This window comes from Bos grunniens, chromosome 20 (genome assembly GCF_055505025.1).
Source record: "Bos grunniens cultivar Pamir isolate PY7600 chromosome 20, Bosgru_T2T1.0, whole genome shotgun sequence".
Taxonomy (NCBI): domain Eukaryota; kingdom Metazoa; phylum Chordata; class Mammalia; order Artiodactyla; family Bovidae; genus Bos; species Bos grunniens.
The window spans coordinates 72671380-72726193 of NC_141184.1; the positions used below are offsets into that span (position 1 = coordinate 72671380).

At 56.2% G+C, this 54814-nt stretch overlaps 8 pseudogenes; all 8 read right to left on the reverse strand.

Moving 5' to 3' along the window:
* Positions 1-813: 813 nt before the first annotated feature.
* On the reverse strand, positions 814-933 carry LOC147350725 (5S ribosomal RNA; annotated as a pseudogene).
* A 17610-nt stretch (positions 934-18543) lies between these two features.
* Positions 18544-18663, reverse strand: LOC147350726 (5S ribosomal RNA; annotated as a pseudogene).
* Positions 18664-32730: 14067 nt separating this feature from the next.
* On the reverse strand, positions 32731-32850 carry LOC147350727 (5S ribosomal RNA; annotated as a pseudogene).
* Positions 32851-36276: 3426 nt separating this feature from the next.
* LOC147350728 (5S ribosomal RNA) lies at positions 36277-36396 on the reverse strand (annotated as a pseudogene).
* A 3426-nt stretch (positions 36397-39822) lies between these two features.
* LOC147350729 (5S ribosomal RNA) lies at positions 39823-39942 on the reverse strand (annotated as a pseudogene).
* Positions 39943-43370: 3428 nt separating this feature from the next.
* LOC147350730 (5S ribosomal RNA) lies at positions 43371-43490 on the reverse strand (annotated as a pseudogene).
* A 3426-nt stretch (positions 43491-46916) lies between these two features.
* Positions 46917-47036, reverse strand: LOC147350731 (5S ribosomal RNA; annotated as a pseudogene).
* Positions 47037-53995: 6959 nt separating this feature from the next.
* LOC147350732 (5S ribosomal RNA) lies at positions 53996-54115 on the reverse strand (annotated as a pseudogene).
* Positions 54116-54814: the final 699 nt, after the last annotated feature.

A 54814-nucleotide genomic window follows, 5' to 3' on the forward strand; every position in this document is an offset into this window, starting at 1 on the left:
GAAGCCAAAGAGTGCAGAGGGCATTCCAGGCAAAAGACATCAGAGAAGAACGTGAGGAGCAAGCCTGAAGGGAAGTGGTCGTATCTTCAATATGCTGGGAAAATACGAGAGCCGTTGGAGCAGGGAGGTGACAGCATTGCATCTGCATTTCCAAAAGGTCATCTTGCTCCACATCACTAATGATTGGAGAGGCTCAACTCCAAACTCCAAGGAGGGACCACTTCACATGAGTCCGATTGGGCCTCACTGCAATGTCTGTCAATAACCAGTGCTGGAGAAGATGTGGAGCAAAGGGAACTCTCCTCCACGGGGAGTAGGAATGGGCGTGGGTAGAGCCGGTATGGAAAAGAATATGGAGGTTCCCGAAGGAACTAAAAGTGGAAGTAGCGTATGGTTCAGCAGTCCGACTCCCAGGCATGGACACACCCACGGTATAAGTGAACAAGATAGATGCCCCGTTTGGGCACATCTATCTGTGCGTGCGTGCGCACATGCGCATGCGCGATGGCCTGCGAGGCAGGGGGTGGGGCGGGGGCTGGGGCTCTGGCGGGAGTCCGTGCAAGCCCCGGGATTGCCTGAGGCAAGCCAAAGGAGCCCCAGATGGAGACGGGACTGCCGGTCGTCGGGTGTCCTGGAAGCCGAATGCGAATGCGGAGGGGCTCGCGGGCCGCGCGGAGGCAACCCAGGTCTGCAGCGGGAGTCGGGGCCCCGGCCAGCCGCTCCCCGCGGCCCGGGAGGGGCTGGGGCTGCGGGGGGGGATCCAAGAATCGGGATGCGCGGCGGGGGCTAAAGGACCTCTTCTGGTAGGCAAAAAGCCTCGAGCACCCGGGATTCCCAGGTGGTCTCCCATCCAAGATCCTAACCGGGCCCGACCCTGCTTAGCTTCCGAGATCAGACGAGATCGGGCGCCTTCAGGCTGATACGGCCTGAGACAGTGGCGCTTGGCTCGGGGCGCCCTAAGAGCCTTGCGCTTCGCCTCCCTTTCGCTCTGCCCTGCAGGTCGGGCCAACGGGCCGCACCTCTCGTCGCGGGGCGTGCTGTACTTGAGCCGCACGACCCGCGACCGGACTCCAGCCTGCTGACGCCGGCCCGCCCCCCGGAACACCGCCAACACCAGAGCAGCAAGCGCCTGGCCGGGCCCGGGGGCCCGAGGGGCTTCCAGGACCCCCCATTGACCGGGAGGGCGTGCGTGCATGCGTGCGCGCGGGGCCTGGGGGCTGGGCTGAGGGGTGCGGAGGTCTCGGCGCCCTCCCACCCGCGGCAACTCCAGACCCGGCCGCGCTGGCTGAGCAGGGCCTCCCCCGGATCCCATTCGCCGCTCAGGCCCGCGCGGCCCCAGATGTGTCGGTCTTCGGCGCCCGCCGCCTCCCAACCCCAGCGGCCCAGGGGCCTCTGAACCTCCTGCGGGCCTAGGCGCAGCGAAACTTGAGCGCCCAACTTGCCCGGCACCTGTCCGGTGCCCAAACCCAGCAGAAGCCAGGGAGGCGCGGTCGAGCGGAGCGCCTCAGCCCCTCCCCTTCGCACTACCGAGGCCCCCCCTTTGCCCCCACGCCAAGCCTTCGACCTTCCTGAGAGAGCAGACGAGCCACAGGCAGGCACACAGACAGACACACAGACACTCGCACGCACCCACGCCAAGGGAGACAGCTGGCCTGCGCAAGCTCCTCAGCCAGAGCCAGAGCGCCTGGGAGAGGCGGGGGCAAGACGAACGGGCCGGCGGCTGGCTGTCAGGAGATACAGAGGCAGAAATACATGAAGATTCCGAGACAGACTCCAAGACGGCAAGAGGAGATACAGACACACACACACACACACACACACACACACACACACACACACACTTGAGTGTGGTCTTTGGAAATACTTGTGTTCGTAGTTGCTGGGTTGAGCCCAACTTTAATACAACCCATGGACTGCGGCCCATCAGGCTCCTCTGTCCGTGGCATTTCCCAGGCGAGGATACTGGGAGTGGGTTGCCATTTCCTTCTCCGGCGGGATCTTCCCGACCCAGGGATCAAACCCCAGTCTCCTGCGCGCGGATGCCTTGCCATCTGAACCAGGACATTGCTCATTCCCTAGGCAAAATACAAAGAATAGAGCTCGTGTTCTACTAAATGGAAAGATGATTTCAAAAACAGAAGCTGTCCTTTGTTGGTATCTTTGAATCTTTATGTAGTTTTCGTTGATTTTTACTGTTAAGGCTAACTGAACAAGGCAAGAGAGAAACCCCAGAATTGAAAAGCAATGGACGTTTTTGAAAGAAACATGTGCAGGTGAAGCTCTCTTCCTTTTTGAGAGATGGTTAAATGCAAAATCTTGATTCAACACATATGACTTTTGTGCACTTTCTTTCAAATCTCCATGACGAAGCCCTAAGGTGTCCAGGAAGAAAGGAGTAGAGGGGCAGACAAAAAGAGCAACCTTTCCCCTTGGTGCCATCTCAACCAGCTGCTTAGTTCCTTCATCTCAAGGACTATCATCTGGGCTTCTCTGGTTTGTCTGATTCTTGTTTCGGGGACCGTTTCTAGTCACAAGGCTGTCAACAGTGGGGGTGGTGTGTGTGTGTGGGGGGAAGCCCTTCTTTCCATTCCGCATGAGACCCAGTGGACAATCCAGGCCCTGCCCACTGCATTGAGTGTGCAGCAACAATATCAACGGTAATGCGGGTGAACAACACGTATTCCTGGAATCCACTCCGTTGGCTACTGACTGTGTGTGGTGGTGGTCTGGAACCTAGACCTGGAAGCTTTCTGGATGATTGCAAATGACACCAAAGTCTGAGGACGATGGAAGATCTTCACATTTCTGCAAGAGCCACACACGTCCAGAAGGAACCACAAGACTTGCCTGAAATGGTCAAGGTATAAGTAATGGACTCAACGTTGGAAGGTCCCCACCTTTGCTATGGAAGTCAAACGATCGTTCTTTGAAATGAAAATGGAGCATAATGAACGTTCTCATGCTTCTAGAGCCTTTGAAAAGCCCTAACTTGTAGAAATCTGCTGTACGAGTTCCTTGAAAGCAAGAACCTCTATGTATGGATATGTCTTCATGCCTTAGATTGTGCCTCGAATATAGTGTACACATCAACCCAGGAAAGGAAAGAATTGAATCGCCAAACATACAAAGAGATCAAAAGTGCCGAGCCAAGTGACCCCTTGAGGCTTCCAAGAGCTTTTCTGTCTTTCACACACTAAGTAAATACTGAGCACCTACGATGAGCTAGGAGGCATGTAATAAGTTTCAGGGAATAGAAGGCGGAGAGAAGAAGACACAGAGTTCCTGCTTTCACTGAGACGACTCTAATGATACATCACAGGCAGATCCTTTGAGAACCTATAAGAGGGGCCTCTTCCCTCACCACAAAACCTGGGTGTCAGGGAAGGCTTTCCAGAGGCACCATTTCGTTGAGGTCCATAGGTTGAACCTAGGTAAACCAGGGTTGAGATGCAGGAAGAATTTCAGGCCGGGAAAATAGCATCTTGGAAGGCTATGTGACCAGGGAAACTTAGGACATTCAAGAAACGAAAAATGCCCTATGGGATGGAAGCCAAAGAGTGCAGAGGGCATTCCAGGCAAAAGACATCAGAGAAGAACGTGAGGAGCAAGCCTGAAGGGAAGTGGTCGTATCTTCAATATGCTGGGAAAATACGAGAGCCGTTGGAGCAGGGAGGTGACAGCATTGCATCTGCATTTCCAAAAGGTCATCTTGCTCCACATCACTAATGATTGGAGAGGCTCAACTCCAAACTCCAAGGAGGGACCACTTCACATGAGTCCGATTGGGCCTCACTGCAATGTCTGTCAATAACCAGTGCTGGAGAAGATGTGGAGCAAAGGGAACTCTCCTCCACGGGGAGTAGGAATGGGCGTGGGTAGAGCCGGTATGGAAAAGAATATGGAGGTTCCCGAAGGAACTAAAAGTGGAAGTAGCGTATGGTTCAGCAGTCCGACTCCCAGGCATGGACACACCCACGGTATAAGTGAACAAGATAGATGCCCCGTTTGGGCACATCTATCTGTGCGTGCGTGCGCACATGCGCATGCGCGATGGCCTGCGAGGCAGGGGGTGGGGCGGGGGCTGGGGCTCTGGCGGGAGTCCGTGCAAGCCCCGGGATTGCCTGAGGCAAGCCAAAGGAGCCCCAGATGGAGACGGGACTGCCGGTCGTCGGGTGTCCTGGAAGCCGAATGCGAATGCGGAGGGGCTCGCGGGCCGCGCGGAGGCAACCCAGGTCTGCAGCGGGAGTCGGGGCCCCGGCCAGCCGCTCCCCGCGGCCCGGGAGGGGCTGGGGCTGCGGGGGGGGATCCAAGAATCGGGATGCGCGGCGGGGGCTAAAGGACCTCTTCTGGTAGGCAAAAAGCCTCGAGCACCCGGGATTCCCAGGTGGTCTCCCATCCAAGATCCTAACCGGGCCCGACCCTGCTTAGCTTCACGAGATCAGACGAGATCGGGCGCCTTCAGGCTGATACGGCCTGAGACAGTGGCGCTTGGCTCGGGGCGCCCTAAGAGCCTTGCGCTTCGCCTCCCTTTCGCTCTGCCCTGCAGGTCGGGCCAACGGGCCGCACCTCTCGTCGCGGGGCGTGCTGTACTTGAGCCGCACGACCCGCGACCGGACTCCAGCCTGCTGACGCCGGCCCGCCCCCCGGAACACCGCCAACACCAGAGCAGCAAGCGCCTGGCCGGGCCCGGGGGCCCGAGGGGCTTCCAGGACCCCCCATTGACCGGGAGGGCGTGCGTGCATGCGTGCGCGCGGGGCCTGGGGGCTGGGCTGAGGGGTGCGGAGGTCTCGGCGCCCTCCCACCCGCGGCAACTCCAGACCCGGCCGCGCTGGCTGAGCGGGGCCTCCCCCGGATCCCATTCGCCGCTCAGGCCCGCGCGGCCCCAGATGTGTCGGTCTTCGGCGCCCGCCGCCTCCCAACCCCAGCGGCCCAGGGGCCTCTGAACCTCCTGCGGGCCTAGGCGCAGCGAAACTTGAGCGCCCAACTTGCCCGGCACCTGTCCGGTGCCCAAACCCAGCAGAAGCCAGGGAGGCGCGGTCGAGCGGAGCGCCTCAGCCCCTCCCCTTCGCACTACCGAGGCCCCCCCTTTGCCCCCACGCCAAGCCTTCGACCTTCCTGAGAGAGCAGACGAGCCACAGGCAGGCACACAGACAGACACACAGACACTCGCACGCACCCACGCCAAGGGAGACAGCTGGCCTGCGCAAGCTCCTCAGCCAGAGCCAGAGCGCCTGGGAGAGGCGGGGGCAAGACGAACGGGCCGGCGGCTGGCTGTCAGGAGATACAGAGGCAGAAATACATGAAGATTCCGAGACAGACTCCAAGACGGCAAGAGGAGATACAGACACACACACACACACACACACACACACACACACACACTTGAGTGTGGTCTTTGGAAATACTTGTGTTCGTAGTTGCTGGGTTGAGCCCAACTTTAATACAACCCATGGACTGCGGCCCATCAGGCTCCTCTGTCCGTGGCATTTCCCAGGCGAGGATACTGGGAGTGGGTTGCCATTTCCTTCTCCGGCGGGATCTTCCCGACCCAGGGATCAAACCCCAGTCTCCTGCGCGCGGATGCCTTGCCATCTGAACCAGGACATTGCTCATTCCCTAGGCAAAATACAAAGAATAGAGCTCGTGTTCTACTAAATGGAAAGATGATTTCAAAAACAGAAGCTGTCCTTTGTTGGTATCTTTGAATCTTTATGTAGTTTTCGTTGATTTTTACTGTTAAGGCTAACTGAACAAGGCAAGAGAGAAACCCCAGAATTGAAAAGCAATGGACGTTTTTGAAAGAAACATGTGCAGGTGAAGCTCTCTTCCTTTTTGAGAGATGGTTAAATGCAAAATCTTGATTCAACACATATGACTTTTGTGCACTTTCTTTCAAATCTCCATGACGAAGCCCTAAGGTGTCCAGGAAGAAAGGAGTAGAGGGGCAGACAAAAAGAGCAACCTTTCCCCTTGGTGCCATCTCAACCAGCTGCTTAGTTCCTTCATCTCAAGGACTATCATCTGGGCTTCTCTGGTTTGTCTGATTCTTGTTTCGGGGACCGTTTCTAGTCACAAGGCTGTCAACAGTGGGGGTGGTGTGTGTGTGTGGGGGGAAGCCCTTCTTTCCATTCCGCATGAGACCCAGTGGACAATCCAGGCCCTGCCCACTGCATTGAGTGTGCAGCAACAATATCAACGGTAATGCGGGTGAACAACACGTATTCCTGGAATCCACTCCGTTGGCTACTGACTGTGTGTGGTGGTGGTCTGGAACCTAGACCTGGAAGCTTTCTGGATGATTGCAAATGACACCAAAGTCTGAGGACGATGGAAGATCTTCACATTTCTGCAAGAGCCACACACGTCCAGAAGGAACCACAAGACTTGCCTGAAATGGTCAAGGTATAAGTAATGGACTCAACGTTGGAAGGTCCCCACCTTTGCTATGGAAGTCAAACGATCGTTCTTTGAAATGAAAATGGAGCATAATGAACGTTCTCATGCTTCTAGAGCCTTTGAAAAGCCCTAACTTGTAGAAATCTGCTGTACGAGTTCCTTGAAAGCAAGAACCTCTATGTATGGATATGTCTTCATGCCTTAGATTGTGCCTCGAATATAGTGTACACATCAACCCAGGAAAGGAAAGAATTGAATCGCCAAACATACAAAGAGATCAAAAGTGCCGAGCCAAGTGACCCCTTGAGGCTTCCAAGAGCTTTTCTGTCTTTCACACACTAAGTAAATACTGAGCACCTACGATGAGCTAGGAGGCATGTAATAAGTTTCAGGGAATAGAAGGCGGAGAGAAGAAGACACAGAGTTCCTGCTTTCACTGAGACGACTCTAATGATACATCACAGGCAGATCCTTTGAGAACCTATAAGAGGGGCCTCTTCCCTCACCACAAAACCTGGGTGTCAGGGAAGGCTTTCCAGAGGCACCATTTCGTTGAGGTCCATAGGTTGAACCTAGGTAAACCAGGGTTGAGATGCAGGAAGAATTTCAGGCCGGGAAAATAGCATCTTGGAAGGCTATGTGACCAGGGAAACTTAGGACATTCAAGAAACGAAAAATGCCCTATGGGATGGAAGCCAAAGAGTGCAGAGGGCATTCCAGGCAAAAGACATCAGAGAAGAACGTGAGGAGCAAGCCTGAAGGGAAGTGGTCGTATCTTCAATATGCTGGGAAAATACGAGAGCCGTTGGAGCAGGGAGGTGACAGCATTGCATCTGCATTTCCAAAAGGTCATCTTGCTCCACATCACTAATGATTGGAGAGGCTCAACTCCAAACTCCAAGGAGGGACCACTTCACATGAGTCCGATTGGGCCTCACTGCAATGTCTGTCAATAACCAGTGCTGGAGAAGATGTGGAGCAAAGGGAACTCTCCTCCACGGGGAGTAGGAATGGGCGTGGGTAGAGCCGGTATGGAAAAGAATATGGAGGTTCCCGAAGGAACTAAAAGTGGAAGTAGCGTATGGTTCAGCAGTCCGACTCCCAGGCATGGACACACCCACGGTATAAGTGAACAAGATAGATGCCCCGTTTGGGCACATCTATCTGTGCGTGCGTGCGCACATGCGCATGCGCGATGGCCTGCGAGGCAGGGGGTGGGGCGGGGGCTGGGGCTCTGGCGGGAGTCCGTGCAAGCCCCGGGATTGCCTGAGGCAAGCCAAAGGAGCCCCAGATGGAGACGGGACTGCCGGTCGTCGGGTGTCCTGGAAGCCGAATGCGAATGCGGAGGGGCTCGCGGGCCGCGCGGAGGCAACCCAGGTCTGCAGCGGGAGTCGGGGCCCCGGCCAGCCGCTCCCCGCGGCCCGGGAGGGGCTGGGGCTGCGGGGGGGGATCCAAGAATCGGGATGCGCGGCGGGGGCTAAAGGACCTCTTCTGGTAGGCAAAAAGCCTCGAGCACCCGGGATTCCCAGGTGGTCTCCCATCCAAGATCCTAACCGGGCCCGACCCTGCTTAGCTTCACGAGATCAGACGAGATCGGGCGCCTTCAGGCTGATACGGCCTGAGACAGTGGCGCTTGGCTCGGGGCGCCCTAAGAGCCTTGCGCTTCGCCTCCCTTTCGCTCTGCCCTGCAGGTCGGGCCAACGGGCCGCACCTCTCGTCGCGGGGCGTGCTGTACTTGAGCCGCACGACCCGCGACCGGACTCCAGCCTGCTGACGCCGGCCCGCCCCCCGGAACACCGCCAACACCAGAGCAGCAAGCGCCTGGCCGGGCCCGGGGGCCCGAGGGGCTTCCAGGACCCCCCATTGACCGGGAGGGCGTGCGTGCATGCGTGCGCGCGGGGCCTGGGGGCTGGGCTGAGGGGTGCGGAGGTCTCGGCGCCCTCCCACCCGCGGCAACTCCAGACCCGGCCGCGCTGGCTGAGCGGGGCCTCCCCCGGATCCCATTCGCCGCTCAGGCCCGCGCGGCCCCAGATGTGTCGGTCTTCGGCGCCCGCCGCCTCCCAACCCCAGCGGCCCAGGGGCCTCTGAACCTCCTGCGGGCCTAGGCGCAGCGAAACTTGAGCGCCCAACTTGCCCGGCACCTGTCCGGTGCCCAAACCCAGCAGAAGCCAGGGAGGCGCGGTCGAGCGGAGCGCCTCAGCCCCTCCCCTTCGCACTACCGAGGCCCCCCCTTTGCCCCCACGCCAAGCCTTCGACCTTCCTGAGAGAGCAGACGAGCCACAGGCAGGCACACAGACAGACACACAGACACTCGCACGCACCCACGCCAAGGGAGACAGCTGGCCTGCGCAAGCTCCTCAGCCAGAGCCAGAGCGCCTGGGAGAGGCGGGGGCAAGACGAACGGGCCGGCGGCTGGCTGTCAGGAGATACAGAGGCAGAAATACATGAAGATTCCGAGACAGACTCCAAGACGGCAAGAGGAGATACAGACACACACACACACACACACACACACACACACACACACACACTTGAGTGTGGTCTTTGGAAATACTTGTGTTCGTAGTTGCTGGGTTGAGCCCAACTTTAATACAACCCATGGACTGCGGCCCATCAGGCTCCTCTGTCCGTGGCATTTCCCAGGCGAGGATACTGGGAGTGGGTTGCCATTTCCTTCTCCGGCGGGATCTTCCCGACCCAGGGATCAAACCCCAGTCTCCTGCGCGCGGATGCCTTGCCATCTGAACCAGGACATTGCTCATTCCCTAGGCAAAATACAAAGAATAGAGCTCGTGTTCTACTAAATGGAAAGATGATTTCAAAAACAGAAGCTGTCCTTTGTTGGTATCTTTGAATCTTTATGTAGTTTTCGTTGATTTTTACTGTTAAGGCTAACTGAACAAGGCAAGAGAGAAACCCCAGAATTGAAAAGCAATGGACGTTTTTGAAAGAAACATGTGCAGGTGAAGCTCTCTTCCTTTTTGAGAGATGGTTAAATGCAAAATCTTGATTCAACACATATGACTTTTGTGCACTTTCTTTCAAATCTCCATGACGAAGCCCTAAGGTGTCCAGGAAGAAAGGAGTAGAGGGGCAGACAAAAAGAGCAACCTTTCCCCTTGGTGCCATCTCAACCAGCTGCTTAGTTCCTTCATCTCAAGGACTATCATCTGGGCTTCTCTGGTTTGTCTGATTCTTGTTTCGGGGACCGTTTCTAGTCACAAGGCTGTCAACAGTGGGGGTGGTGTGTGTGTGGGGGGGGAAGCCCTTCTTTCCATTCCGCATGAGACCCAGTGGACAATCCAGGCCCTGCCCACTGCATTGAGTGTGCAGCAACAATATCAACGGTAATGCGGGTGAACAACACGTATTCCTGGAATCCACTCCGTTGGCTACTGACTGTGTGTGGTGGTGGTCTGGAACCTAGACCTGGAAGCTTTCTGGATGATTGCAAATGACACCAAAGTCTGAGGACGATGGAAGATCTTCACATTTCTGCAAGAGCCACACACGTCCAGAAGGAACCACAAGACTTGCCTGAAATGGTCAAGGTATAAGTAATGGACTCAACGTTGGAAGGTCTCCACCTTTGCTATGGAAGTCAAACGATCGTTCTTTGAAATGAAAATGGAGCATAATGAACGTTCTCATGCTTCTAGAGCCTTTGAAAAGCCCTAACTTGTAGAAATCTGCTGTACGAGTTCCTTGAAAGCAAGAACCTCTATGTATGGATATGTCTTCATGCCTTAGATTGTGCCTCGAATATAGTGTACACATCAACCCAGGAAAGGAAAGAATTGAATCGCCAAACATACAAAGAGATCAAAAGTGCCGAGCCAAGTGACCCCTTGAGGCTTCCAAGAGCTTTTCTGTCTTTCACACACTAAGTAAATACTGAGCACCTACGATGAGCTAGGAGGCATGTAATAAGTTTCAGGGAATAGAAGGCGGAGAGAAGAAGACACAGAGTTCCTGCTTTCACTGAGACGACTCTAATGATACATCACAGGCAGATCCTTTGAGAACCTATAAGAGGGGCCTCTTCCCTCACCACAAAACCTGGGTGTCAGGGAAGGCTTTCCAGAGGCACCATTTCGTTGAGGTCCATAGGTTGAACCTAGGTAAACCAGGGTTGAGATGCAGGAAGAATTTCAGGCCGGGAAAATAGCATCTTGGAAGGCTATGTGACCAGGGAAACTTAGGACATTCAAGAAACGAAAAATGCCCTATGGGATGGAAGCCAAAGAGTGCAGAGGGCATTCCAGGCAAAAGACATCAGAGAAGAACGTGAGGAGCAAGCCTGAAGGGAAGTGGTCGTATCTTCAATATGCTGGGAAAATACGAGAGCCGTTGGAGCAGGGAGGTGACAGCATTGCATCTGCATTTCCAAAAGGTCATCTTGCTCCACATCACTAATGATTGGAGAGGCTCAACTCCAAACTCCAAGGAGGGACCACTTCACATGAGTCCGATTGGGCCTCACTGCAATGTCTGTCAATAACCAGTGCTGGAGAAGATGTGGAGCAAAGGGAACTCTCCTCCACGGGGAGTAGGAATGGGCGTGGGTAGAGCCGGTATGGAAAAGAATATGGAGGTTCCCGAAGGAACTAAAAGTGGAAGTAGCGTATGGTTCAGCAGTCCGACTCCCAGGCATGGACACACCCACGGTATAAGTGAACAAGATAGATGCCCCGTTTGGGCACATCTATCTGTGCGTGCGTGCGCACATGCGCATGCGCGATGGCCTGCGAGGCAGGGGGTGGGGCGGGGGCTGGGGCTCTGGCGGGAGTCCGTGCAAGCCCCGGGATTGCCTGAGGCAAGCCAAAGGAGCCCCAGATGGAGACGGGACTGCCGGTCGTCGGGTGTCCTGGAAGCCGAATGCGAATGCGGAGGGGCTCGCGGGCCGCGCGGAGGCAACCCAGGTCTGCAGCGGGAGTCGGGGCCCCGGCCAGCCGCTCCCCGCGGCCCGGGAGGGGCTGGGGCTGCGGGGGGGGATCCAAGAATCGGGATGCGCGGCGGGGGCTAAAGGACCTCTTCTGGTAGGCAAAAAGCCTCGAGCACCCGGGATTCCCAGGTGGTCTCCCATCCAAGATCCTAACCGGGCCCGACCCTGCTTAGCTTCACGAGATCAGACGAGATCGGGCGCCTTCAGGCTGATACGGCCTGAGACAGTGGCGCTTGGCTCGGGGCGCCCTAAGAGCCTTGCGCTTCGCCTCCCTTTCGCTCTGCCCTGCAGGTCGGGCCAACGGGCCGCACCTCTCGTCGCGGGGCGTGCTGTACTTGAGCCGCACGACCCGCGACCGGACTCCAGCCTGCTGACGCCGGCCCGCCCCCCGGAACACCGCCAACACCAGAGCAGCAAGCGCCTGGCCGGGCCCGGGGGCCCGAGGGGCTTCCAGGACCCCCCATTGACCGGGAGGGCGTGCGTGCATGCGTGCGCGCGGGGCCTGGGGGCTGGGCTGAGGGGTGCGGAGGTCTCGGCGCCCTCCCACCCGCGGCAACTCCAGACCCGGCCGCGCTGGCTGAGCGGGGCCTCCCCCGGATCCCATTCGCCGCTCAGGCCCGCGCGGCCCCAGATGTGTCGGTCTTCGGCGCCCGCCGCCTCCCAACCCCAGCGGCCCAGGGGCCTCTGAACCTCCTGCGGGCCTAGGCGCAGCGAAACTTGAGCGCCCAACTTGCCCGGCACCTGTCCGGTGCCCAAACCCAGCAGAAGCCAGGGAGGCGCGGTCGAGCGGAGCGCCTCAGCCCCTCCCCTTCGCACTACCGAGGCCCCCCCTTTGCCCCCACGCCAAGCCTTCGACCTTCCTGAGAGAGCAGACGAGCCACAGGCAGGCACACAGACAGACACACAGACACTCGCACGCACCCACGCCAAGGGAGACAGCTGGCCTGCGCAAGCTCCTCAGCCAGAGCCAGAGCGCCTGGGAGAGGCGGGGGCAAGACGAACGGGCCGGCGGCTGGCTGTCAGGAGATACAGAGGCAGAAATACATGAAGATTCCGAGACAGACTCCAAGACGGCAAGAGGAGATACAGACACACACACACACACACACACACACACACACACACACACACACTTGAGTGTGGTCTTTGGAAATACTTGTGTTCGTAGTTGCTGGGTTGAGCCCAACTTTAATACAACCCATGGACTGCGGCCCATCAGGCTCCTCTGTCCGTGGCATTTCCCAGGCGAGGATACTGGGAGTGGGTTGCCATTTCCTTCTCCGGCGGGATCTTCCCGACCCAGGGATCAAACCCCAGTCTCCTGCGCGCGGATGCCTTGCCATCTGAACCAGGACATTGCTCATTCCCTAGGCAAAATACAAAGAATAGAGCTCGTGTTCTACTAAATGGAAAGATGATTTCAAAAACAGAAGCTGTCCTTTGTTGGTATCTTTGAATCTTTATGTAGTTTTCGTTGATTTTTACTGTTAAGGCTAACTGAACAAGGCAAGAGAGAAACCCCAGAATTGAAAAGCAATGGACGTTTTTGAAAGAAACATGTGCAGGTGAAGCTCTCTTCCTTTTTGAGAGATGGTTAAATGCAAAATCTTGATTCAACACATATGACTTTTGTGCACTTTCTTTCAAATCTCCATGACGAAGCCCTAAGGTGTCCAGGAAGAAAGGAGTAGAGGGGCAGACAAAAAGAGCAACCTTTCCCCTTGGTGCCATCTCAACCAGCTGCTTAGTTCCTTCATCTCAAGGACTATCATCTGGGCTTCTCTGGTTTGTCTGATTCTTGTTTCGGGGACCGTTTCTAGTCACAAGGCTGTCAACAGTGGGGGTGGTGTGTGTGTGGGGGGGGAAGCCCTTCTTTCCATTCCGCATGAGACCCAGTGGACAATCCAGGCCCTGCCCACTGCATTGAGTGTGCAGCAACAATATCAACGGTAATGCGGGTGAACAACACGTATTCCTGGAATCCACTCCGTTGGCTACTGACTGTGTGTGGTGGTGGTCTGGAACCTAGACCTGGAAGCTTTCTGGATGATTGCAAATGACACCAAAGTCTGAGGACGATGGAAGATCTTCACATTTCTGCAAGAGCCACACACGTCCAGAAGGAACCACAAGACTTGCCTGAAATGGTCAAGGTATAAGTAATGGACTCAACGTTGGAAGGTCTCCACCTTTGCTATGGAAGTCAAACGATCGTTCTTTGAAATGAAAATGGAGCATAATGAACGTTCTCATGCTTCTAGAGCCTTTGAAAAGCCCTAACTTGTAGAAATCTGCTGTACGAGTTCCTTGAAAGCAAGAACCTCTATGTATGGATATGTCTTCATGCCTTAGATTGTGCCTCGAATATAGTGTACACATCAACCCAGGAAAGGAAAGAATTGAATCGCCAAACATACAAAGAGATCAAAAGTGCCGAGCCAAGTGACCCCTTGAGGCTTCCAAGAGCTTTTCTGTCTTTCACACACTAAGTAAATACTGAGCACCTACGATGAGCTAGGAGGCATGTAATAAGTTTCAGGGAATAGAAGGCGGAGAGAAGAAGACACAGAGTTCCTGCTTTCACTGAGACGACTCTAATGATACATCACAGGCAGATCCTTTGAGAACCTATAAGAGGGGCCTCTTCCCTCACCACAAAACCTGGGTGTCAGGGAAGGCTTTCCAGAGGCACCATTTCGTTGAGGTCCATAGGTTGAACCTAGGTAAACCAGGGTTGAGATGCAGGAAGAATTTCAGGCCGGGAAAATAGCATCTTGGAAGGCTATGTGACCAGGGAAACTTAGGACATTCAAGAAACGAAAAATGCCCTATGGGATGGAAGCCAAAGAGTGCAGAGGGCATTCCAGGCAAAAGACATCAGAGAAGAACGTGAGGAGCAAGCCTGAAGGGAAGTGGTCGTATCTTCAATATGCTGGGAAAATACGAGAGCCGTTGGAGCAGGGAGGTGACAGCATTGCATCTGCATTTCCAAAAGGTCATCTTGCTCCACATCACTAATGATTGGAGAGGCTCAACTCCAAACTCCAAGGAGGGACCACTTCACATGAGTCCGATTGGGCCTCACTGCAATGTCTGTCAATAACCAGTGCTGGAGAAGATGTGGAGCAAAGGGAACTCTCCTCCACGGGGAGTAGGAATGGGCGTGGGTAGAGCCGGTATGGAAAAGAATATGGAGGTTCCCGAAGGAACTAAAAGTGGAAGTAGCGTATGGTTCAGCAGTCCGACTCCCAGGCATGGACACACCCACGGTATAAGTGAACAAGATAGATGCCCCGTTTGGGCACATCTATCTGTGCGTGCGTGCGCACATGCGCATGCGCGATGGCCTGCGAGGCAGGGGGTGGGGCGGGGGCTGGGGCTCTGGCGGGAGTCCGTGCAAGCCCCGGGATTGCCTGAGGCAAGCCAAAGGAGCCCCAGATGGAGACGGGACTGCCGGTCGTCGGGTGTCCTGGAAGCCGAATGCGAATGCGGAGGGGCTCGCGGGCCGCGCGGAGGCAACCCAGGTCTGCAGCGGGAGTCGGGGCCCCGGCCAGCCGCTCCCCGCGGCCCGGGAGGGGCTGGGGCTGCGGGGGGGGATCCAAGAATCGGGATGCGCGGCGGGGGCTAAAGGACCTCTTCTGGTAGGCAAAAAGCCTCGAGCACCCGGGATTCCCAGGTGGTCTCCCATCCAAGATCCTAACCGGGCCCGACCCTGCTTAGCTTCACGAGATCAGACGAGATCGGGCGCCTTCAGGCTGATACGGCCTGAGACAGTGGCGCTTGGCTCGGGGCGCCCTAAGAGCCTTGCGCTTCGCCTCCCTTTCGCTCTGCCCTGCAGGTCGGGCCAACGGGCCGCACCTCTCGTCGCGGGGCGTGCTGTACTTGAGCCGCACGACCCGCGACCGGACTCCAGCCTGCTGACGCCGGCCCGCCCCCCGGAACACCGCCAACACCAGAGCAGCAAGCGCCTGGCCGGGCCCGGGGGCCCGAGGGGCTTCCAGGACCCCCCATTGACCGGGAGGGCGTGCGTGCATGCGTGCGCGCGGGGCCTGGGGGCTGGGCTGAGGGGTGCGGAGGTCTCGGCGCCCTCCCACCCGCGGCAACTCCAGACCCGGCCGCGCTGGCTGAGCGGGGCCTCCCCCGGATCCCATTCGCCGCTCAGGCCCGCGCGGCCCCAGATGTGTCGGTCTTCGGCGCCCGCCGCCTCCCAACCCCAGCGGCCCAGGGGCCTCTGAACCTCCTGCGGGCCTAGGCGCAGCGAAACTTGAGCGCCCAACTTGCCCGGCACCTGTCCGGTGCCCAAACCCAGCAGAAGCCAGGGAGGCGCGGTCGAGCGGAGCGCCTCAGCCCCTCCCCTTCGCACTACCGAGGCCCCCCCTTTGCCCCCACGCCAAGCCTTCGACCTTCCTGAGAGAGCAGACGAGCCACAGGCAGGCACACAGACAGACACACAGACACTCGCACGCACCCACGCCAAGGGAGACAGCTGGCCTGCGCAAGCTCCTCAGCCAGAGCCAGAGCGCCTGGGAGAGGCGGGGGCAAGACGAACGGGCCGGCGGCTGGCTGTCAGGAGATACAGAGGCAGAAATACATGAAGATTCCGAGACAGACTCCAAGACGGCAAGAGGAGATACAGACACACACACACACACACACACACACACACACACACACACACACACACTTGAGTGTGGTCTTTGGAAATACTTGTGTTCGTAGTTGCTGGGTTGAGCCCAACTTTAATACAACCCATGGACTGCGGCCCATCAGGCTCCTCTGTCCGTGGCATTTCCCAGGCGAGGATACTGGGAGTGGGTTGCCATTTCCTTCTCCGGCGGGATCTTCCCGACCCAGGGATCAAACCCCAGTCTCCTGCGCGCGGATGCCTTGCCATCTGAACCAGGACATTGCTCATTCCCTAGGCAAAATACAAAGAATAGAGCTCGTGTTCTACTAAATGGAAAGATGATTTCAAAAACAGAAGCTGTCCTTTGTTGGTATCTTTGAATCTTTATGTAGTTTTCGTTGATTTTTACTGTTAAGGCTAACTGAACAAGGCAAGAGAGAAACCCCAGAATTGAAAAGCAATGGACGTTTTTGAAAGAAACATGTGCAGGTGAAGCTCTCTTCCTTTTTGAGAGATGGTTAAATGCAAAATCTTGATTCAACACATATGACTTTTGTGCACTTTCTTTCAAATCTCCATGACGAAGCCCTAAGGTGTCCAGGAAGAAAGGAGTAGAGGGGCAGACAAAAAGAGCAACCTTTCCCCTTGGTGCCATCTCAACCAGCTGCTTAGTTCCTTCATCTCAAGGACTATCATCTGGGCTTCTCTGGTTTGTCTGATTCTTGTTTCGGGGACCGTTTCTAGTCACAAGGCTGTCAACAGTGGGGGTGGTGTGTGTGTGGGGGGGGAAGCCCTTCTTTCCATTCCGCATGAGACCCAGTGGACAATCCAGGCCCTGCCCACTGCATTGAGTGTGCAGCAACAATATCAACGGTAATGCGGGTGAACAACACGTATTCCTGGAATCCACTCCGTTGGCTACTGACTGTGTGTGGTGGTGGTCTGGAACCTAGACCTGGAAGCTTTCTGGATGATTGCAAATGACACCAAAGTCTGAGGACGATGGAAGATCTTCACATTTCTGCAAGAGCCACACACGTCCAGAAGGAACCACAAGACTTGCCTGAAATGGTCAAGGTATAAGTAATGGACTCAACGTTGGAAGGTCTCCACCTTTGCTATGGAAGTCAAACGATCGTTCTTTGAAATGAAAATGGAGCATAATGAACGTTCTCATGCTTCTAGAGCCTTTGAAAAGCCCTAACTTGTAGAAATCTGCTGTACGAGTTCCTTGAAAGCAAGAACCTCTATGTATGGATATGTCTTCATGCCTTAGATTGTGCCTCGAATATAGTGTACACATCAACCCAGGAAAGGAAAGAATTGAATCGCCAAACATACAAAGAGATCAAAAGTGCCGAGCCAAGTGACCCCTTGAGGCTTCCAAGAGCTTTTCTGTCTTTCACACACTAAGTAAATACTGAGCACCTACGATGAGCTAGGAGGCATGTAATAAGTTTCAGGGAATAGAAGGCGGAGAGAAGAAGACACAGAGTTCCTGCTTTCACTGAGACGACTCTAATGATACATCACAGGCAGATCCTTTGAGAACCTATAAGAGGGGCCTCTTCCCTCACCACAAAACCTGGGTGTCAGGGAAGGCTTTCCAGAGGCACCATTTCGTTGAGGTCCATAGGTTGAACCTAGGTAAACCAGGGTTGAGATGCAGGAAGAATTTCAGGCCGGGAAAATAGCATCTTGGAAGGCTATGTGACCAGGGAAACTTAGGACATTCAAGAAACGAAAAATGCCCTATGGGATGGAAGCCAAAGAGTGCAGAGGGCATTCCAGGCAAAAGACATCAGAGAAGAACGTGAGGAGCAAGCCTGAAGGGAAGTGGTCGTATCTTCAATATGCTGGGAAAATACGAGAGCCGTTGGAGCAGGGAGGTGACAGCATTGCATCTGCATTTCCAAAAGGTCATCTTGCTCCACATCACTAATGATTGGAGAGGCTCAACTCCAAACTCCAAGGAGGGACCACTTCACATGAGTCCGATTGGGCCTCACTGCAATGTCTGTCAATAACCAGTGCTGGAGAAGATGTGGAGCAAAGGGAACTCTCCTCCACGGGGAGTAGGAATGGGCGTGGGTAGAGCCGGTATGGAAAAGAATATGGAGGTTCCCGAAGGAACTAAAAGTGGAAGTAGCGTATGGTTCAGCAGTCCGACTCCCAGGCATGGACACACCCACGGTATAAGTGAACAAGATAGATGCCCCGTTTGGGCACATCTATCTGTGCGTGCGTGCGCACATGCGCATGCGCGATGGCCTGCGAGGCAGGGGGTGGGGCGGGGGCTGGGGCTCTGGCGGGAGTCCGTGCAAGCCCCGGGATTGCCTGAGGCAAGCCAAAGGAGCCCCAGATGGAGACGGGACTGCCGGTCGTCGGGTGTCCTGGAAGCCGAATGCGAATGCGGAGGGGCTCGCGGGCCGCGCGGAGGCAACCCAGGTCTGCAGCGGGAGTCGGGGCCCCGGCCAGCCGCTCCCCGCGGCCCGGGAGGGGCTGGGGCTGCGGGGGGGGATCCAAGAATCGGGATGCGCGGCGGGGGCTAAAGGACCTCTTCTGGTAGGCAAAAAGCCTCGAGCACCCGGGATTCCCAGGTGGTCTCCCATCCAAGATCCTAACCGGGCCCGACCCTGCTTAGCTTCCGAGATCAGACGAGATCGGGCGCCTTCAGGCTGATACGGCCTGAGACAGTGGCGCTTGGCTCGGGGCGCCCTAAGAGCCTTGCGCTTCGCCTCCCTTTCGCTCTGCCCTGCAGGTCGGGCCAACGGGCCGCACCTCTCGTCGCGGGGCGTGCTGTACTTGAGCCGCACGACCCGCGACCGGACTCCAGCCTGCTGACGCCGGCCCGCCCCCCGGAACACCGCCAACACCAGAGCAGCAAGCGCCTGGCCGGGCCCGGGGGCCCGAGGGGCTTCCAGGACCCCCCATTGACCGGGAGGGCGTGCGTGCATGCGTGCGCGCGGGGCCTGGGGGCTGGGCTGAGGGGTGCGGAGGTCTCGGCGCCCTCCCACCCGCGGCAACTCCAGACCCGGCCGCGCTGGCTGAGCAGGGCCTCCCCCGGATCCCATTCGCCGCTCAGGCCCGCGCGGCCCCAGATGTGTCGGTCTTCGGCGCCCGCCGCCTCCCAACCCCAGCGGCCCAGGGGCCTCTGAACCTCCTGCGGGCCTAGGCGCAGCGAAACTTGAGCGCCCAACTTGCCCGGCACCTGTCCGGTGCCCAAACCCAGCAGAAGCCAGGGAGGCGCGGTCGAGCGGAGCGCCTCAGCCCCTCCCCTTCGCACTACCGAGGCCCCCCCTTTGCCCCCACGCCAAGCCTTCGACCTTCCTGAGAGAGCAGACGAGCCACAGGCAGGCACACAGACAGACACACAGACACTCGCACGCACCCACGCCAAGGGAGACAGCTGGCCTGCGCAAGCTCCTCAGCCAGAGCCAGAGCGCCTGGGAGAGGCGGGGGCAAGACGAACGGGCCGGCGGCTGGCTGTCAGGAGATACAGAGGCAGAAATACATGAAGATTCCGAGACAGACTCCAAGACGGCAAGAGGAGATACAGACACACACACACACACACACACACACACACACACACACACACACTTGAGTGTGGTCTTTGGAAATACTTGTGTTCGTAGTTGCTGGGTTGAGCCCAACTTTAATACAACCCATGGACTGCGGCCCATCAGGCTCCTCTGTCCGTGGCATTTCCCAGGCGAGGATACTGGGAGTGGGTTGCCATTTCCTTCTCCGGCGGGATCTTCCCGACCCAGGGATCAAACCCCAGTCTCCTGCGCGCGGATGCCTTGCCATCTGAACCAGGACATTGCTCATTCCCTAGGCAAAATACAAAGAATAGAGCTCGTGTTCTACTAAATGGAAAGATGATTTCAAAAACAGAAGCTGTCCTTTGTTGGTATCTTTGAATCTTTATGTAGTTTTCGTTGATTTTTACTGTTAAGGCTAACTGAACAAGGCAAGAGAGAAACCCCAGAATTGAAAAGCAATGGACGTTTTTGAAAGAAACATGTGCAGGTGAAGCTCTCTTCCTTTTTGAGAGATGGTTAAATGCAAAATCTTGATTCAACACATATGACTTTTGTGCACTTTCTTTCAAATCTCCATGACGAAGCCCTAAGGTGTCCAGGAAGAAAGGAGTAGAGGGGCAGACAAAAAGAGCAACCTTTCCCCTTGGTGCCATCTCAACCAGCTGCTTAGTTCCTTCATCTCAAGGACTATCATCTGGGCTTCTCTGGTTTGTCTGATTCTTGTTTCGGGGACCGTTTCTAGTCACAAGGCTGTCAACAGTGGGGGTGGTGTGTGTGTGTGGGGGGAAGCCCTTCTTTCCATTCCGCATGAGACCCAGTGGACAATCCAGGCCCTGCCCACTGCATTGAGTGTGCAGCAACAATATCAACGGTAATGCGGGTGAACAACACGTATTCCTGGAATCCACTCCGTTGGCTACTGACTGTGTGTGGTGGTGGTCTGGAACCTAGACCTGGAAGCTTTCTGGATGATTGCAAATGACACCAAAGTCTGAGGACGATGGAAGATCTTCACATTTCTGCAAGAGCCACACACGTCCAGAAGGAACCACAAGACTTGCCTGAAATGGTCAAGGTATAAGTAATGGACTCAACGTTGGAAGGTCCCCACCTTTGCTATGGAAGTCAAACGATCGTTCTTTGAAATGAAAATGGAGCATAATGAACGTTCTCATGCTTCTAGAGCCTTTGAAAAGCCCTAACTTGTAGAAATCTGCTGTACGAGTTCCTTGAAAGCAAGAACCTCTATGTATGGATATGTCTTCATGCCTTAGATTGTGCCTCGAATATAGTGTACACATCAACCCAGGAAAGGAAAGAATTGAATCGCCAAACATACAAAGAGATCAAAAGTGCCGAGCCAAGTGACCCCTTGAGGCTTCCAAGAGCTTTTCTGTCTTTCACACACTAAGTAAATACTGAGCACCTACGATGAGCTAGGAGGCATGTAATAAGTTTCAGGGAATAGAAGGCGGAGAGAAGAAGACACAGAGTTCCTGCTTTCACTGAGACGACTCTAATGATACATCACAGGCAGATCCTTTGAGAACCTATAAGAGGGGCCTCTTCCCTCACCACAAAACCTGGGTGTCAGGGAAGGCTTTCCAGAGGCACCATTTCGTTGAGGTCCATAGGTTGAACCTAGGTAAACCAGGGTTGAGATGCAGGAAGAATTTCAGGCCGGGAAAATAGCATCTTGGAAGGCTATGTGACCAGGGAAACTTAGGACATTCAAGAAACGAAAAATGCCCTATGGGATGGAAGCCAAAGAGTGCAGAGGGCATTCCAGGCAAAAGACATCAGAGAAGAACGTGAGGAGCAAGCCTGAAGGGAAGTGGTCGTATCTTCAATATGCTGGGAAAATACGAGAGCCGTTGGAGCAGGGAGGTGACAGCATTGCATCTGCATTTCCAAAAGGTCATCTTGCTCCACATCACTAATGATTGGAGAGGCTCAACTCCAAACTCCAAGGAGGGACCACTTCACATGAGTCCGATTGGGCCTCACTGCAATGTCTGTCAATAACCAGTGCTGGAGAAGATGTGGAGCAAAGGGAACTCTCCTCCACGGGGAGTAGGAATGGGCGTGGGTAGAGCCGGTATGGAAAAGAATATGGAGGTTCCCGAAGGAACTAAAAGTGGAAGTAGCGTATGGTTCAGCAGTCCGACTCCCAGGCATGGACACACCCACGGTATAAGTGAACAAGATAGATGCCCCGTTTGGGCACATCTATCTGTGCGTGCGTGCGCACATGCGCATGCGCGATGGCCTGCGAGGCAGGGGGTGGGGCGGGGGCTGGGGCTCTGGCGGGAGTCCGTGCAAGCCCCGGGATTGCCTGAGGCAAGCCAAAGGAGCCCCAGATGGAGACGGGACTGCCGGTCGTCGGGTGTCCTGGAAGCCGAATGCGAATGCGGAGGGGCTCGCGGGCCGCGCGGAGGCAACCCAGGTCTGCAGCGGGAGTCGGGGCCCCGGCCAGCCGCTCCCCGCGGCCCGGGAGGGGCTGGGGCTGCGGGGGGGGATCCAAGAATCGGGATGCGCGGCGGGGGCTAAAGGACCTCTTCTGGTAGGCAAAAAGCCTCGAGCACCCGGGATTCCCAGGTGGTCTCCCATCCAAGATCCTAACCGGGCCCGACCCTGCTTAGCTTCACGAGATCAGACGAGATCGGGCGCCTTCAGGCTGATACGGCCTGAGACAGTGGCGCTTGGCTCGGGGCGCCCTAAGAGCCTTGCGCTTCGCCTCCCTTTCGCTCTGCCCTGCAGGTCGGGCCAACGGGCCGCACCTCTCGTCGCGGGGCGTGCTGTACTTGAGCCGCACGACCCGCGACCGGACTCCAGCCTGCTGACGCCGGCCCGCCCCCCGGAACACCGCCAACACCAGAGCAGCAAGCGCCTGGCCGGGCCCGGGGGCCCGAGGGGCTTCCAGGACCCCCCATTGACCGGGAGGGCGTGCGTGCATGCGTGCGCGCGGGGCCTGGGGGCTGGGCTGAGGGGTGCGGAGGTCTCGGCGCCCTCCCACCCGCGGCAACTCCAGACCCGGCCGCGCTGGCTGAGCGGGGCCTCCCCCGGATCCCATTCGCCGCTCAGGCCCGCGCGGCCCCAGATGTGTCGGTCTTCGGCGCCCGCCGCCTCCCAACCCCAGCGGCCCAGGGGCCTCTGAACCTCCTGCGGGCCTAGGCGCAGCGAAACTTGAGCGCCCAACTTGCCCGGCACCTGTCCGGTGCCCAAACCCAGCAGAAGCCAGGGAGGCGCGGTCGAGCGGAGCGCCTCAGCCCCTCCCCTTCGCACTACCGAGGCCCCCCCTTTGCCCCCACGCCAAGCCTTCGACCTTCCTGAGAGAGCAGACGAGCCACAGGCAGGCACACAGACAGACACACAGACACTCGCACGCACCCACGCCAAGGGAGACAGCTGGCCTGCGCAAGCTCCTCAGCCAGAGCCAGAGCGCCTGGGAGAGGCGGGGGCAAGACGAACGGGCCGGCGGCTGGCTGTCAGGAGATACAGAGGCAGAAATACATGAAGATTCCGAGACAGACTCCAAGACGGCAAGAGGAGATACAGACACACACACACACACACACACACACACACACACACACACACACTTGAGTGTGGTCTTTGGAAATACTTGTGTTCGTAGTTGCTGGGTTGAGCCCAACTTTAATACAACCCATGGACTGCGGCCCATCAGGCTCCTCTGTCCGTGGCATTTCCCAGGCGAGGATACTGGGAGTGGGTTGCCATTTCCTTCTCCGGCGGGATCTTCCCGACCCAGGGATCAAACCCCAGTCTCCTGCGCGCGGATGCCTTGCCATCTGAACCAGGACATTGCTCATTCCCTAGGCAAAATACAAAGAATAGAGCTCGTGTTCTACTAAATGGAAAGATGATTTCAAAAACAGAAGCTGTCCTTTGTTGGTATCTTTGAATCTTTATGTAGTTTTCGTTGATTTTTACTGTTAAGGCTAACTGAACAAGGCAAGAGAGAAACCCCAGAATTGAAAAGCAATGGACGTTTTTGAAAGAAACATGTGCAGGTGAAGCTCTCTTCCTTTTTGAGAGATGGTTAAATGCAAAATCTTGATTCAACACATATGACTTTTGTGCACTTTCTTTCAAATCTCCATGACGAAGCCCTAAGGTGTCCAGGAAGAAAGGAGTAGAGGGGCAGACAAAAAGAGCAACCTTTCCCCTTGGTGCCATCTCAACCAGCTGCTTAGTTCCTTCATCTCAAGGACTATCATCTGGGCTTCTCTGGTTTGTCTGATTCTTGTTTCGGGGACCGTTTCTAGTCACAAGGCTGTCAACAGTGGGGGTGGTGTGTGTGTGTGGGGGGAAGCCCTTCTTTCCATTCCGCATGAGACCCAGTGGACAATCCAGGCCCTGCCCACTGCATTGAGTGTGCAGCAACAATATCAACGGTAATGCGGGTGAACAACACGTATTCCTGGAATCCACTCCGTTGGCTACTGACTGTGTGTGGTGGTGGTCTGGAACCTAGACCTGGAAGCTTTCTGGATGATTGCAAATGACACCAAAGTCTGAGGACGATGGAAGATCTTCACATTTCTGCAAGAGCCACACACGTCCAGAAGGAACCACAAGACTTGCCTGAAATGGTCAAGGTATAAGTAATGGACTCAACGTTGGAAGGTCCCCACCTTTGCTATGGAAGTCAAACGATCGTTCTTTGAAATGAAAATGGAGCATAATGAACGTTCTCATGCTTCTAGAGCCTTTGAAAAGCCCTAACTTGTAGAAATCTGCTGTACGAGTTCCTTGAAAGCAAGAACCTCTATGTATGGATATGTCTTCATGCCTTAGATTGTGCCTCGAATATAGTGTACACATCAACCCAGGAAAGGAAAGAATTGAATCGCCAAACATACAAAGAGATCAAAAGTGCCGAGCCAAGTGACCCCTTGAGGCTTCCAAGAGCTTTTCTGTCTTTCACACACTAAGTAAATACTGAGCACCTACGATGAGCTAGGAGGCATGTAATAAGTTTCAGGGAATAGAAGGCGGAGAGAAGAAGACACAGAGTTCCTGCTTTCACTGAGACGACTCTAATGATACATCACAGGCAGATCCTTTGAGAACCTATAAGAGGGGCCTCTTCCCTCACCACAAAACCTGGGTGTCAGGGAAGGCTTTCCAGAGGCACCATTTCGTTGAGGTCCATAGGTTGAACCTAGGTAAACCAGGGTTGAGATGCAGGAAGAATTTCAGGCCGGGAAAATAGCATCTTGGAAGGCTATGTGACCAGGGAAACTTAGGACATTCAAGAAACGAAAAATGCCCTATGGGATGGAAGCCAAAGAGTGCAGAGGGCATTCCAGGCAAAAGACATCAGAGAAGAACGTGAGGAGCAAGCCTGAAGGGAAGTGGTCGTATCTTCAATATGCTGGGAAAATACGAGAGCCGTTGGAGCAGGGAGGTGACAGCATTGCATCTGCATTTCCAAAAGGTCATCTTGCTCCACATCACTAATGATTGGAGAGGCTCAACTCCAAACTCCAAGGAGGGACCACTTCACATGAGTCCGATTGGGCCTCACTGCAATGTCTGTCAATAACCAGTGCTGGAGAAGATGTGGAGCAAAGGGAACTCTCCTCCACGGGGAGTAGGAATGGGCGTGGGTAGAGCCGGTATGGAAAAGAATATGGAGGTTCCCGAAGGAACTAAAAGTGGAAGTAGCGTATGGTTCAGCAGTCCGACTCCCAGGCATGGACACACCCACGGTATAAGTGAACAAGATAGATGCCCCGTTTGGGCACATCTATCTGTGCGTGCGTGCGCACATGCGCATGCGCGATGGCCTGCGAGGCAGGGGGTGGGGCGGGGGCTGGGGCTCTGGCGGGAGTCCGTGCAAGCCCCGGGATTGCCTGAGGCAAGCCAAAGGAGCCCCAGATGGAGACGGGACTGCCGGTCGTCGGGTGTCCTGGAAGCCGAATGCGAATGCGGAGGGGCTCGCGGGCCGCGCGGAGGCAACCCAGGTCTGCAGCGGGAGTCGGGGCCCCGGCCAGCCGCTCCCCGCGGCCCGGGAGGGGCTGGGGCTGCGGGGGGGGATCCAAGAATCGGGATGCGCGGCGGGGGCTAAAGGACCTCTTCTGGTAGGCAAAAAGCCTCGAGCACCCGGGATTCCCAGGTGGTCTCCCATCCAAGATCCTAACCGGGCCCGACCCTGCTTAGCTTCACGAGATCAGACGAGATCGGGCGCCTTCAGGCTGATACGGCCTGAGACAGTGGCGCTTGGCTCGGGGCGCCCTAAGAGCCTTGCGCTTCGCCTCCCTTTCGCTCTGCCCTGCAGGTCGGGCCAACGGGCCGCACCTCTCGTCGCGGGGCGTGCTGTACTTGAGCCGCACGACCCGCGACCGGACTCCAGCCTGCTGACGCCGGCCCGCCCCCCGGAACACCGCCAACACCAGAGCAGCAAGCGCCTGGCCGGGCCCGGGGGCCCGAGGGGCTTCCAGGACCCCCCATTGACCGGGAGGGCGTGCGTGCATGCGTGCGCGCGGGGCCTGGGGGCTGGGCTGAGGGGTGCGGAGGTCTCGGCGCCCTCCCACCCGCGGCAACTCCAGACCCGGCCGCGCTGGCTGAGCGGGGCCTCCCCCGGATCCCATTCGCCGCTCAGGCCCGCGCGGCCCCAGATGTGTCGGTCTTCGGCGCCCGCCGCCTCCCAACCCCAGCGGCCCAGGGGCCTCTGAACCTCCTGCGGGCCTAGGCGCAGCGAAACTTGAGCGCCCAACTTGCCCGGCACCTGTCCGGTGCCCAAACCCAGCAGAAGCCAGGGAGGCGCGGTCGAGCGGAGCGCCTCAGCCCCTCCCCTTCGCACTACCGAGGCCCCCCCTTTGCCCCCACGCCAAGCCTTCGACCTTCCTGAGAGAGCAGACGAGCCACAGGCAGGCACACAGACAGACACACAGACACTCGCACGCACCCACGCCAAGGGAGACAGCTGGCCTGCGCAAGCTCCTCAGCCAGAGCCAGAGCGCCTGGGAGAGGCGGGGGCAAGACGAACGGGCCGGCGGCTGGCTGTCAGGAGATACAGAGGCAGAAATACATGAAGATTCCGAGACAGACTCCAAGACGGCAAGAGGAGATACAGACACACACACACACACACACATACACACACACACACACACACACACTTGAGTGTGGTCTTTGGAAATACTTGTGTTCGTAGTTGCTGGGTTGAGCCCAACTTTAATACAACCCATGGACTGCGGCCCATCAGGCTCCTCTGTCCGTGGCATTTCCCAGGCGAGGATACTGGGAGTGGGTTGCCATTTCCTTCTCCGGCGGGATCTTCCCGACCCAGGGATCAAACCCCAGTCTCCTGCGCGCGGATGCCTTGCCATCTGAACCAGGACATTGCTCATTCCCTAGGCAAAATACAAAGAATAGAGCTCGTGTTCTACTAAATGGAAAGATGATTTCAAAAACAGAAGCTGTCCTTTGTTGGTATCTTTGAATCTTTATGTAGTTTTCGTTGATTTTTACTGTTAAGGCTAACTGAACAAGGCAAGAGAGAAACCCCAGAATTGAAAAGCAATGGACGTTTTTGAAAGAAACATGTGCAGGTGAAGCTCTCTTCCTTTTTGAGAGATGGTTAAATGCAAAATCTTGATTCAACACATATGACTTTTGTGCACTTTCTTTCAAATCTCCATGACGAAGCCCTAAGGTGTCCAGGAAGAAAGGAGTAGAGGGGCAGACAAAAAGAGCAACCTTTCCCCTTGGTGCCATCTCAACCAGCTGCTTAGTTCCTTCATCTCAAGGACTATCATCTGGGCTTCTCTGGTTTGTCTGATTCTTGTTTCGGGGACCGTTTCTAGTCACAAGGCTGTCAACAGTGGGGGTGGTGTGTGTGTGTGGGGGGAAGCCCTTCTTTCCATTCCGCATGAGACCCAGTGGACAATCCAGGCCCTGCCCACTGCATTGAGTGTGCAGCAACAATATCAACGGTAATGCGGGTGAACAACACGTATTCCTGGAATCCACTCCGTTGGCTACTGACTGTGTGTGGTGGTGGTCTGGAACCTAGACCTGGAAGCTTTCTGGATGATTGCAAATGACACCAAAGTCTGAGGACGATGGAAGATCTTCACATTTCTGCAAGAGCCACACACGTCCAGAAGGAACCACAAGACTTGCCTGAAATGGTCAAGGTATAAGTAATGGACTCAACGTTGGAAGGTCTCCACCTTTGCTATGGAAGTCAAACGATCGTTCTTTGAAATGAAAATGGAGCATAATGAACGTTCTCATGCTTCTAGAGCCTTTGAAAAGCCCTAACTTGTAGAAATCTGCTGTACGAGTTCCTTGAAAGCAAGAACCTCTATGTATGGATATGTCTTCATGCCTTAGATTGTGCCTCGAATATAGTGTACACATCAACCCAGGAAAGGAAAGAATTGAATCGCCAAACATACAAAGAGATCAAAAGTGCCGAGCCAAGTGACCCCTTGAGGCTTCCAAGAGCTTTTCTGTCTTTCACACACTAAGTAAATACTGAGCACCTACGATGAGCTAGGAGGCATGTAATAAGTTTCAGGGAATAGAAGGCGGAGAGAAGAAGACACAGAGTTCCTGCTTTCACTGAGACGACTCTAATGATACATCACAGGCAGATCCTTTGAGAACCTATAAGAGGGGCCTCTTCCCTCACCACAAAACCTGGGTGTCAGGGAAGGCTTTCCAGAGGCACCATTTCGTTGAGGTCCATAGGTTGAACCTAGGTAAACCAGGGTTGAGATGCAGGAAGAATTTCAGGCCGGGAAAATAGCATCTTGGAAGGCTATGTGACCAGGGAAACTTAGGACATTCAAGAAACGAAAAATGCCCTATGGGATGGAAGCCAAAGAGTGCAGAGGGCATTCCAGGCAAAAGACATCAGAGAAGAACGTGAGGAGCAAGCCTGAAGGGAAGTGGTCGTATCTTCAATATGCTGGGAAAATACGAGAGCCGTTGGAGCAGGGAGGTGACAGCATTGCATCTGCATTTCCAAAAGGTCATCTTGCTCCACATCACTAATGATTGGAGAGGCTCAACTCCAAACTCCAAGGAGGGACCACTTCACATGAGTCCGATTGGGCCTCACTGCAATGTCTGTCAATAACCAGTGCTGGAGAAGATGTGGAGCAAAGGGAACTCTCCTCCACGGGGAGTAGGAATGGGCGTGGGTAGAGCCGGTATGGAAAAGAATATGGAGGTTCCCGAAGGAACTAAAAGTGGAAGTAGCGTATGGTTCAGCAGTCCGACTCCCAGGCATGGACACACCCACGGTATAAGTGAACAAGATAGATGCCCCGTTTGGGCACATCTATCTGTGCGTGCGTGCGCACATGCGCATGCGCGATGGCCTGCGAGGCAGGGGGTGGGGCGGGGGCTGGGGCTCTGGCGGGAGTCCGTGCAAGCCCCGGGATTGCCTGAGGCAAGCCAAAGGAGCCCCAGATGGAGACGGGACTGCCGGTCGTCGGGTGTCCTGGAAGCCGAATGCGAATGCGGAGGGGCTCGCGGGCCGCGCGGAGGCAACCCAGGTCTGCAGCGGGAGTCGGGGCCCCGGCCAGCCGCTCCCCGCGGCCCGGGAGGGGCTGGGGCTGCGGGGGGGGATCCAAGAATCGGGATGCGCGGCGGGGGCTAAAGGACCTCTTCTGGTAGGCAAAAAGCCTCGAGCACCCGGGATTCCCAGGTGGTCTCCCATCCAAGATCCTAACCGGGCCCGACCCTGCTTAGCTTCACGAGATCAGACGAGATCGGGCGCCTTCAGGCTGATACGGCCTGAGACAGTGGCGCTTGGCTCGGGGCGCCCTAAGAGCCTTGCGCTTCGCCTCCCTTTCGCTCTGCCCTGCAGGTCGGGCCAACGGGCCGCACCTCTCGTCGCGGGGCGTGCTGTACTTGAGCCGCACGACCCGCGACCGGACTCCAGCCTGCTGACGCCGGCCCGCCCCCCGGAACACCGCCAACACCAGAGCAGCAAGCGCCTGGCCGGGCCCGGGGGCCCGAGGGGCTTCCAGGACCCCCCATTGACCGGGAGGGCGTGCGTGCATGCGTGCGCGCGGGGCCTGGGGGCTGGGCTGAGGGGTGCGGAGGTCTCGGCGCCCTCCCACCCGCGGCAACTCCAGACCCGGCCGCGCTGGCTGAGCGGGGCCTCCCCCGGATCCCATTCGCCGCTCAGGCCCGCGCGGCCCCAGATGTGTCGGTCTTCGGCGCCCGCCGCCTCCCAACCCCAGCGGCCCAGGGGCCTCTGAACCTCCTGCGGGCCTAGGCGCAGCGAAACTTGAGCGCCCAACTTGCCCGGCACCTGTCCGGTGCCCAAACCCAGCAGAAGCCAGGGAGGCGCGGTCGAGCGGAGCGCCTCAGCCCCTCCCCTTCGCACTACCGAGGCCCCCCCTTTGCCCCCACGCCAAGCCTTCGACCTTCCTGAGAGAGCAGACGAGCCACAGGCAGGCACACAGACAGACACACAGACACTCGCACGCACCCACGCCAAGGGAGACAGCTGGCCTGCGCAAGCTCCTCAGCCAGAGCCAGAGCGCCTGGGAGAGGCGGGGGCAAGACGAACGGGCCGGCGGCTGGCTGTCAGGAGATACAGAGGCAGAAATACATGAAGATTCCGAGACAGACTCCAAGACGGCAAGAGGAGATACAGACACACACACACACACACACACACACACACACACACACACACTTGAGTGTGGTCTTTGGAAATACTTGTGTTCGTAGTTGCTGGGTTGAGCCCAACTTTAATACAACCCATGGACTGCGGCCCATCAGGCTCCTCTGTCCGTGGCATTTCCCAGGCGAGGATACTGGGAGTGGGTTGCCATTTCCTTCTCCGGCGGGATCTTCCCGACCCAGGGATCAAACCCCAGTCTCCTGCGCGCGGATGCCTTGCCATCTGAACCAGGACATTGCTCATTCCCTAGGCAAAATACAAAGAATAGAGCTCGTGTTCTACTAAATGGAAAGATGATTTCAAAAACAGAAGCTGTCCTTTGTTGGTATCTTTGAATCTTTATGTAGTTTTCGTTGATTTTTACTGTTAAGGCTAACTGAACAAGGCAAGAGAGAAACCCCAGAATTGAAAAGCAATGGACGTTTTTGAAAGAAACATGTGCAGGTGAAGCTCTCTTCCTTTTTGAGAGATGGTTAAATGCAAAATCTTGATTCAACACATATGACTTTTGTGCACTTTCTTTCAAATCTCCATGACGAAGCCCTAAGGTGTCCAGGAAGAAAGGAGTAGAGGGGCAGACAAAAAGAGCAACCTTTCCCCTTGGTGCCATCTCAACCAGCTGCTTAGTTCCTTCATCTCAAGGACTATCATCTGGGCTTCTCTGGTTTGTCTGATTCTTGTTTCGGGGACCGTTTCTAGTCACAAGGCTGTCAACAGTGGGGGTGGTGTGTGTGTGGGGGGGGAAGCCCTTCTTTCCATTCCGCATGAGACCCAGTGGACAATCCAGGCCCTGCCCACTGCATTGAGTGTGCAGCAACAATATCAACGGTAATGCGGGTGAACAACACGTATTCCTGGAATCCACTCCGTTGGCTACTGACTGTGTGTGGTGGTGGTCTGGAACCTAGACCTGGAAGCTTTCTGGATGATTGCAAATGACACCAAAGTCTGAGGACGATGGAAGATCTTCACATTTCTGCAAGAGCCACACACGTCCAGAAGGAACCACAAGACTTGCCTGAAATGGTCAAGGTATAAGTAATGGACTCAACGTTGGAAGGTCTCCACCTTTGCTATGGAAGTCAAACGATCGTTCTTTGAAATGAAAATGGAGCATAATGAACGTTCTCATGCTTCTAGAGCCTTTGAAAAGCCCTAACTTGTAGAAATCTGCTGTACGAGTTCCTTGAAAGCAAGAACCTCTATGTATGGATATGTCTTCATGCCTTAGATTGTGCCTCGAATATAGTGTACACATCAACCCAGGAAAGGAAAGAATTGAATCGCCAAACATACAAAGAGATCAAAAGTGCCGAGCCAAGTGACCCCTTGAGGCTTCCAAGAGCTTTTCTGTCTTTCACACACTAAGTAAATACTGAGCACCTACGATGAGCTAGGAGGCATGTAATAAGTTTCAGGGAATAGAAGGCGGAGAGAAGAAGACACAGAGTTCCTGCTTTCACTGAGACGACTCTAATGATACATCACAGGCAGATCCTTTGAGAACCTATAAGAGGGGCCTCTTCCCTCACCACAAAACCTGGGTGTCAGGGAAGGCTTTCCAGAGGCACCATTTCGTTGAGGTCCATAGGTTGAACCTAGGTAAACCAGGGTTGAGATGCAGGAAGAATTTCAGGCCGGGAAAATAGCATCTTGGAAGGCTATGTGACCAGGGAAACTTAGGACATTCAAGAAACGAAAAATGCCCTATGGGATGGAAGCCAAAGAGTGCAGAGGGCATTCCAGGCAAAAGACATCAGAGAAGAACGTGAGGAGCAAGCCTGAAGGGAAGTGGTCGTATCTTCAATATGCTGGGAAAATACGAGAGCCGTTGGAGCAGGGAGGTGACAGCATTGCATCTGCATTTCCAAAAGGTCATCTTGCTCCACATCACTAATGATTGGAGAGGCTCAACTCCAAACTCCAAGGAGGGACCACTTCACATGAGTCCGATTGGGCCTCACTGCAATGTCTGTCAATAACCAGTGCTGGAGAAGATGTGGAGCAAAGGGAACTCTCCTCCACGGGGAGTAGGAATGGGCGTGGGTAGAGCCGGTATGGAAAAGAATATGGAGGTTCCCGAAGGAACTAAAAGTGGAAGTAGCGTATGGTTCAGCAGTCCGACTCCCAGGCATGGACACACCCACGGTATAAGTGAACAAGATAGATGCCCCGTTTGGGCACATCTATCTGTGCGTGCGTGCGCACATGCGCATGCGCGATGGCCTGCGAGGCAGGGGGTGGGGCGGGGGCTGGGGCTCTGGCGGGAGTCCGTGCAAGCCCCGGGATTGCCTGAGGCAAGCCAAAGGAGCCCCAGATGGAGACGGGACTGCCGGTCGTCGGGTGTCCTGGAAGCCGAATGCGAATGCGGAGGGGCTCGCGGGCCGCGCGGAGGCAACCCAGGTCTGCAGCGGGAGTCGGGGCCCCGGCCAGCCGCTCCCCGCGGCCCGGGAGGGGCTGGGGCTGCGGGGGGGGATCCAAGAATCGGGATGCGCGGCGGGGGCTAAAGGACCTCTTCTGGTAGGCAAAAAGCCTCGAGCACCCGGGATTCCCAGGTGGTCTCCCATCCAAGATCCTAACCGGGCCCGACCCTGCTTAGCTTCCGAGATCAGACGAGATCGGGCGCCTTCAGGCTGATACGGCCTGAGACAGTGGCGCTTGGCTCGGGGCGCCCTAAGAGCCTTGCGCGTCGCCTCCCTTTCGCTCTGCCCTGCAGGTCGGGCCAACGGGCCGCACCTCTCGTCGCGGGGCGTGCTGTACTTGAGCCGCACGACCCGCGACCGGACTCCAGCCTGCTGACGCCGGCCCGCCCCCCGGAACACCGCCAACACCAGAGCAGCAAGCGCCTGGCCGGGCCCGGGGGCCCGAGGGGCTTCCAGGACCCCCCATTGACCGGGAGGGCGTGCGTGCATGCGTGCGCGGGGGGCCTGGGGGCTGGGCTGAGGGGTGCGGAGGTCTCGGCGCCCTCCCACCCGCGGCAACTCCAGACCCGGCCGCGCTGGCTGAGCGGGGCCTCCCCCGGATCCCATTCGCTGCTCAGGCCCGCGCGGCCCCAGATGTGTCGGTCTTCGGCGCCCGCCGCCTCCCAACCCCAGCGGCCCAGGGGCCTCTGAACCTCCTGCGGGCCTAGGCGCAGCGAAACTTGAGCGCCCAACTTGCCCGGCACCTGTCCGGTGCCCAAACCCAGCAGAAGCCAGGGAGGCGCGGTCGAGCGGAGCGCCTCAGCCCCTCCCCTTCGCACTACCGAGGCCCCCCCTTTGCCCCCACGCCAAGCCTTCGACCTTCCTGAGAGAGCAGACGAGCCACAGGCAGGCACACAGACAGACACACAGACACTCGCACGCACCCACGCCAAGGGAGACAGCTGGCCTGCGCAAGCTCCTCAGCCAGAGCCAGAGCGCCTGGGAGAGGCGGGGGCAAGACGAACGGGCCGGCGGCTGGCTGTCAGGAGATACAGAGGCAGAAATACATGAAGATTCCGAGACAGACTCCAAGACGGCAAGAGGAGATACAGACACACACACACACACACACACACACACACACACACACACACACTTGAGTGTGGTCTTTGGAAATACTTGTGTTCGTAGTTGCTGGGTTGAGCCCAACTTTAATACAACCCATGGACTGCGGCCCATCAGGCTCCTCTGTCCGTGGCATTTCCCAGGCGAGGATACTGGGAGTGGGTTGCCATTTCCTTCTCCGGCGGGATCTTCCCGACCCAGGGATCAAACCCCAGTCTCCTGCGCGCGGATGCCTTGCCATCTGAACCAGGACATTGCTAATTCCCTAGGCAAAATACAAAGAATAGAGCTCGTGTTCTACTAAATGGAAAGATGATTTCAAAAACAGAAGCTGTCCTTTGTTGGTATCTTTGAATCTTTATGTAGTTTTCGTTGATTTTTACTGTTAAGGCTAACTGAACAAGGCAAGAGAGAAACCCCAGAATTGAAAAGCAATGGACGTTTTTGAAAGAAACATGTGCAGGTGAAGCTCTCTTCCTTTTTGAGAGATGGTTAAATGCAAAATCTTGATTCAACACATATGACTTTTGTGCACTTTCTTTCAAATCTCCATGACGAAGCCCTAAGGTGTCCAGGAAGAAAGGAGTAGAGGGGCAGACAAAAAGAGCAACCTTTCCCCTTGGTGCCATCTCAACCAGCTGCTTAGTTCCTTCATCTCAAGGACTATCATCTGGGCTTCTCTGGTTTGTCTGATTCTTGTTTCGGGGACCGTTTCTAGTCACAAGGCTGTCAACAGTGGGGGTGGTGTGTGTGTGTGGGGGGAAGCCCTTCTTTCCATTCCGCATGAGACCCAGTGGACAATCCAGGCCCTGCCCACTGCATTGAGTGTGCAGCAACAATATCAACGGTAATGCGGGTGAACAACACGTATTCCTGGAATCCACTCCGTTGGCTACTGACTGTGTGTGGTGGTGGTCTGGAACCTAGACCTGGAAGCTTTCTGGATGATTGCAAATGACACCAAAGTCTGAGGACGATGGAAGATCTTCACATTTCTGCAAGAGCCACACACGTCCAGAAGGAACCACAAGACTTGCCTGAAATGGTCAAGGTATAAGTAATGGACTCAACGTTGGAAGGTCCCCACCTTTGCTATGGAAGTCAAACGATCGTTCTTTGAAATGAAAATGGAGCATAATGAACGTTCTCATGCTTCTAGAGCCTTTGAAAAGCCCTAACTTGTAGAAATCTGCTGTACGAGTTCCTTGAAAGCAAGAACCTCTATGTATGGATATGTCTTCATGCCTTAGATTGTGCCTCGAATATAGTGTACACATCAACCCAGGAAAGGAAAGAATTGAATCGCCAAACATACAAAGAGATCAAAAGTGCCGAGCCAAGTGACCCCTTGAGGCTTCCAAGAGCTTTTCTGTCTTTCACACACTAAGTAAATACTGAGCACCTACGATGAGCTAGGAGGCATGTAATAAGTTTCAGGGAATAGAAGGCGGAGAGAAGAAGACACAGAGTTCCTGCTTTCACTGAGACGACTCTAATGATACATCACAGGCAGATCCTTTGAGAACCTATAAGAGGGGCCTCTTCCCTCACCACAAAACCTGGGTGTCAGGGAAGGCTTTCCAGAGGCACCATTTCGTTGAGGTCCATAGGTTGAACCTAGGTAAACCAGGGTTGAGATGCAGGAAGAATTTCAGGCCGGGAAAATAGCATCTTGGAAGGCTATGTGACCAGGGAAACTTAGGACATTCAAGAAACGAAAAATGCCCTATGGGATGGAAGCCAAAGAGTGCAGAGGGCATTCCAGGCAAAAGACATCAGAGAAGAACGTGAGGAGCAAGCCTGAAGGGAAGTGGTCGTATCTTCAATATGCTGGGAAAATACGAGAGCCGTTGGAGCAGGGAGGTGACAGCATTGCATCTGCATTTCCAAAAGGTCATCTTGCTCCACATCACTAATGATTGGAGAGGCTCAACTCCAAACTCCAAGGAGGGACCACTTCACATGAGTCCGATTGGGCCTCACTGCAATGTCTGTCAATAACCAGTGCTGGAGAAGATGTGGAGCAAAGGGAACTCTCCTCCACGGGGAGTAGGAATGGGCGTGGGTAGAGCCGGTATGGAAAAGAATATGGAGGTTCCCGAAGGAACTAAAAGTGGAAGTAGCGTATGGTTCAGCAGTCCGACTCCCAGGCATGGACACACCCACGGTATAAGTGAACAAGATAGATGCCCCGTTTGGGCACATCTATCTGTGCGTGCGTGCGCACATGCGCATGCGCGATGGCCTGCGAGGCAGGGGGTGGGGCGGGGGCTGGGGCTCTGGCGGGAGTCCGTGCAAGCCCCGGGATTGCCTGAGGCAAGCCAAAGGAGCCCCAGATGGAGACGGGACTGCCGGTCGTCGGGTGTCCTGGAAGCCGAATGCGAATGCGGAGGGGCTCGCGGGCCGCGCGGAGGCAACCCAGGTCTGCAGCGGGAGTCGGGGCCCCGGCCAGCCGCTCCCCGCGGCCCGGGAGGGGCTGGGGCTGCGGGGGGGGATCCAAGAATCGGGATGCGCGGCGGGGGCTAAAGGACCTCTTCTGGTAGGCAAAAAGCCTCGAGCACCCGGGATTCCCAGGTGGTCTCCCATCCAAGATCCTAACCGGGCCCGACCCTGCTTAGCTTCCGAGATCAGACGAGATCGGGCGCCTTCAGGCTGATACGGCCTGAGACAGTGGCGCTTGGCTCGGGGCGCCCTAAGAGCCTTGCGCGTCGCCTCCCTTTCGCTCTGCCCTGCAGGTCGGGCCAACGGGCCGCACCTCTCGTCGCGGGGCGTGCTGTACTTGAGCCGCACGACCCGCGACCGGACTCCAGCCTGCTGACGCCGGCCCGCCCCCCGGAACACCGCCAACACCAGAGCAGCAAGCGCCTGGCCGGGCCCGGGGGCCCGAGGGGCTTCCAGGACCCCCCATTGACCGGGAGGGCGTGCGTGCATGCGTGCGCGCGGGGCCTGGGGGCTGGGCTGAGGGGTGCGGAGGTCTCGGCGCCCTCCCACCCGCGGCAACTCCAGACCCGGCCGCGCTGGCTGAGCGGGGCCTCCCCCGGATCCCATTCGCTGCTCAGGCCCGCGCGGCCCCAGATGTGTCGGTCTTCGGCGCCCGCCGCCTCCCAACCCCAGCGGCCCAGGGGCCTCTGAACCTCCTGCGGGCCTAGGCGCAGCGAAACTTGAGCGCCCAACTTGCCCGGCACCTGTCCGGTGCCCAAACCCAGCAGAAGCCAGGGAGGCGCGGTCGAGCGGAGCGCCTCAGCCCCTCCCCTTCGCACTACCGAGGCCCCCCCTTTGCCCCCACGCCAAGCCTTCGACCTTCCTGAGAGAGCAGACGAGCCACAGGCAGGCACACAGACAGACACACAGACACTCGCACGCACCCACGCCAAGGGAGACAGCTGGCCTGCGCAAGCTCCTCAGCCAGAGCCAGAGCGCCTGGGAGAGGCGGGGGCAAGACGAACGGGCCGGCGGCTGGCTGTCAGGAGATACAGAGGCAGAAATACATGAAGATTCCGAGACAGACTCCAAGACGGCAAGAGGAGATACAGACACACACACACACACACACACACACACACACACACACACACACTTGAGTGTGGTCTTTGGAAATACTTGTGTTCGTAGTTGCTGGGTTGAGCCCAACTTTAATACAACCCATGGACTGCGGCCCATCAGGCTCCTCTGTCCGTGGCATTTCCCAGGCGAGGATACTGGGAGTGGGTTGCCATTTCCTTCTCCGGCGGGATCTTCCCGACCCAGGGATCAAACCCCAGTCTCCTGCGCGCGGATGCCTTGCCATCTGAACCAGGACATTGCTAATTCCCTAGGCAAAATACAAAGAATAGAGCTCGTGTTCTACTAAATGGAAAGATGATTTCAAAAACAGAAGCTGTCCTTTGTTGGTATCTTTGAATCTTTATGTAGTTTTCGTTGATTTTTACTGTTAAGGCTAACTGAACAAGGCAAGAGAGAAACCCCAGAATTGAAAAGCAATGGACGTTTTTGAAAGAAACATGTGCAGGTGAAGCTCTCTTCCTTTTTGAGAGATGGTTAAATGCAAAATCTTGATTCAACACATATGACTTTTGTGCACTTTCTTTCAAATCTCCATGACGAAGCCCTAAGGTGTCCAGGAAGAAAGGAGTAGAGGGGCAGACAAAAAGAGCAACCTTTCCCCTTGGTGCCATCTCAACCAGCTGCTTAGTTCCTTCATCTCAAGGACTATCATCTGGGCTTCTCTGGTTTGTCTGATTCTTGTTTCGGGGACCGTTTCTAGTCACAAGGCTGTCAACAGTGGGGGTGGTGTGTGTGTGTGGGGGGAAGCCCTTCTTTCCATTCCGCATGAGACCCAGTGGACAATCCAGGCCCTGCCCACTGCATTGAGTGTGCAGCAACAATATCAACGGTAATGCGGGTGAACAACACGTATTCCTGGAATCCACTCCGTTGGCTACTGACTGTGTGTGGTGGTGGTCTGGAACCTAGACCTGGAAGCTTTCTGGATGATTGCAAATGACACCAAAGTCTGAGGACGATGGAAGATCTTCACATTTCTGCAAGAGCCACACACGTCCAGAAGGAACCACAAGACTTGCCTGAAATGGTCAAGGTATAAGTAATGGACTCAACGTTGGAAGGTCCCCACCTTTGCTATGGAAGTCAAACGATCGTTCTTTGAAATGAAAATGGAGCATAATGAACGTTCTCATGCTTCTAGAGCCTTTGAAAAGCCCTAACTTGTAGAAATCTGCTGTACGAGTTCCTTGAAAGCAAGAACCTCTATGTATGGATATGTCTTCATGCCTTAGATTGTGCCTCGAATATAGTGTACACATCAACCCAGGAAAGGAAAGAATTGAATCGCCAAACATACAAAGAGATCAAAAGTGCCGAGCCAAGTGACCCCTTGAGGCTTCCAAGAGCTTTTCTGTCTTTCACACACTAAGTAAATACTGAGCACCTACGATGAGCTAGGAGGCATGTAATAAGTTTCAGGGAATAGAAGGCGGAGAGAAGAAGACACAGAGTTCCTGCTTTCACTGAGACGACTCTAATGATACATCACAGGCAGATCCTTTGAGAACCTATAAGAGGGGCCTCTTCCCTCACCACAAAACCTGGGTGTCAGGGAAGGCTTTCCAGAGGCACCATTTCGTTGAGGTCCATAGGTTGAACCTAGGTAAACCAGGGTTGAGATGCAGGAAGAATTTCAGGCCGGGAAAATAGCATCTTGGAAGGCTATGTGACCAGGGAAACTTAGGACATTCAAGAAACGAAAAATGCCCTATGGGATGGAAGCCAAAGAGTGCAGAGGGCATTCCAGGCAAAAGACATCAGAGAAGAACGTGAGGAGCAAGCCTGAAGGGAAGTGGTCGTATCTTCAATATGCTGGGAAAATACGAGAGCCGTTGGAGCAGGGAGGTGACAGCATTGCATCTGCATTTCCAAAAGGTCATCTTGCTCCACATCACTAATGATTGGAGAGGCTCAACTCCAAACTCCAAGGAGGGACCACTTCACATGAGTCCGATTGGGCCTCACTGCAATGTCTGTCAATAACCAGTGCTGGAGAAGATGTGGAGCAAAGGGAACTCTCCTCCACGGGGAGTAGGAATGGGCGTGGGTAGAGCCGGTATGGAAAAGAATATGGAGGTTCCCGAAGGAACTAAAAGTGGAAGTAGCGTATGGTTCAGCAGTCCGACTCCCAGGCATGGACACACCCACGGTATAAGTGAACAAGATAGATGCCCCGTTTGGGCACATCTATCTGTGCGTGCGTGCGCACATGCGCATGCGCGATGGCCTGCGAGGCAGGGGGTGGGGCGGGGGCTGGGGCTCTGGCGGGAGTCCGTGCAAGCCCCGGGATTGCCTGAGGCAAGCCAAAGGAGCCCCAGATGGAGACGGGACTGCCGGTCGTCGGGTGTCCTGGAAGCCGAATGCGAATGCGGAGGGGCTCGCGGGCCGCGCGGAGGCAACCCAGGTCTGCAGCGGGAGTCGGGGCCCCGGCCAGCCGCTCCCCGCGGCCCGGGAGGGGCTGGGGCTGCGGGGGGGGATCCAAGAATCGGGATGCGCGGCGGGGGCTAAAGGACCTCTTCTGGTAGGCAAAAAGCCTCGAGCACCCGGGATTCCCAGGTGGTCTCCCATCCAAGATCCTAACCGGGCCCGACCCTGCTTAGCTTCCGAGATCAGACGAGATCGGGCGCCTTCAGGCTGATACGGCCTGAGACAGTGGCGCTTGGCTCGGGGCGCCCTAAGAGCCTTGCGCGTCGCCTCCCTTTCGCTCTGCCCTGCAGGTCGGGCCAACGGGCCGCACCTCTCGTCGCGGGGCGTGCTGTACTTGAGCCGCACGACCCGCGACCGGACTCCAGCCTGCTGACGCCGGCCCGCCCCCCGGAACACCGCCAACACCAGAGCAGCAAGCGCCTGGCCGGGCCCGGGGGCCCGAGGGGCTTCCAGGACCCCCCATTGACCGGGAGGGCGTGCGTGCATGCGTGCGCGCGGGGCCTGGGGGCTGGGCTGAGGGGTGCGGAGGTCTCGGCGCCCTCCCACCCGCGGCAACTCCAGACCCGGCCGCGCTGGCTGAGCGGGGCCTCCCCCGGATCCCATTCGCCGCTCAGGCCCGCGCGGCCCCAGATGTGTCGGTCTTCGGCGCCCGCCGCCTCCCAACCCCAGCGGCCCAGGGGCCTCTGAACCTCCTGCGGGCCTAGGCGCAGCGAAACTTGAGCGCCCAACTTGCCCGGCACCTGTCCGGTGCCCAAACCCAGCAGAAGCCAGGGAGGCGCGGTCGAGCGGAGCGCCTCAGCCCCTCCCCTTCGCACTACCGAGGCCCCCCCTTTGCCCCCACGCCAAGCCTTCGACCTTCCTGAGAGAGCAGACGAGCCACAGGCAGGCACACAGACAGACACACAGACACTCGCACGCACCCACGCCAAGGGAGACAGCTGGCCTGCGCAAGCTCCTCAGCCAGAGCCAGAGCGCCTGGGAGAGGCGGGGGCAAGACGAACGGGCCGGCGGCTGGCTGTCAGGAGATACAGAGGCAGAAATACATGAAGATTCCGAGACAGACTCCAAGACGGCAAGAGGAGATACAGACACACACACACACACACACACACACACACACACACACACACACACTTGAGTGTGGTCTTTGGAAATACTTGTGTTCGTAGTTGCTGGGTTGAGCCCAACTTTAATACAACCCATGGACTGCGGCCCATCAGGCTCCTCTGTCCGTGGCATTTCCCAGGCGAGGATACTGGGAGTGGGTTGCCATTTCCTTCTCCGGCGGGATCTTCCCGACCCAGGGATCAAACCCCAGTCTCCTGCGCGCGGATGCCTTGCCATCTGAACCAGGACATTGCTAATTCCCTAGGCAAAATACAAAGAATAGAGCTCGTGTTCTACTAAATGGAAAGATGATTTCAAAAACAGAAGCTGTCCTTTGTTGGTATCTTTGAATCTTTATGTAGTTTTCGTTGATTTTTACTGTTAAGGCTAACTGAACAAGGCAAGAGAGAAACCCCAGAATTGAAAAGCAATGGACGTTTTTGAAAGAAACATGTGCAGGTGAAGCTCTCTTCCTTTTTGAGAGATGGTTAAATGCAAAATCTTGATTCAACACATATGACTTTTGTGCACTTTCTTTCAAATCTCCATGACGAAGCCCTAAGGTGTCCAGGAAGAAAGGAGTAGAGGGGCAGACAAAAAGAGCAACCTTTCCCCTTGGTGCCATCTCAACCAGCTGCTTAGTTCCTTCATCTCAAGGACTATCATCTGGGCTTCTCTGGTTTGTCTGATTCTTGTTTCGGGGACCGTTTCTAGTCACAAGGCTGTCAACAGTGGGGGTGGTGTGTGTGTGTGGGGGGAAGCCCTTCTTTCCATTCCGCATGAGACCCAGTGGACAATCCAGGCCCTGCCCACTGCATTGAGTGTGCAGCAACAATATCAACGGTAATGCGGGTGAACAACACGTATTCCTGGAATCCACTCCGTTGGCTACTGACTGTGTGTGGTGGTGGTCTGGAACCTAGACCTGGAAGCTTTCTGGATGATTGCAAATGACACCAAAGTCTGAGGACGATGGAAGATCTTCACATTTCTGCAAGAGCCACACACGTCCAGAAGGAACCACAAGACTTGCCTGAAATGGTCAAGGTATAAGTAATGGACTCAACGTTGGAAGGTCCCCACCTTTGCTATGGAAGTCAAACGATCGTTCTTTGAAATGAAAATGGAGCATAATGAACGTTCTCATGCTTCTAGAGCCTTTGAAAAGCCCTAACTTGTAGAAATCTGCTGTACGAGTTCCTTGAAAGCAAGAACCTCTATGTATGGATATGTCTTCATGCCTTAGATTGTGCCTCGAATATAGTGTACACATCAACCCAGGAAAGGAAAGAATTGAATCGCCAAACATACAAAGAGATCAAAAGTGCCGAGCCAAGTGACCCCTTGAGGCTTCCAAGAGCTTTTCTGTCTTTCACACACTAAGTAAATACTGAGCACCTACGATGAGCTAGGAGGCATGTAATAAGTTTCAGGGAATAGAAGGCGGAGAGAAGAAGACACAGAGTTCCTGCTTTCACTGAGACGACTCTAATGATACATCACAGGCAGATCCTTTGAGAACCTATAAGAGGGGCCTCTTCCCTCACCACAAAACCTGGGTGTCAGGGAAGGCTTTCCAGAGGCACCATTTCGTTGAGGTCCATAGGTTGAACCTAGGTAAACCAGGGTTGAGATGCAGGAAGAATTTCAGGCCGGGAAAATAGCATCTTGGAAGGCTATGTGACCAGGGAAACTTAGGACATTCAAGAAACGAAAAATGCCCTATGGGATGGAAGCCAAAGAGTGCAGAGGGCATTCCAGGCAAAAGACATCAGAGAAGAACGTGAGGAGCAAGCCTGAAGGGAAGTGGTCGTATCTTCAATATGCTGGGAAAATACGAGAGCCGTTGGAGCAGGGAGGTGACAGCATTGCATCTGCATTTCCAAAAGGTCATCTTGCTCCACATCACTAATGATTGGAGAGGCTCAACTCCAAACTCCAAGGAGGGACCACTTCACATGAGTCCGATTGGGCCTCACTGCAATGTCTGTCAATAACCAGTGCTGGAGAAGATGTGGAGCAAAGGGAACTCTCCTCCACGGGGAGTAGGAATGGGCGTGGGTAGAGCCGGTATGGAAAAGAATATGGAGGTTCCCGAAGGAACTAAAAGTGGAAGTAGCGTATGGTTCAGCAGTCCGACTCCCAGGCATGGACACACCCACGGTATAAGTGAACAAGATAGATGCCCCGTTTGGGCACATCTATCTGTGCGTGCGTGCGCACATGCGCATGCGCGATGGCCTGCGAGGCAGGGGGTGGGGCGGGGGCTGGGGCTCTGGCGGGAGTCCGTGCAAGCCCCGGGATTGCCTGAGGCAAGCCAAAGGAGCCCCAGATGGAGACGGGACTGCCGGTCGTCGGGTGTCCTGGAAGCCGAATGCGAATGCGGAGGGGCTCGCGGGCCGCGCGGAGGCAACCCAGGTCTGCAGCGGGAGTCGGGGCCCCGGCCAGCCGCTCCCCGCGGCCCGGGAGGGGCTGGGGCTGCGGGGGGGGATCCAAGAATCGGGATGCGCGGCGGGGGCTAAAGGACCTCTTCTGGTAGGCAAAAAGCCTCGAGCACCCGGGATTCCCAGGTGGTCTCCCATCCAAGATCCTAACCGGGCCCGACCCTGCTTAGCTTCCGAGATCAGACGAGATCGGGCGCCTTCAGGCTGATACGGCCTGAGACAGTGGCGCTTGGCTCGGGGCGCCCTAAGAGCCTTGCGCTTCGCCTCCCTTTCGCTCTGCCCTGCAGGTCGGGCCAACGGGCCGCACCTCTCGTCGCGGGGCGTGCTGTACTTGAGCCGCACGACCCGCGACCGGACTCCAGCCTGCTGACGCCGGCCCGCCCCCCGGAACACCGCCAACACCAGAGCAGCAAGCGCCTGGCCGGGCCCGGGGGCCCGAGGGGCTTCCAGGACCCCCCATTGACCGGGAGGGCGTGCGTGCATGCGTGCGCGCGGGGCCTGGGGGCTGGGCTGAGGGGTGCGGAGGTCTCGGCGCCCTCCCACCCGCGGCAACTCCAGACCCGGCCGCGCTGGCTGAGCGGGGCCTCCCCCGGATCCCATTCGCCGCTCAGGCCCGCGCGGCCCCAGATGTGTCGGTCTTCGGCGCCCGCCGCCTCCCAACCCCAGCGGCCCAGGGGCCTCTGAACCTCCTGCGGGCCTAGGCGCAGCGAAACTTGAGCGCCCAACTTGCCCGGCACCTGTCCGGTGCCCAAACCCAGCAGAAGCCAGGGAGGCGCGGTCGAGCGGAGCGCCTCAGCCCCTCCCCTTCGCACTACCGAGGCCCCCCCTTTGCCCCCACGCCAAGCCTTCGACCTTCCTGAGAGAGCAGACGAGCCACAGGCAGGCACACAGACAGACACACAGACACTCGCACGCACCCACGCCAAGGGAGACAGCTGGCCTGCGCAAGCTCCTCAGCCAGAGCCAGAGCGCCTGGGAGAGGCGGGGGCAAGACGAACGGGCCGGCGGCTGGCTGTCAGGAGATACAGAGGCAGAAATACATGAAGATTCCGAGACAGACTCCAAGACGGCAAGAGGAGATACAGACACACACACACACACACACACACACACACACACACACACACACTTGAGTGTGGTCTTTGGAAATACTTGTGTTCGTAGTTGCTGGGTTGAGCCCAACTTTAATACAACCCATGGACTGCGGCCCATCAGGCTCCTCTGTCCGTGGCATTTCCCAGGCGAGGATACTGGGAGTGGGTTGCCATTTCCTTCTCCGGCGGGATCTTCCCGACCCAGGGATCAAACCCCAGTCTCCTGCGCGCGGATGCCTTGCCATCTGAACCAGGACATTGCTAATTCCCTAGGCAAAATACAAAGAATAGAGCTCGTGTTCTACTAAATGGAAAGATGATTTCAAAAACAGAAGCTGTCCTTTGTTGGTATCTTTGAATCTTTATGTAGTTTTCGTTGATTTTTACTGTTAAGGCTAACTGAACAAGGCAAGAGAGAAACCCCAGAATTGAAAAGCAATGGACGTTTTTGAAAGAAACATGTGCAGGTGAAGCTCTCTTCCTTTTTGAGAGATGGTTAAATGCAAAATCTTGATTCAACACATATGACTTTTGTGCACTTTCTTTCAAATCTCCATGACGAAGCCCTAAGGTGTCCAGGAAGAAAGGAGTAGAGGGGCAGACAAAAAGAGCAACCTTTCCCCTTGGTGCCATCTCAACCAGCTGCTTAGTTCCTTCATCTCAAGGACTATCATCTGGGCTTCTCTGGTTTGTCTGATTCTTGTTTCGGGGACCGTTTCTAGTCACAAGGCTGTCAACAGTGGGGGTGGTGTGTGTGTGGGGGGGGAAGCCCTTCTTTCCATTCCGCATGAGACCCAGTGGACAATCCAGGCCCTGCCCACTGCATTGAGTGTGCAGCAACAATATCAACGGTAATGCGGGTGAACAACACGTATTCCTGGAATCCACTCCGTTGGCTACTGACTGTGTGTGGTGGTGGTCTGGAACCTAGACCTGGAAGCTTTCTGGATGATTGCAAATGACACCAAAGTCTGAGGACGATGGAAGATCTTCACATTTCTGCAAGAGCCACACACGTCCAGAAGGAACCACAAGACTTGCCTGAAATGGTCAAGGTATAAGTAATGGACTCAACGTTGGAAGGTCTCCACCTTTGCTATGGAAGTCAAACGATCGTTCTTTGAAATGAAAATGGAGCATAATGAACGTTCTCATGCTTCTAGAGCCTTTGAAAAGCCCTAACTTGTAGAAATCTGCTGTACGAGTTCCTTGAAAGCAAGAACCTCTATGTATGGATATGTCTTCATGCCTTAGATTGTGCCTCGAATATAGTGTACACATCAACCCAGGAAAGGAAAGAATTGAATCGCCAAACATACAAAGAGATCAAAAGTGCCGAGCCAAGTGACCCCTTGAGGCTTCCAAGAGCTTTTCTGTCTTTCACACACTAAGTAAATACTGAGCACCTACGATGAGCTAGGAGGCATGTAATAAGTTTCAGGGAATAGAAGGCGGAGAGAAGAAGACACAGAGTTCCTGCTTTCACTGAGACGACTCTAATGATACATCACAGGCAGATCCTTTGAGAACCTATAAGAGGGGCCTCTTCCCTCACCACAAAACCTGGGTGTCAGGGAAGGCTTTCCAGAGGCACCATTTCGTTGAGGTCCATAGGTTGAACCTAGGTAAACCAGGGTTGAGATGCAGGAAGAATTTCAGGCCGGGAAAATAGCATCTTGGAAGGCTATGTGACCAGGGAAACTTAGGACATTCAAGAAACGAAAAATGCCCTATGGGATGGAAGCCAAAGAGTGCAGAGGGCATTCCAGGCAAAAGACATCAGAGAAGAACGTGAGGAGCAAGCCTGAAGGGAAGTGGTCGTATCTTCAATATGCTGGGAAAATACGAGAGCCGTTGGAGCAGGGAGGTGACAGCATTGCATCTGCATTTCCAAAAGGTCATCTTGCTCCACATCACTAATGATTGGAGAGGCTCAACTCCAAACTCCAAGGAGGGACCACTTCACATGAGTCCGATTGGGCCTCACTGCAATGTCTGTCAATAACCAGTGCTGGAGAAGATGTGGAGCAAAGGGAACTCTCCTCCACGGGGAGTAGGAATGGGCGTGGGTAGAGCCGGTATGGAAAAGAATATGGAGGTTCCCGAAGGAACTAAAAGTGGAAGTAGCGTATGGTTCAGCAGTCCGACTCCCAGGCATGGACACACCCACGGTATAAGTGAACAAGATAGATGCCCCGTTTGGGCACATCTATCTGTGCGTGCGTGCGCACATGCGCATGCGCGATGGCCTGCGAGGCAGGGGGTGGGGCGGGGGCTGGGGCTCTGGCGGGAGTCCGTGCAAGCCCCGGGATTGCCTGAGGCAAGCCAAAGGAGCCCCAGATGGAGACGGGACTGCCGGTCGTCGGGTGTCCTGGAAGCCGAATGCGAATGCGGAGGGGCTCGCGGGCCGCGCGGAGGCAACCCAGGTCTGCAGCGGGAGTCGGGGCCCCGGCCAGCCGCTCCCCGCGGCCCGGGAGGGGCTGGGGCTGCGGGGGGGGATCCAAGAATCGGGATGCGCGGCGGGGGCTAAAGGACCTCTTCTGGTAGGCAAAAAGCCTCGAGCACCCGGGATTCCCAGGTGGTCTCCCATCCAAGATCCTAACCGGGCCCGACCCTGCTTAGCTTCCGAGATCAGACGAGATCGGGCGCCTTCAGGCTGATACGGCCTGAGACAGTGGCGCTTGGCTCGGGGCGCCCTAAGAGCCTTGCGCTTCGCCTCCCTTTCGCTCTGCCCTGCAGGTCGGGCCAACGGGCCGCACCTCTCGTCGCGGGGCGTGCTGTACTTGAGCCGCACGACCCGCGACCGGACTCCAGCCTGCTGACGCCGGCCCGCCCCCCGGAACACCGCCAACACCAGAGCAGCAAGCGCCTGGCCGGGCCCGGGGGCCCGAGGGGCTTCCAGGACCCCCCATTGACCGGGAGGGCGTGCGTGCATGCGTGCGCGCGGGGCCTGGGGGCTGGGCTGAGGGGTGCGGAGGTCTCGGCGCCCTCCCACCCGCGGCAACTCCAGACCCGGCCGCGCTGGCTGAGCGGGGCCTCCCCCGGATCCCATTCGCCGCTCAGGCCCGCGCGGCCCCAGATGTGTCGGTCTTCGGCGCCCGCCGCCTCCCAACCCCAGCGGCCCAGGGGCCTCTGAACCTCCTGCGGGCCTAGGCGCAGCGAAACTTGAGCGCCCAACTTGCCCGGCACCTGTCCGGTGCCCAAACCCAGCAGAAGCCAGGGAGGCGCGGTCGAGCGGAGCGCCTCAGCCCCTCCCCTTCGCACTACCGAGGCCCCCCCTTTGCCCCCACGCCAAGCCTTCGACCTTCCTGAGAGAGCAGACGAGCCACAGGCAGGCACACAGACAGACACACAGACACTCGCACGCACCCACGCCAAGGGAGACAGCTGGCCTGCGCAAGCTCCTCAGCCAGAGCCAGAGCGCCTGGGAGAGGCGGGGGCAAGACGAACGGGCCGGCGGCTGGCTGTCAGGAGATACAGAGGCAGAAATACATGAAGATTCCGAGACAGACTCCAAGACGGCAAGAGGAGATACAGACACACACACACACACACACACACACACACTTGAGTGTGGTCTTTGGAAATACTTGTGTTCGTAGTTGCTGGGTTGAGCCCAACTTTAATACAACCCATGGACTGCGGCCCATCAGGCTCCTCTGTCCGTGGCATTTCCCAGGCGAGGATACTGGGAGTGGGTTGCCATTTCCTTCTCCGGCGGGATCTTCCCGACCCAGGGATCAAACCCCAGTCTCCTGCGCGCGGATGCCTTGCCATCTGAACCAGGACATTGCTAATTCCCTAGGCAAAATACAAAGAATAGAGCTCGTGTTCTACTAAATGGAAAGATGATTTCAAAAACAGAAGCTGTCCTTTGTTGGTATCTTTGAATCTTTATGTAGTTTTCGTTGATTTTTACTGTTAAGGCTAACTGAACAAGGCAAGAGAGAAACCCCAGAATTGAAAAGCAATGGACGTTTTTGAAAGAAACATGTGCAGGTGAAGCTCTCTTCCTTTTTGAGAGATGGTTAAATGCAAAATCTTGATTCAACACATATGACTTTTGTGCACTTTCTTTCAAATCTCCATGACGAAGCCCTAAGGTGTCCAGGAAGAAAGGAGTAGAGGGGCAGACAAAAAGAGCAACCTTTCCCCTTGGTGCCATCTCAACCAGCTGCTTAGTTCCTTCATCTCAAGGACTATCATCTGGGCTTCTCTGGTTTGTCTGATTCTTGTTTCGGGGACCGTTTCTAGTCACAAGGCTGTCAACAGTGGGGGTGGTGTGTGTGTGGGGGGGGAAGCCCTTCTTTCCATTCCGCATGAGACCCAGTGGACAATCCAGGCCCTGCCCACTGCATTGAGTGTGCAGCAACAATATCAACGGTAATGCGGGTGAACAACACGTATTCCTGGAATCCACTCCGTTGGCTACTGACTGTGTGTGGTGGTGGTCTGGAACCTAGACCTGGAAGCTTTCTGGATGATTGCAAATGACACCAAAGTCTGAGGACGATGGAAGATCTTCACATTTCTGCAAGAGCCACACACGTCCAGAAGGAACCACAAGACTTGCCTGAAATGGTCAAGGTATAAGTAATGGACTCAACGTTGGAAGGTCTCCACCTTTGCTATGGAAGTCAAACGATCGTTCTTTGAAATGAAAATGGAGCATAATGAACGTTCTCATGCTTCTAGAGCCTTTGAAAAGCCCTAACTTGTAGAAATCTGCTGTACGAGTTCCTTGAAAGCAAGAACCTCTATGTATGGATATGTCTTCATGCCTTAGATTGTGCCTCGAATATAGTGTACACATCAACCCAGGAAAGGAAAGAATTGAATCGCCAAACATACAAAGAGATCAAAAGTGCCGAGCCAAGTGACCCCTTGAGGCTTCCAAGAGCTTTTCTGTCTTTCACACACTAAGTAAATACTGAGCACCTACGATGAGCTAGGAGGCATATAATAAGTTTCAGGGAATAGAAGGCGGAGAGAAGAAGACACAGAGTTCCTGCTTTCACTGAGACGACTCTAATGATACATCACAGGCAGATCCTTTGAGAACCTATAAGAGGGGCCTCTTCCCTCACCACAAAACCTGGGTGTCAGGGAAGGCTTTCCAGAGGCACCATTTCGTTGAGGTCCATAGGTTGAACCTAGGTAAACCAGGGTTGAGATGCAGGAAGAATTTCAGGCCGGGAAAATAGCATCTTGGAAGGCTATGTGACCAGGGAAACTTAGGACATTCAAGAAACGAAAAATGCCCTATGGGATGGAAGCCAAAGAGTGCAGAGGGCATTCCAGGCAAAAGACATCAGAGAAGAACGTGAGGAGCAAGCCTGAAGGGAAGTGGTCGTATCTTCAATATGCTGGGAAAATACGAGAGCCGTTGGAGCAGGGAGGTGACAGCATTGCATCTGCATTTCCAAAAGGTCATCTTGCTCCACATCACTAATGATTGGAGAGGCTCAACTCCAAACTCCAAGGAGGGACCACTTCACATGAGTCCGATTGGGCCTCACTGCAATGTCTGTCAATAACCAGTGCTGGAGAAGATGTGGAGCAAAGGGAACTCTCCTCCACGGGGAGTAGGAATGGGCGTGGGTAGAGCCGGTATGGAAAAGAATATGGAGGTTCCCGAAGGAACTAAAAGTGGAAGTAGCGTATGGTTCAGCAGTCCGACTCCCAGGCATGGACACACCCACGGTATAAGTGAACAAGATAGATGCCCCGTTTGGGCACATCTATCTGTGCGTGCGTGCGCACATGCGCATGCGCGATGGCCTGCGAGGCAGGGGGTGGGGCGGGGGCTGGGGCTCTGGCGGGAGTCCGTGCAAGCCCCGGGATTGCCTGAGGCAAGCCAAAGGAGCCCCAGATGGAGACGGGACTGCCGGTCGTCGGGTGTCCTGGAAGCCGAATGCGAATGCGGAGGGGCTCGCGGGCCGCGCGGAGGCAACCCAGGTCTGCAGCGGGAGTCGGGGCCCCGGCCAGCCGCTCCCCGCGGCCCGGGAGGGGCTGGGGCTGCGGGGGGGGATCCAAGAATCGGGATGCGCGGCGGGGGCTAAAGGACCTCTTCTGGTAGGCAAAAAGCCTCGAGCACCCGGGATTCCCAGGTGGTCTCCCATCCAAGATCCTAACCGGGCCCGACCCTGCTTAGCTTCACGAGATCAGACGAGATCGGGCGCCTTCAGGCTGATACGGCCTGAGACAGTGGCGCTTGGCTCGGGGCGCCCTAAGAGCCTTGCGCTTCGCCTCCCTTTCGCTCTGCCCTGCAGGTCGGGCCAACGGGCCGCACCTCTCGTCGCGGGGCGTGCTGTACTTGAGCCGCACGACCCGCGACCGGACTCCAGCCTGCTGACGCCGGCCCGCCCCCCGGAACACCGCCAACACCAGAGCAGCAAGCGCCTGGCCGGGCCCGGGGGCCCGAGGGGCTTCCAGGACCCCCCATTGACCGGGAGGGCGTGCGTGCATGCGTGCGCGCGGGGCCTGGGGGCTGGGCTGAGGGGTGCGGAGGTCTCGGCGCCCTCCCACCCGCGGCAACTCCAGACCCGGCCGCGCTGGCTGAGCGGGGCCTCCCCCGGATCCCATTCGCCGCTCAGGCCCGCGCGGCCCCAGATGTGTCGGTCTTCGGCGCCCGCCGCCTCCCAACCCCAGCGGCCCAGGGGCCTCTGAACCTCCTGCGGGCCTAGGCGCAGCGAAACTTGAGCGCCCAACTTGCCCGGCACCTGTCCGGTGCCCAAACCCAGCAGAAGCCAGGGAGGCGCGGTCGAGCGGAGCGCCTCAGCCCCTCCCCTTCGCACTACCGAGGCCCCCCCTTTGCCCCCACGCCAAGCCTTCGACCTTCCTGAGAGAGCAGACGAGCCACAGGCAGGCACACAGACAGACACACAGACACTCGCACGCACCCACGCCAAGGGAGACAGCTGGCCTGCGCAAGCTCCTCAGCCAGAGCCAGAGCGCCTGGGAGAGGCGGGGGCAAGACGAACGGGCCGGCGGCTGGCTGTCAGGAGATACAGAGGCAGAAATACATGAAGATTCCGAGACAGACTCCAAGACGGCAAGAGGAGATACAGACACACACACACACACACACACACACACACACACACACACACACTTGAGTGTGGTCTTTGGAAATACTTGTGTTCGTAGTTGCTGGGTTGAGCCCAACTTTAATACAACCCATGGACTGCGGCCCATCAGGCTCCTCTGTCCGTGGCATTTCCCAGGCGAGGATACTGGGAGTGGGTTGCCATTTCCTTCTCCGGCGGGATCTTCCCGACCCAGGGATCAAACCCCAGTCTCCTGCGCGCGGATGCCTTGCCATCTGAACCAGGACATTGCTCATTCCCTAGGCAAAATACAAAGAATAGAGCTCGTGTTCTACTAAATGGAAAGATGATTTCAAAAACAGAAGCTGTCCTTTGTTGGTATCTTTGAATCTTTATGTAGTTTTCGTTGATTTTTACTGTTAAGGCTAACTGAACAAGGCAAGAGAGAAACCCCAGAATTGAAAAGCAATGGACGTTTTTGAAAGAAACATGTGCAGGTGAAGCTCTCTTCCTTTTTGAGAGATGGTTAAATGCAAAATCTTGATTCAACACATATGACTTTTGTGCACTTTCTTTCAAATCTCCATGACGAAGCCCTAAGGTGTCCAGGAAGAAAGGAGTAGAGGGGCAGACAAAAAGAGCAACCTTTCCCCTTGGTGCCATCTCAACCAGCTGCTTAGTTCCTTCATCTCAAGGACTATCATCTGGGCTTCTCTGGTTTGTCTGATTCTTGTTTCGGGGACCGTTTCTAGTCACAAGGCTGTCAACAGTGGGGGTGGTGTGTGTGTGTGGGGGGAAGCCCTTCTTTCCATTCCGCATGAGACCCAGTGGACAATCCAGGCCCTGCCCACTGCATTGAGTGTGCAGCAACAATATCAACGGTAATGCGGGTGAACAACACGTATTCCTGGAATCCACTCCGTTGGCTACTGACTGTGTGTGGTGGTGGTCTGGAACCTAGACCTGGAAGCTTTCTGGATGATTGCAAATGACACCAAAGTCTGAGGACGATGGAAGATCTTCACATTTCTGCAAGAGCCACACACGTCCAGAAGGAACCACAAGACTTGCCTGAAATGGTCAAGGTATAAGTAATGGACTCAACGTTGGAAGGTCCCCACCTTTGCTATGGAAGTCAAACGATCGTTCTTTGAAATGAAAATGGAGCATAATGAACGTTCTCATGCTTCTAGAGCCTTTGAAAAGCCCTAACTTGTAGAAATCTGCTGTACGAGTTCCTTGAAAGCAAGAACCTCTATGTATGGATATGTCTTCATGCCTTAGATTGTGCCTCGAATATAGTGTACACATCAACCCAGGAAAGGAAAGAATTGAATCGCCAAACATACAAAGAGATCAAAAGTGCCGAGCCAAGTGACCCCTTGAGGCTTCCAAGAGCTTTTCTGTCTTTCACACACTAAGTAAATACTGAGCACCTACGATGAGCTAGGAGGCATGTAATAAGTTTCAGGGAATAGAAGGCGGAGAGAAGAAGACACAGAGTTCCTGCTTTCACTGAGACGACTCTAATGATACATCACAGGCAGATCCTTTGAGAACCTATAAGAGGGGCCTCTTCCCTCACCACAAAACCTGGGTGTCAGGGAAGGCTTTCCAGAGGCACCATTTCGTTGAGGTCCATAGGTTGAACCTAGGTAAACCAGGGTTGAGATGCAGGAAGAATTTCAGGCCGGGAAAATAGCATCTTGGAAGGCTATGTGACCAGGGAAACTTAGGACATTCAAGAAACGAAAAATGCCCTATGGGATGGAAGCCAAAGAGTGCAGAGGGCATTCCAGGCAAAAGACATCAGAGAAGAACGTGAGGAGCAAGCCTGAAGGGAAGTGGTCGTATCTTCAATATGCTGGGAAAATACGAGAGCCGTTGGAGCAGGGAGGTGACAGCATTGCATCTGCATTTCCAAAAGGTCATCTTGCTCCACATCACTAATGATTGGAGAGGCTCAACTCCAAACTCCAAGGAGGGACCACTTCACATGAGTCCGATTGGGCCTCACTGCAATGTCTGTCAATAACCAGTGCTGGAGAAGATGTGGAGCAAAGGGAACTCTCCTCCACGGGGAGTAGGAATGGGCGTGGGTAGAGCCGGTATGGAAAAGAATATGGAGGTTCCCGAAGGAACTAAAAGTGGAAGTAGCGTATGGTTCAGCAGTCCGACTCCCAGGCATGGACACACCCACGGTATAAGTGAACAAGATAGATGCCCCGTTTGGGCACATCTATCTGTGCGTGCGTGCGCACATGCGCATGCGCGATGGCCTGCGAGGCAGGGGGTGGGGCGGGGGCTGGGGCTCTGGCGGGAGTCCGTGCAAGCCCCGGGATTGCCTGAGGCAAGCCAAAGGAGCCCCAGATGGAGACGGGACTGCCGGTCGTCGGGTGTCCTGGAAGCCGAATGCGAATGCGGAGGGGCTCGCGGGCCGCGCGGAGGCAACCCAGGTCTGCAGCGGGAGTCGGGGCCCCGGCCAGCCGCTCCCCGCGGCCCGGGAGGGGCTGGGGCTGCGGGGGGGGATCCAAGAATCGGGATGCGCGGCGGGGGCTAAAGGACCTCTTCTGGTAGGCAAAAAGCCTCGAGCACCCGGGATTCCCAGGTGGTCTCCCATCCAAGATCCTAACCGGGCCCGACCCTGCTTAGCTTCCGAGATCAGACGAGATCGGGCGCCTTCAGGCTGATACGGCCTGAGACAGTGGCGCTTGGCTCGGGGCGCCCTAAGAGCCTTGCGCGTCGCCTCCCTTTCGCTCTGCCCTGCAGGTCGGGCCAACGGGCCGCACCTCTCGTCGCGGGGCGTGCTGTACTTGAGCCGCACGACCCGCGACCGGACTCCAGCCTGCTGACGCCGGCCCGCCCCCCGGAACACCGCCAACACCAGAGCAGCAAGCGCCTGGCCGGGCCCGGGGGCCCGAGGGGCTTCCAGGACCCCCCATTGACCGGGAGGGCGTGCGTGCATGCGTGCGCGCGGGGCCTGGGGGCTGGGCTGAGGGGTGCGGAGGTCTCGGCGCCCTCCCACCCGCGGCAACTCCAGACCCGGCCGCGCTGGCTGAGCGGGGCCTCCCCCGGATCCCATTCGCTGCTCAGGCCCGCGCGGCCCCAGATGTGTCGGTCTTCGGCGCCCGCCGCCTCCCAACCCCAGCGGCCCAGGGGCCTCTGAACCTCCTGCGGGCCTAGGCGCAGCGAAACTTGAGCGCCCAACTTGCCCGGCACCTGTCCGGTGCCCAAACCCAGCAGAAGCCAGGGAGGCGCGGTCGAGCGGAGCGCCTCAGCCCCTCCCCTTCGCACTACCGAGGCCCCCCCTTTGCCCCCACGCCAAGCCTTCGACCTTCCTGAGAGAGCAGACGAGCCACAGGCAGGCACACAGACAGACACACAGACACTCGCACGCACCCA